We start from the raw sequence: 72,089 nt of genomic DNA on the forward strand, positions 1-72,089 counted from the left end.
GCACGATAGTAATCCTAACAAATCAGTCAAAGCATAGGGGTCGATTAAATAAACACATTCACCGCAAGGTGAAGTGTGCCCACTTAGTCCCCGAGCCTGGTAGTAGGTGACGTAGGCACGTGGTGCCAGGGTCCAAAAAGAATTTCCACTAGAGTTAAAAATCCAATCGTCTTACAGGCGATACGAGATGCACCGGCAGGTGCATCGTACCGATGTAGTCCCCGAGCTTGCTGGAAGGCAAAGTATGAGCCTTGTAGCAAGGTCTAAATAAATGTCTCTCAACTGTATGTGAGTACAAATCACATGTAGCCGAGGAGAACAGTCTCCGAGCAGTGGTCGGGATAGTTCCCGAGCACATCAGTGGTCGGAGCAGTCCCCGAGCACGGAAGTGGTCTGGGCAGTCCCTGAGCACGGAAGTGGTCTGGGCAGTCCCCGAGCACGGCAGTGGTCGGAGCAGTCACGGAGCACGGAAGTGGTCTGGGCAGTCCCCGAGCACGGCAGTGGTCAGAGCAGTCCCCGAGCACAAGACATGCAGCGAAGAAAAGAACGCCTCTTGTATTATTATTTGGTGTATTTATTTATCTTCTTACTTTGTCAAGTCCAATCTGACACGCCTGGTCAAAAAAGCAGACGGGTATAGCACGTCACACTGTCTTCTTGTCCTTTCTAGCAAAAAGTCGCTTGGCACCTGTAAGGAGGTGCGTCAGTGTGGGCCCTCTCACACTAGCAACGAAGAGGTGCATACACTGGTAACGAAGGGGCGCGTTTATTGGTGTAGATCTCGAGGTTGTGAAAACAACCGTCTGCGGCGCGTGCGCACGTCTCCCAAGAATCATAGGCGGACGAAACGGTGGAACTCTTGGTTATTTATAATATAGATCTGGTAAGTTATTTTTTACCGATCCCCATTACCATTCGCCGCCGCAGCCTTCTTCGTCCTCTTGCCAAACCCTATACCTCCAAGATCATCACCAATCACCCCCTCCACCGTATCCACCCCTTTAGCAAGGATAGATTAATGGCGAAGAGAGACGCCCAGAAGAAAGCCGGAGTCATGGCGAAGGAGTGGTGGAAGTCAAGGAGCAACGAGCAGACCATTGAAGACCTTGTCACCATGGGAGTGCTCCACAACAAGGCACTCGCGGGATGGCGCACGTCGGAAGGAGAAAGCTACCCCGATCCACAACCAGGTGAGATTGTGGTTTTCAAGGATTTCTTCAAGCAGGGTTTTGGGGTTCCAGTGCACCCTTTCCTTCAGGGGCTCTGTTTGTATTACGAGATTGGGATTTGCAATCTGCATCCCAACTCGATTCTTCTTGTCTCCACCTTCATCCATCTTTGCGAAGCATATGGTGGCTTCCAGCCCCATTTTGACCTCTTTCGCCATCTTTTTAGTCTACGGAAGAAAGGAAGCGGCGGCTCGAAGATAGCCGGCGGCGTATACCTCAATCTGCGTGATGGGATGAAGGCCCAGTACTTGCACTGCCCTTGGAACACATCACTGGACGACTGGTACAAGAAGTGGTTCTACATCCGCGAAGAGCCAAACACGATCACCCTGTGCGACGTGGGGTTCATTCCGGAGAAGAAGAACAGCTGGTCGGAGAAACCCGAGCACTTGGAATAGATCACGGAACTGCTTGGGATGATCCCGTGGGAGAAACTGGATGGTCCAAGCGTAGTCGGGAACTTCATCAGCCGAAGGATCTAGCCCTGTCAGAGGAGGGTACATCCTGGCTACGAATACCAGGGTAGCGCAGATCCAATGAGGACCAGGAAAGAGGCGCTTGACAAGATCGAAGTCAAAGCCAGGATTGGAGAGCTATTCAACTTAGCCAATCCAAATTATGTCAGATTGAGCGACATCGAGCATGCTTTCAAGCTCGCTCGACCTCCCCCAAAGGTAAATCATTCTGCCATGTACCCGTAGTGTTACGTTGTAACAGAAACTTACTGTGTTATCGCCTGTATATTTGTCAGATTAATGGTCGTGACAGAGCAGCAGTGTTCGTGTCTCCACCCCCTAGCGTAGAGAGGCCACAAGTTGCCGGCCCAATCACCTAGACCAGCACCAGGACCGAAGATGTCAACTGGGCGGTGCTCGGAGTTGGAGAGGAGACAACAGCCAGAGCTGCTGGCAAGCGGCCATCGGTCAGCAAGCATCGTCAGGCCATCTTCCCACTGTCAGATGATGAAATAGAGGATGCAGACATCTTCCGACTCGTCCCTTGAAAGAGGAGGAGACAACTGGAGTCGACGGAGCAGGGTGGCTCCTCCATGCCAACCGAGATCGCATCACCGACCACTGCAACACAGAGGACGAGCGGCCAAGGGGTCGAGCACCAAGCCCCGGCGTCGGTACTGGTCGTGGAAAGAGACCCGGTGACACCTGTAGAGCACGTGGAGCAAGCACGGACGAAGAGACGCGCCTTCGCCACATCATTCTGTGCTTCCAAGCTGTAAGTATTTGTAACCTTGATGTAAGCTTACAATTTATATTTGAATAATGTTGCCCTCTTGACTTATCTCTGATACATTAGGTTGGCATCCATCGAAAATCCCGACCAGCTAGCCGGGTGCGGCATGGCTTCGCCAGCAATGGTGGAGAGAACTGCCCAGCAGCCAGCCGTGGACGAACCTATAGAAGAAAATCCATCGAAACCTTAGCAGACGAGCGGCCAGACGACAGTCCCCGAGCAGCTGGTCGAGCAGAGAGCCGAGCCAAGTTCAAGTGCTCCGAGCACTAACCCTGCTGAAGGGGATACTTTGGCGCCAAGGGGATCAGACCAAGTCGAGGAGCAGCAGCCGGAGGTGGCACAGAGCACGCTTACCGATGCTATGGCTTGTGGGAAAGCCATAGTGATCACAGAGACTACAAACTCTAGACCAGCGCCACTTCCTGAACAAGAGGCCGAAGAGGACGAAGTAGAAGAGGTCCTGGGCCATCCCCAAGACAAACGATAACATGTATATGTGTTGTGCTGGCGAAACGACCAATGGGTTATGCATGAGGAAATCCCAGAGGTCGAAGAGACCATGAAAGTTGAACGAGCGGCAAAATGTCTGGTGATGGAAGTCCAGGTATGTTTGGCTTGACCACTTGATCTTGCTATCTAGTCAAATTTTCTGACTTAGCTTTTTTACATGCAGGACTTGATGAAGACCGCAAGGTACCGAAAAAAGTGCTTCGACCAGATTGAGGGGATCACAGCAAGCAATAGAGAACTGGCAGCCGAGGTGGAATGCTTACGCCACCAACTTGAAGCCACTGACCAGGAGAGGACGGAACAAGAGGCACAAAACCAGAACCTAGTCGTCCAGCTCAGTAACAAAGAGCAGGAAAAAACAAGTAAGTTGTCATTTTATCACAGCAAGTGCATGACACGTGTTGCTGCATTGTTGGTAGTAACAGCTGTAGTGCAGGCTTAGAAGCCGAAGTAGTCCGTCTCCAAGAGGAGAATAGCCGTGTGGCCGTAGAGTGTGGTCGCCTGAAGGAGGACAATGAGAAACTGGCGCGCGGCCAGTCTCAACTCCGGGACCGCACAACTAAGATGAAGGAGGAACTGAAAACTAAGTGTTCTAGACCACCTTGCTCACTCTGTTGCCCGCCTTATCTTGTTGTGGCGTGACATTTTAATGTCTTGTGTGGTTTGCAGTTTTAAAAGTCAATGCCAAGAAACATCTAGAAGCTGTGATGAAAGATCGTGATGGCTGGAAGGCGTGATGCCTAGAGACCACCGAGGATCAGGACACATGGAAGAACTGGTGCCAGGAGGTGGCAACTGGCATCATGCCCATCCTCGACCTTATCGACCCAGCGCTTACAGAGGAAGTGCCGAGGACGCCACAGCTCAGACTGGTTGAGAGGTGCCGGAAGGCATGGAGATGGTTCCAAGAGTTCGTGAAGGAGGCGGGTGAGTACACAGGTGCACATGTGCTAAGCATGGTGCGTGCCCACTACCCCTTGATCGATCTCAAGCGCCTGGAGGCTGGGTACCCGAAGGAGGTAGACCTAGACAGGGCTGAGGAGCTTCGGATGACCTAGCTGGACCTATCTTCAAAGATAATTGGCGACATTAACCTATGTGGAGGTGGGACAGCACCTGTACAGGATACACCATCGACAAGTCAGCTAGAAACGCCATCAGTTGCGAGCCAACCGATGAAACCTACGGTCTCGACCAGCCAGGCATCGGCGGGGCCATCCTCTTCAGCTCAACCAGTACAAGAGTCCCCGAGACTCAAGCAGGATATCGGAAGCAGCAAGCAGCGGGTGCCGTGTGCCCCGACCAGCCAATAGAATAGGCTAGAGCTGTAGAAGAAGGACGTAGTTGTGTTATTGTAAACTTGGGCCTCTTCAGGCAAGCTTGTAATAACGTAACTGTATATCATCATAAGCTTGTTTGCTTTGTATAAAACATATTTAAGCTTGAAACTCATGTTGGTGTAACTAAGTGAGAACATGTTGACGTTCTGTTTAGTTGTACCATTGTACTCGACACGTCATCCCGAAAAGTTTGTGCGGCCCTAGTTTGCCATGTGGTCGGAGTGTGAGGTGTGTGACCTGTGCACACGTAGACACGGACAAGTCAAACCAGGGGGGACCTGCCGATCACCCGTAGTGTAGAGAGCGGATCCCATGCACGCATTGGGAGGAACTGGAGACAGGGCCTGCTCCGAAAACCGTAGAAGGAATGGTGGTCGGCTTTTACTGGCTAAGTTAGAATAACCATAAAATTCGAAGTGACACATTAGAGTGCTCGGAGAAATCATAATAGCTTTATTGAAGTAAATCGAAAGTACAAGAGGAGTACATATCTCAGTAGTTAAGCATAGAAACGTCTAAGCTTGTCGATATGCCATGAATTTGGTATGTCCGTACCATCCAGGTGAGCTAACCTGTAAGACGTTGGTCATGTGACTTCCTTGATCATGAAGGGCCCCTCCCATGGGGTTGCGAGTTTATGGACACCAGCCTGATTCATCTTCCACTTCAGGACCAGGTCCTCGACCATGAAGAACCGCTCTTTAACGTTCTTGTTGTAGTACCTGCGCAAAACAGCAAGGTATTTGGCTGTACGTGCACAAGAATCGAGCCGCTTCTCTTCTGCACTATTCACTTCTAGCTCCCGTACTTCATTGACCTTGCCCTCATCGAAGTTCTCTACCCGTGCTGATCTGAAAACTATATCTGCTGGGAGGACTGCCTCAGCGCCGTAAACCATAAAGTATGGTGAGACGCCGGTGTTACGACTGGGCTAAGTTCTGAGGCCCCAGACCACGGCTGGCAACTCTTTGAGCCATCTTCCGGGAGCTTTGTCATTTTCTCTGTACATCCTCTTCTTCAATGCGTCCAAGATCATGCCGTTTGCCCGCTCGACTTGCCCATTAGCTCTAGGGTGCGCCACCGAGACATATTTTACTACTATGCTCCTTTCATCGCAGAAGTCCCAAAAAGCGTTCCCGGTGAACTGAGTACCCAGATCAGTGATGATGCTGTTGGGTATGCCGAAATGGTGGATGACCTGGTTGAGGAACATGATAGCCTTTTCTAAGGATGCCTGTACCAGAGGCATGTATTCTATCCACTTAGAAAATTTATCGATCAGCACAAAGACGCATGTAAATTTCCCAGGAGCCGGTTTGAAGGGCCCAATCATATCCAGTCCCCAGCATGCGAAGGGCCAAGAGGCTGGTATTGTCTGGATCTCATGTGCTGGTACGTGGATTCTCTTGGCAAAGAACTGACAACCCTCACAGTGGCGGACTAGCTTCTCTGCGTCGGCTACTGCTGACGGCCAATAGAACCCTGCTCGGAAAGCCTTACCGACCAGCGTTCTTGAGGCCGCATGGTTGCCGCAGGAGCCAGAGTGGATTTGGTCCAGGAGATGTTCGCCATCCTCCTGGGTTATACACTTCATCAAGATTTCCTCCTTTGCGTTCTTGCGCCATAACTTGCCATCGACGAGTAGGTACTGCTTACTGCGACGCATCAGGCGCTCGTTGTCTGTCCGATCAGTGTATCCACTGCCATCTGTTAGGTACTTGATGAAAGGTATTCTCTAGTCGGGCTCATGAGTGGTCGGAGGCGGCTCGGTGGTGCTCGACATCGGAACCGTAGCCACCAATTGCTGGTCTGGAGGCTTGTCGACCGTGGAATCTTCCTCTTCGATGGAAGGCGTGAGCAGGTCTTGGACGAATACGCCATGTGGGACTTTGGCTCAGGATGATCCTAACTTTGACAGTGCATCCGCTGCTTGATTTTTGTCCTGGACCACGTGTATATACTCGATGCCATAGAACCTGCCTTCCAGCATTCTGATCGATTTGCAGTATGCATCTATCTTTTCGCTGGTCGTGTCCCAGTCCTTGTTGAGTTGGTTGATGACCAGAGCCGAGTCTCCATAGACATAGAGACGTTTAACGCCGAGCTCAACCGCAATGCGCAAACCATGTAGGCATGCTTCGTACTCGGCGTCATTATTAGATGCTGAGAAATAAATCCTAAGGACGTACCGGAGCTGCTCCTTGGATGGTGACACAAAAAGGACTCCTGCTCCCGCACCGTCAATGTTGAGAGAGCCGTCGAAGTACATCGTCCAATACTCGTCGGACCCCGGAGAGGTAGGCGCGCTTAAGTCTGTCCACTCGACGATGAAATCGACGAGTGCCTGAGACTTGATTGTAGTACGGCTTGCAAATTCCAAGGAGAAGGGGCATAGCTCCATTGCCCATTTGATGATGCGCCCGTTCGCATCCTTGTTGCTAATGATGTCTCACAGAGGGTACTCGGTCATGACCACCACACGATATCCATCGAAGTAATGTTTCAACTTTCGGGATGTTATTAGTATGGCGTAGATCAACTTCTGAATCTGTGGGTACCTGGTCTTGGATTCATTGAGTACCTCACTGATGAAATAGATTGGTCGCTGTACCTTGTAGACGTGGCCGGGCTCATCGTGCTCGACCACCATGGCTGTGGAGACCACTCGATTAGTAGCCGCAATGTAAAGCAGGAGTGTTTTGTCTTCTCTGGGAGCAGTGAGGACCGGAGGTGACGTAAGGTATTGTTTCAGCTGTGTGAAAGCAGCGTCTGCTTCCTCCGACCACTCAAACTTTTTGGATGCTTTGAGCAGTTTAAAGAACGGTAATCTTTTTTTGCCTAATCTTGATATGAAATGGCTGAGGGTGGCCATGCATCCGGTAAGCTTCTGAATATCCTTCACCTTTTTGGGCGGCTTCATGTCCAAGACAGCTTTGACTTTCTCTGGGTTAGGGCGTATGCCGTCGTGACTGACGACGTTGCCAAGTAGTATGCCAGAAGGAATACCAAAGATGCACTTTTTTGGGTTTAATTTCCACTAGAATGTGTTAAGGGCTACAAAGGTGTGTTCTAGGTTGTCAACAAGGGTATGTGCTTCCTTGGTTTTAACAACTATATCATCAACATAAGCCTCGACGAGGTCGTCTTTTATCTCATCTTTGAGGCAGGCCTGTATAGCGCGTTGGTAGGTAGCCCCGACGTTCTTGAGCCCGAACGACATTGTCGTGTAGGAGTAGGCGCCGAAAGGCGTGATAAAAGATGTCTTGATCTGGTCGTCCTTTTTTAGAGCGATCTGGTGATAACCAGAGTAGCAATCGAGAAAGGAAAGCAGCTCGCAACCGGCGGTTGAATCTATGACCTCGTCTATGCGGGGTAAGCCGAAGGGGTCCTTAGGGTAGTGTTTGTTGAGATCAGTGTAATCAACGCACATTCTCCATTCATTATTCTTTTTGCGTACAAGAACTGGGTTGGCTAACCACTCCGGATGAAACACTTCTTTGATAAATCCGGCTGCCAAAAGCCATGTAACTTCTACCCTAATCGCCTCCTTTTTGTCACAAGCAAACCGTCGTAGCTTCTGCTTGATAGGTTTGGCCTTGCCGTTGACATTCAAGGAGTGCTCGATCAAGTTCCGAGGTACACCAAGCATGTCAGCAGGTTTCCATGCGAACACATCCACGTTGCTCCTCAAGAACCTGACGAGTGCGTCTTCCTATTTAGGATCCAGGTTGGCCCCGATAAGGGCCATTCTGCTGGGATCACCGTCGACCAGCTGGATCACCTTGTGCTCCTTGGACTTGATGTTCTTGCGTGGAGCCTCGAGCTCTAGGATCTCCAGGTGGTCAGCCGAGGTCTTCTTGGCGTCGAGCATGGTCTCGGCCATGCAAATAGAGAGGTCGTGAGCCTCTACTATTTTGAAACTGTCGTCCTCACAGGTATAAGCTGCATACACGTTGCCTCGGAGGGTTAGAACTCCTTTCTCGGTAGGCATCTTGAGCACCAGATACATGTAATGAGGTATGGCCATGAACTTGGTGAGCGATGGTCGACCAAGAATAGCATGGTAGGTGCCATCGAAGTCAGCGACCACGAAGTTGACGTAGTTAGTGCGGAAGTGGTCCGGGGTCCCAAATTGCACAGGTAGCGTGATATGCCCGAGAGGTGTAGAGCTCTGTCTGGGGAGAACACCCCAGAACTATGCCTCGTATGGCTTGAGGTCCGCCTGGGCTATCTTTAGGGCGGGCAAACTATTCTTGAACAGTATATCGATGGAGCTGCCGCCGTCGATCAGTACTCTGTCGAACTGAACCTTGTTGATACAAGGATCGAGGACCAGGGGAAAATGTCCAGGCTTAGGTATTGCGGCCCATTGGTCCTTTCTGCTGAAGGAGATTTTGCGGTGAGACCACGGAGGGAGCCGCGGATCGGTGAGGAGGTTGTCGGTGTTGGCCACGTTCAAGCAAGCGCGGGCGAGCAGCTTGCGTTCTCATTTGGTCTCGATGGACACCTTGCCTCCGATGATGGTGTGCACGCGATCGGTTGGCTTGACGTACTTGTGACGAGGATCTGTGTCTTCGTCGTCGTTGTCCTCGTTGCGCTGCTCCCCTACGTCGTTAGGCTTGTCGGATGTATCCGGAGCCTGTTGATGCGTGTAGATAGACTTGAGAACGCGGCAATTCTCCATGATATGGTTTGACTTAGGATGGAGCTGGCAGGGCCCTTTCAATGCTTTGGCGTAGTTGTCTTCATAGTTATGATGTCCACCACCTTTTTAATGGTGTTGACCTCGCCGTCGTCTTCCCGAGCACGCTTGCCCCTGTAATCGTCACGGCGGTTATGCCGCTGATTACGTTGGTCGTGGTGGTCGTGGGAGTCGTTGCGCTGGTTATAGCGGTCAAAATTGTCATTCCGACCACGGTTACCGCGGTAGTCGTCGTGGTGTGGGGGTTGGTCGGAGCGTGGAACCCTTGCTGCTTCTTTGATAATTATCTTTTTAGCGTCATCGGCGTACACATATTTCTTAGCGGTGGCCAGGAGCGCTGTGACCGATTCAGGTCTCTTGCGGAGGAGCTTGTCCCTTAGGGCGTCGTGGAAGCGGAGGCCAGTGATGAAAGCCTCGATTGCCTTGTTGTCAGAGATTGATGGGACCTTGATGCGCATCTCCGAGAAATGTCGTACGTAGTGGCTCATCTTTTCGATCCCGAATCCGTTGCAGATCATATTTGTTGCTAGGTTGCTCGCAAGTAGCAATGAAGTTGTCGATGAAGGCTTGCTTGAGCTCTTGCCAAGAATCAAAGTAGTTCACCGGCAAGCTAACCAGCCATTGGTGACCTGCATGGCCAACAGCGACTGGAAAGTAGTTAGACATGACGTGCTCGTCAGCCATGGCTAATCTGCACGTAGTTTCATAGAGTATGACCCATAATTCGGGGTTCTCCTTGCCGTCATACTTCTAAAGTTTCTCGAGCTTGAAGTTCTTGGGCCATATGACTTGGCGAAGGTGTGGAGTAAACTGCTTCAAACCCGGCGGGCCGTGGGCAGTGTCATATTCCATACGGCAATAGCTTTCATGGGATGCACGATCGTTGGCTCTCTAGTTGATGCGAGCGCGCAGATCACGTCCACCGAGGTAATGGCGGAGATCGTTATTGCTATCACGGCGATCTCGATTGCCATCTAGATTAGCCCTGTGACCGTGGTTATCTCGGCGATTGTTGCGGTTGTCTCGGCGGCCACCATCATGGCCACCGTTTCCGCCTTGACAGTTGTCTGATGGGTCATTGTTGCACGAGCCACATTGGTTGGGTGGCTGTGAGCGACTTGAGTACTGGTGGCTGTGGCTTGACTCGATTGAGACGGATGGAGCCCGAGCTTGATTTACAATCTCTGTGGTCTAGGCCATATCAACCATCAGATAGGCTTGTATTTCATCGCGAACTACCTAGGTTTCCGGGGTGTTGGGTAGCCGTTGCATTGTCGCCATGGCGACGGCTACATTGGCTCTTGGAGTCCTAAAGACCTGTTTGTCCCCCACCCTGTCGAAAACATTGTTGAGGTCACGTGGCTGGACCCTTATGCGTCGTGCCTCCTCTTCTGCTTTAGCTTCGATTTGTCGGTGATTAAACCGGTCAATATTGCGTGCCTCACGTGCAATCCTTTCTTGTTTTGTTTCGCCAACTGCTGGCAGTTCGTCATTGCTGACAACATTGATCAAATCCCCTCGCCTTGGCGGGAAAGACGGGAATTGTGGGAACCCCAGGGCGTGGTCTAGGATATCCAGATTGTATTCGATGCCTTCATCATCATGATGCTGGAGCTCGGTGTGGATGGAGGCATTAGATGCAATGCCAGACGAGGAGCTAGAGTCACCCTCTTAGACCGTGTGGACGGATCCTTCTTGATAATCCTTAATCCGGATCATGTTGACGAAGTTGCGTGGCTTCGGCCGAGGTCGATGTACAAGACATAGATCTGAGCAGCGTTGTATATTATACGTGTAGTTGGAGGCAGCATTTCGTAGGCCGTAGGGCTGGGCCTGGTAGTTCTCCATTGAGGCTTTGCACTCAGAGAGCTGGAGTTCCGCCGCGGAGGCTGGCCGGCGATGAGCGGAGCGCCCTTCAGGAGTACATATGACCACGAGATCTATACCAAGTTGTGCAGGATGACCGGCCCGAGCGGGTCGGGTAGATCTATTGTGGGGAGCGTTTACCTGCTCATTAGGTCGACTTTGAATTGCACTTACCAGAGCTAGGGTTTCGGCGAGTTTGGTGCCGACCCGATCGATGGAGTCGAGCAGGTCAGTGTTGTCGATCTGCTTCCCTTTGTAGCGGGGAAGTAGACGACGAGTGGTCGGCGTGGCTGAAGATGATGCAGGTGTGGTTGGAGCCAGATGTACCATGGTCAGAGCTAGATCCATCGTGGTCGGAGCCGTATCCACCGTGGTTAGAGCCGTATCCACTGTGGTCGGAGCCGTAGCCGATGCAGGTGAAGCAGTGGTCGGCGCAGACTGAATCCACGCCTCCTCCGTGGTCATGGCGATGAAGTCGTCGGAGACGGCGGTCTAGGTGATCTGGCCGACGATGAACATGAGGCCGTTTGGCATAGCCATGGAGCCGGAGATGATGACCATCTTGTTTGCTTGGAGAGCAGTACGCACACCCCCTACCTGGCGTGCCACTGTCGACGAAATATGGTCGGTAGTCTACCTAGGGGTATGCTCAAGATAGTAGATTGTCGGCAGACAGATGCGCAAGCTACAAACAAGACGGTGATGCAAGACAGACATGAGGTTTTATCAAGGTTCGGCCGCCAAGAAGGCGTAATACCTACGTCCTACGTCTGATTGTATTGCTGTATGTCAATGAGAGATGTTTTTTAGAGGGGTCCCCTGCCCGCCTTATATAGTCCGGAGAGCAGGGTTACAGATCTGAAAACTAATCCTAGCCAGTTACAATTGCCATAGGTGGCCAGATAAGGATTCCTATTCTAACCGACCAGGATCTTGCTTAATTGCCAAATCTGTCTTGACTCCTTGAGCGGGACTCCGAACAGGTTGGCCGAGCCATGCGTCATCCTTTGGTGGACCGGACCCTCTGATCTGGGCCGGCCCAAGCCTAGCCGTAAGGGTATAGGGGTCAATACCCCCATAGCGGCCTACTGGAATCTTAGCATCCGTGAGGAAGGTGACGGCGAGGCATCTTCATCTTCTTCCTCGCCACCTCGTTTTTCCCCCACCTCCACTTCCAGGTTCCATCCGTTAGCTAGTCCCCGCACGTGGGCATCGACCTACGACGGTTCTAGGTCTGCCATGGGCGGATCCTGTGCTAGGCGTGTGGATCCACCCGATGGCTAGTGTCAGTGACCATCCTCTTCCTCTCCCGACCTCGGATTTTCATGGCGCAAGGATGGCCTGCGGCGGGCTCCATACATCAGATCTGGATCCCCTGGCCCTGGATTCGACACATGGCGGGCAAGATGTGGTAGCCGTCGACATGCTAGCGGAGCAGTGTGCGAGTAACGGCTGCTGGCAGACCCGGCTTCGGCTTCCTATGGCACAACGGCTGCCCTTGGTGACCCAAATAGCGCCCACCGAGCGAGGGTGACGTCGATGGCGTGCTCTGTGAGTCTGGTGCGCTTGGCTTCCTCAACGTCTGGTGGCAGGTTGGGCTCGACGGTGGCTGACCAGGCGGCGCTCGCCCGCAACCAGTCCTTCCCTGCGCATAATGGAGCTGCTGGCCGAGGCACCCGTGCTAGGCTACGCCGGGAAGTTGCAGCGACAGTGGCACCAGGGATACGCGGTGAGCTCCATCGTCGCAGGCACGCTGTGCTGGTGGATTTGCCCCACGGCTTCTCTAGCTCTTGGCTAGACACTGTCTACTCGGCAACGGAAGTGGCGGAGGAGCTGGTCTGCTCGACGATGAAAGTGGCGGATGTGGCAGAACAGTCTGGAATAACATATTTTTCAGAGGTGCTTGTCTTCCACTAGACACTAAGCACCCAGAAAGTGGACTATACCGGACAGTTCCATCGAGCACACCCCAAGGGAGAACTCAAAACAATCCACGTTTTACATCCAGAATCCAATAATGAGTACGAGCTTATAATACTTAGTCCATTTCATACAACATAGAGTCTTGAAAATGATTTATTATAATACTAGAGTTCAGAGTGTGATAATTAAACAACAGAAATGTAATAATCATCTAGCGGAAATGATACACGGATCCATCTGTGCCCACCAGAAGAATCCTCCACACAAGGGCTAACTCCTCAAGCTGCACCTGCAACAGGGTAAAATAAACCCTGAGTACACAATGTACTCGCAAGACTTACCCGACTAGTGGGAATAGTTTCCCGACTCGCAAGGAACATGATAGGCAATATGGTCTGCTGTTTGCTTTTGTTTGCAAAAAAGCATTACTAAAAGTATGTCCTTAGGGTCAAGTTTTATTATCAGTCATGATTACTTAATTAGCTAACCATTATAGGTAAGCACCTATTCTACTTTCTAGAAAGGGTTGAGCAATCAAAACCATTTCACCATCTTTCAACTTCTAGTTTTTACTACGGTGCTAGACCATAGCCAAGTCATATCGTCTCATGGAAACGGCGATTCATGAACCAATGTATACCAGCTGGGTACCCCGAAGCACACGCCTTGCTTGTACCCCAGGCACAAATGAGACCAACCCACTCCACTCCTGTTGAGGGGTCTAGGTCCATGTCCAAACTTAGACTCCAAGCCCCCACACTTGAGACCCGGTCTCAGCATGGTGCTTAGACCTACACCTTTCCTCGCCTCCAAATAGTCGGTCCGAAAAGAGCCAGAACCCATGACTAGAGCGCAACGAGCCTTCCCGCTCCCATAAGTAAGTATGTGCTCAGGATAATAAGTCTGTGACCTAACTACCATCCACTGCAACGGACGGTCATCAATCGACATGGACAGAGAAAACAGTGCAACCAAGTTAAGCCCCATGGCTGTGGGACACAACTTGTTACACCCACCAATAACCCATGCCATATCCTTGCCCGATCTCCATTTTTTCTTCATCATTTTATTATGAGAGTAATAATAATCACCTATTGTGAGCAACGACAGGTTACTCACGCTACCGATAACCTAAGCATAGCAGCTACTTGAACCTGCACTAGTAGGACTCATAGGGTAGATATATATATGCATGTGGTTTCCATAAAATCCCTTCAACTTAAATACACAACACACACACACACACACACACACACACACACACATATATATATATATATACACACACACACTGTGGATATGAAAAATAGAGGTTATGCACCAGAGCTTGCCTTGGGCAGGCGCGGTCTCAACTGCATTAGTTAGTGGCAGCTCTAGGACCTCCTACTGCACGAGAATCTCCTCCTCGTACTCCTTGACGATCTCCTCGAACTCGTGCTCGCCGGTGGTCACGATCTCCGCCGACTCGTTCTCTATATGCATGCGATGATGATGATGCAATGATTTAGTATTTAGGCAACAACAACTTTTAAAATACGAACACATATGCCATACTAACAAGCTAGCTCTAATGACTAAGATACTAAGCTAACCATCAGCTCTATCAAATCAAGTGTCAAGCTCACCGTAACAAGTGCTTAATTTCTTAAGTCAATGTTATGCTCTTATTCATATTAAAGGTTTAATGGATATGTAGATACCCTAATAAACAAGCTATATTAGGGCTACAAAAATTATAGTTAGCACATAATAATACAATGAAGCTACTGTAAAAATTTTAGGATCAAAGCCATCACCAATTTACCACAAAAAATCATACAATAATTACCCTAATAATATTAAGCACTTTCAAATGATTTAATAGCCCTTAGTATCAACATAGATATACATGATCTATCTATACTACCAGATAGATCACAATTTTAGGAACCTAACAAAATTTGTTTTGCAATTTTTGGACACCTATACGAATTTATATAAATTATACAAATCTAGCTCAGAAATTGAAATGGAAAAACTATTACTAATTCATAAGAAAAAGAAAAAGTGGATTCAACCACGCGGCCCACCTACGCGTGGCCCACATGGGCGTGGCTCACGCGCGAGACAGCCCACGGTGGGGGAGCCCGCGCGCGCTGGCGCTTTTGCAAAAGAACCCTCGGACTTCTTCCAAACTACACCTAAGTCCTAACACTATTTCTTCCTCTCTCTGATGAATTCATTTAACCCCCTGAGTTTTTCCTAATTTCCTTACACACACCCTCGAGCAACTCTGTGCACGGCGGCGCGGCGAGCAGCGGCATAGGGTGGCTACGCCGGCCACCTAGGACCTACGCGAACCCATCAAGCGGGTCGATCGCCATACCTGACCTAAACTACTATGCTGGGTGGCGGTGAGGGGTGGTAGGGCTCACTGGTGAGGGCTGCAGCGACACACAACCATCCACAATGGTGGCGCGACCGTTCTGATGAACTATGGTAGCTATAGACCTAACCAGCTAGTGAGTGAGCATCAGGAGCTTACCATGGACTCAGCCGAATTAACAGTTGGAGTAGAGGATGCCGGAGGAGGGCTAGCCGCGTGCAACCGAGTCGTGTGGTGGTGCATCGCGATGTACACGGCCGCATCAGTGGCGCTGGAGTAGCGGTAGCGGTTTGGCTGATGAGCGCAGGGTGAAGAGGGAGTCAAAGCGGAGCTAATGGTGCAGCTGGACCGGACTCTCACGGCTCCATTGGGGAGTTGCCACCCACGCCGGACGAGCATGGCCTTAATGGTCTGGTGGTAGGGAAGTGGCCAAATTGAGGCTGGCCAGGCTCAACTCAAGGCGGGACGGGGTCGGGCAACTAGGTGGCTTAATGGCGAGGCCATGGACGAGTTGAATCGAGTTGAGGTGATCTCTCTCTGGTGGATTTTGTGTCCACGGCTTAGACGATAGAGACAGAAGGGAGGAGGGTAGGTCCAAGCTCTGGCTGTCCTTGCCCTAGCGACAAGCGGTAGGCCGGACCAGAGATAGCACATGCGTGCTCACTATGAGACAACGTAGCCAGAAAACATGCTTGCACGTAGGCAGTTGGGGAGCACGACATGTGTGGCCACAGCGCCATTAAGGCAAGGCGACAACGCAAGGTAGTAGGGAGCCAGCCCACGTGCATGCAGAGATGAGGCGAGCAACAACACAGCACGGTGCCACAGCGGCAGCAGCAACAGCACCACATGGCAGCGGCTAGAGGCGGCCAATGGCCCACGGCCGGGCAGGCAGGCGGCCAGCAATGCGGCAGCGAGGTGGGGCAGTAGCATGGCTAAAAGCTCTAGTTTGGTTTTGGTGAATTGATGAAACCCTAAGTGCTAATCTAGTTTATCAAGTGATCATGAGATAGGTAGCACACTTCAAGTTGCAAAGCAAACAAAGATCATAGCATGATGAAGATGATGCCATGGTGATGATCAAGTGCTTGGACTTGGATAGAAGAAAGAGAAAAACAAAAAGCTCAAGGCAAAGGTATAAACCATGGGAGCTATTTTGTTTTAGTGATCAAGACACTTAGAGAATGTGATCACATTTAGGTTTGATAGCCGTACTATTAAGAGGGGTGAAACTCATATCGGAATGCGGTTATCAAAGTGCCACTAGATGCTCTAACTCATTGCATATGCATTTAGGATCTAGTGGAATGCTAACACCCTTGAAAATATTTGTGAAAATATGCTAACACATGTGCACAAGGTGATACACTTGGTGGTTGGCACATTTGAGCAAGGGTAAAGAAGTTAGAGGTGAAATGGAGTTGGTCGCAAATATGCTGGCGTCGGTCAACTGACCGGACGCTGGGTCGCTAAGCGACCGGACGCTGAAGGGCTGCGTTCGGTCGTGTTGTCGGTCAGCACAGTAAGAAGTCACAAGTGTGACCGGACACTGGCAGGGTCCGGTCGAGCATGACCGAACGCGTTCGGTCGGCAAAAGTTGGTTTTGGAACCTTAGTGTAAACGACCGGACGCTGGTGTTCAGCGTTCGGTGAACTCAAGCGCAGTGTCCGGTCAAGACTGATGACCGTTAAAGTTAGGACACGTGGCTGACTACGAGCGACCGGACGCTGGGGGCTCAGCGTCCGGTCAACTGACCAGAGCGTCCGGTCAGCCTGGGTTATGCCCAGTGAAGGGGTATAACGGCTCTATTTCGTGGGGACGTCTATTTAAGCCCCATGGCCGGTTGAAGCTCACATCTTTGGCCATTTACATTGACATAGCAACCTTGTGAGTTTAGCCAAGGCCCTCCCACTCATCTCCATCATTGATTCATCATCTTTGTGAGATTGAGAGAGAATCCAAGTGCATTGCTTGAGTGTTTGCATCTAGAGGCACTTGGTGTTCGTGTTTTGTTGTAGATTTCGCTTGTTACTCTTGCTGGTTGCCGCCACCTAGATGGCTTGGAGCAGCAATGATCGTCGAGCGGAGAGTGGTGATTGTCTCTGGCTCCGATTGTGGTGATTATGAGGGGTTCTTAACCTTTCCCCGGCGGAGAGCCAAAATGTACTCTAGTGGATTGCTCGTGGCTTGTGTGATCCTCATCTTGTGTTGGTTGTGCGACACCCTATTGAGAGTTTGGCGTGTGAAGCCAATTAGTGCGTGAACCTCCAAGTGAGTGAATCGCCACAAAGAGGACTAGCTTGCCGGCAAGCAAGTGAACCTCGGTAAAAATCATTGTGTTCATCATTTGATTCCGAGGTGATTGGTCTTCATTGTTATTCATCCTTGTGATTGATTGGTTCCTTCATCTACATGGTGGTATAACCTTCTTGATCACTCTTATTACATTACCACAAACTAGTTGTCAAGCTCTTTAGTGTACCTAGTTGTGAGAGCTTGCTTGCTTGGTTGGTGTGGCTCTTTAGTTAGCTTTTGAGAGCACACTAACATAGAGTAGCATCATAGCTATTGTGTGAATAGATACTATCTAACCTAGAATTGTGGTAGGTGGCTTGCTTTTTGAGTAGGCTAGCGCAACCCTTACTTCACCTCATAATTGTCTAACTACTTTGTTAAGTGTTGTTGTAGAAATTTTATTAGGCTATTCACCCCCCTCTAGCCATTAGGACCTTTCAATGGCGGCCAGCAGCAGCCAAGCCACGGCCAGGCCGCTGCCAGGCCGAGGTCGGCCTCGGACGGCCAGCACGCGGCAGCGCGTGTGCGCACGGGCGGCCAAACTTGGCGACGTCGCGCTCCCAAGAGTGGTGACCGTGCCCACCCGGCCAACCAGCCCGAGATGATGTTTGTGCATGGATTTTAAAGCGTTTGCCAAAACTAAATTGATTTAATTAAGGCTCGACCACCTAAACCATGCTAAAGAGGGTTCATCAAACTACCATATGGAACAAAAACATAGCACTGTCCTTTAGCTAAATTTTCCAAAATTAATTCACCAACATAGCCTTGTCACACTGTTTTCAAACTGAAGGATTTTTCTAAGTCTTGAGCTGGATTTGATTTCAAGTTCCATTTTAAGCTATTAGAAATACTAGCTAATAATATTATTTTCCTAAGACAACTTGCATTGTCATCTATAAAGTTTATACTTCAAACTTTATTTAAATGTCACATATATGTTTCATAACATTTTTGCTTAATAAAAAATATTTTATAAGCCTACTCGATAACACACAAGCACCGGAACCTTTCGTAACTAAATCTTCGCTGGGCATTTTTAGTACAACCAAAATTCTATTTTCACTTTCTCACATGTTTTAACACATAAATATGATGCTCATGACATGGTTTAGTAGTTGGTTTAGGGCGTAACACCGAGGGTGTTAGAACGGAGGAGCTAGGCGTAGGGCACAACGCCACAACCCATCGTCGCGGGCGAGTCCAAACGGCTCCACGAGGTGTGGCGGCGACTGGCACTGTCGGCGCATGCCTCCCATCGTCTCGGGCTAGTCCGAATGGCTCCGCGAGGTGTGGCGGCGATTGGCACTGCCCGCGTGCGCCTCCCATCATCGCGGCCGAGTTCGAATGGCTCCGCGAGGTGTGGCGACGACTGGCACTACCGGCGCGTGGCTCCCATCGTCGCGGGCGAGTCCGAATGGCTCTGCGAGGTGTGGCGGCGACTGGCACTGCCCCATCGTCGTGGGGCGAGTCCGAATGGCTCCACGAGCTGTAACGGCGACTGGCAATGCCAGTGCGCGCCTCCCATCACCTCAGGTGAGTCCGAACAGGTCCGTGAGGTGTGGTGGCGACTGGCACTACCGGTGCGCCCACCCATCATCGCGGGCAAGTCCGAATGGCTCCATGGGGTGTTCGACAATGGCTCCGCGTGGTGTGACAGCGGCCAGCACCCCCCTTCCTTACAGGCGCTGACATTTGCCGGTGCTCGCCTCCCACCGTTGCGGGTGAGTCCGGAAACGGCCCTGTGAGGTGTGGCGGCGGCTAGCACCACCCTTCGTCCAGGCGCAGGCGACACCCCCTCTGTCGAGACGCGGGCTCAAAGGGAGCATCGACAAAGGTTCTGAGCGAAAGCTTAGCTCAGATTAGTCTGGGCTAGTGACGAGGATCTCCTTCTTGAAGGTGTCACTGAAGAACTTCTTGTGCTGCTTCCGCATGGTCGACCCATTCAACCCCTCGGCACAAGGCTCGGGCGAAAGCCTTGCCAAGCTTATGCGGCTAGGGTTGAAAATGGACATAATTTTTTCCGTGCCGAACCGTTCATTTTTCCACATTTAACCAGCCCGTTTTCGTTTTTTCGAAAAAATCCGGAAACGGTTTGGAATTCGGGACGGAGGTTGTCGGAACCAGAACAGAAACGGGAAAAGTATTTTTCCGTCCGTATTGTCGGAATTTCGTATTTGATCAGAATTTTACCGGATTTTTCTGGAGTTTTACCGGATTTCAGGCCCATAGACAATCCATCCATCCGAAGGCCCAAAGATAGCCCATCTATCAATTCAGTCACTCGCTCACTCTCCCTGTCGCACGACGACCGCCCGCACGCCTCCAGGCCCCTGCCCGCCGCCGATCCACGCCGACCGGTGACCTTGCCTCCAGGTCCGCAGCCTGGCGACCGCGGATCCACGCCGCAGGCCCGCAGCCGCTGCCCTGCAGGCCGCCGCCGGTCCCCAACGCGCTGCCGGCCCCCAACGCGGAGGGAGGCGCGCGCGGGCAGGTCGCCGGTGCTCGGGTCGCCGGGCCGCATGGAGGGTCGGAGGGAGGCGTGCGTGGGCGGATCGTCGAGCTGTGCCGGCGGGTCGTCGGTGTTCGGAGCTCTCCGCTTGGACGTGCACGGGCTCCGCCTCCGCCGCACAACTACTCGTCGTACCGTCGTACGAGATGCGAAGGAAGAGAGAGAAACGTGTGGGGAGAGAGAGAGAGGAAGGAACGGCCGAAGGGGATGGATACGATTATACGAACGGATAGGGCAGCAATGTTACTAGTATTCTTTTTTGCGATAAGTAGTACTAGTATATTATTTTCCTTCTTTTAAAAAATATAAAATAGTGGATAAAAATAAAAGGATTTGTTATATTCCAGACGCCTGAAATATAGCTTTATTTTAGGCGACAGATTCCAACCATCAAATTTGAATGTAACGTACAGGATCTGTGTTGTCCTGTTTATGCTAAAAAGCTGTCTAAACGGGTCCAGAAAAGCGGGTAGTACCCAATACATGTATCTGTTCATTAATGGATCTGTCAGAAACACACCTGTTTACACTATTGGACATTTACAGATGAAACAAACATAGGTCTAGTAACTGTGCTTTCGACACTGGCCCAATAGCAAATAACAGACGCCCTCACTGTCCCCATAACCCTTGCTACAAGAAACAGAGAGATTGACAGGAAGGAGATTGGAAAAACCAAGAAGAGGCGACCAATGGGAGACAAAACATCAATCCGCGGCTAAGGCGATGGAGAACACCGACCCAGAAGATGTGGCCAAGGTACTTCATGTACAATCCAATCTTCTCTTGAATTCATCTCCACTTTTCTTTATTCATGTAATCCAGATTCAGTATAGAGTGCATCACCATTCCATTGTAAAATTGCGTGAAGTTTATGTTGATTTCATGAGGATCCCATCTACAAATATTTGTTTAGATCTGTGGCCTGGTAGTGCAAAAGAATCTCAAGTGGGATTAGTATCTGATAATTTCTTTAAGACATAGTCAAGTTTAGATATAGCACGTATTATAAACTCCCCAAATTTGAAGGCATAATCAATTTTTCTACCATTTATACCATGTCGATAATTTCAGACAATAGAAAAGGAAATTGCACATTTCAATTAGTGTAACTATTACTTTTTGAAAATGCAATTTCTACTATATATGTATGCAATTAGGGACAAAATGTACTTTAAGATAAAACATAGTACCACTACACCATCAAAACCACCAAGGAATAATGAGACACAAATACTGTTACACAAATACATACCTTTTCGCTGCCAGTTTTGGAGCCCATGTACCAGTGACCCTCCTCTTTCCAGTTGTCTTGTTCCAGATACCATGCAGCCCCATGCAAATTTGAACATGACTGACTCATTAATACTAAGAGATGTAACAGAAATGATTTGAAATAAGAAGAAACATAGAGCAAACATTCAAGTGAAATAGCCTTTGAACTGCGCTGGCACAAATACCTTTCTATAGTCAATAGATTGCTGGAACAGACATTCAGATAGCAAGAAACTAAGTTCGTTCCCAAAAAGACAGCAAGCAACTCCCATACATTAACATTGTGTGACCAGATCACTTGTTCACTACACATGAACATTAAGATAAGGGTATAGTTACTAAGAAAGATTAAAGAATGAACGTTTTGTCCTGTCTAGCATGTTGCACCTATTTCACATGACAAGAGCACCAAACAATATACAAGGATTATTTTCTAAAGTGCTCATGATGGACATAATAGATGAATATTTTAAGGTCATGGTTTATCGGAAGAAACTTTTATGTTAATGTTGATTATACAACAAATTTTAAGCAACAAATTTCAGCAAATTTCCTTGTCCTTAAACATGTATCCAACCACAAAGAAATTAGGTTGGCACGAAAGAAAAGATGGAGCTGCTAAACATAATGTAGGTTCCTTTTGACCGTATCATGACGTAGGCTGCAGAAGTATGAAACTTCATAGAAATCAATATTTATTGACATGTCAACTAGGATCTTGAGTGCTTGAACATGCTTACCAGTGAGATGACCACAAGGCCAGGCTATAGCGTGTTGCTCCTGCGTGTGCTGGGACATCTCATAGCTCTCAAACTGCAGCGTTCTCTGGTTCAGGAAGCTCTCGCTCGCTTCAGGTCTGCCTCAAGTGTCGCCTCTGGGTCACTGTCCCTCATCTCAAGATTGGCTGCATTAAAACGAGCAGTTCAGTTTCTTGTCAGATGTTCTACTGCATCAACAAAGGAGTTAGTGGTGAATGAATAGAGTCCTACTTCCCAGGTTCTCATGAAACTTTACAGAAATGACAAAAAATGACAACACCCTCAAACAAGCACATGACCACTATAGTGCCATGTTTTTGCCAGATGAGACCACATTTATTCATTTTTTTATGACACTGCTTTTTATATGAGGATAGTCAGAAAATGCGTTGAATTTATTGAAGCTTATACACACTCTTATTACTCCTATATGCAAGTTCATTGGTATACCTTCCGTTTTTGGTTCTGAAAGAAAATTGCACGAGATTAACTTAAGCCACATTTGAGTCCAGATTCATTGACATATCCCACCTGCAGTCCTAAACAACTACATATTACGTCCAGATCACCACGCCAATTTCTTGCAGACCAAACAGACACGTGAGAAATTATTTCCACACTGAAAACGACTTGCGAGTAATCTGTTAGCTAGGAGTACTACTGAAATTTCATTTCCAAAACCAACAGATACAAAACTTTAGATACAATTCATTTGTGTAAGTGATTACAATTTTCACAATTAACAGATTACATTTTTTTCTATAGTATGACAAAGACAAATAATTGAAATGCGTTGGCACAAATCACAAATAACAATTTTTTTCTATAGAGAGGCAAGGACAAAAATATTGTGTGTGCTGGCACGAATCACAATTAACAATTACAATTTTTTCTATAGTATGACAAAGACAAATAACTGAAATGTGTTGGCACAAATCACAAATACAATTTTTTTCTATGGAAAGAAGGACAAAAATGTTGTCCGTGCTAGCACAAATCACAATAAAAAAATACAAATTTTTTCTATGAAAGGTTGTCTGACGAAGACCGTCTCCGCCAGCTCGCCATTTAGGAAGGCCAATTTTACGTCCTGGTGATGGACGCGCCGGTCCTTCGCTGCTGCCAAAACTAGCAGCAGTCGGATAGACTCCATGCACGCTACCGGCGCAAAGACTTCCTCGAAGTCGATGCCCTCGCGCTGGACAAAGCCTCGGGCGACGAGGCACGCCTTGTGCTTGACAATGGCGCCACGCTCGTCCCGCTTGACCTTGTACACCCACTTCAAGCCGATCGGACGGCATCCTGGAGGTGGATTGATGAGCTCCCAAGTCTTGTTTTCCTCGATTGCCTTCATCTCCTCCAGCATCGTTCGTCGCCAATTTGCATTGCGCTCGGCCAGCGCGAACGTGGGTAGTTCCTCTGCACTTACGAGAAGCAGCTCTGGGTCATTGAGCAGACGACCCGTCAGGCCTGAAGCCCCTATGCCGCCAACGATGTCGTCTAGCCTACGGAACCGCACCTCCTCACCGTCGTGGAAGGCATCCACGAACTCAGTGATGTCGCTTGAAGGTGAGGCAAAATCGATCGGCGTCGATGGAGTCCCCTGTTCCGGTAGAGTGGTCGGCATAGCACCACCTGGAATGCTCGGCACCCCAGCTGCAGTGCTCGGCACTATTCCTGGACCGCTCGTCGCCACTTCTGGAGTGGTTGGCACCACTGCAGGAGTGCTCGGCATCAATCTTGTAGTGGTCGGCACCACTGCAAGACCTCTCGGCTCTGCTATGGGAGCATTCGGCACCCGTTCTGGAGTGGTCAGCACCACTGTAGGATTGCTCGGCACCACTCTTAAAGTGCTCGGTACCCCTCCCGGAGTGCTCGACATCGCCCCAGGAGTGCTCGGCTCTGTTGCTAGAGTGGTCGGCACCTCCTCTCCAGCGTCTCCACCACTGTGGATGACCAAGTGCTCGACGACGAAGGTGCTGGTGAAGCCGCTAGCTTCCCCGATGCCCGAACTGTCCTAGTCCCAGGCCGCCTTCTCGTCGAACACGACGTCGCGCGAGACAACCACCTTACCTCCACGTGGGTCGTAGAGCCGGTACGCCTTGGTACCTTCCTCGTAGCCTAGGAGCACCATCGGTGTGCTCCTGTCCTCCAGCTTAGTGAGGACCGACTTCATCTTCCTGACGTGGCCGATGCAGCCAAATGTCCGGAGGAAGGACACACTTGGCTTGTGCCCATACCAAGTTTCGAACGACGTCTTGCCCTTCAGGACCTTGGTGGGCGCGCGGTTGAGGACGAACACCGTCGTGGTCACCGCCTTACCCCAGAACCTTGCCGGCATGCTCTTGTCCTTCATGGATCGAGCCATGCCGACCACTGTTTGGTTCCACCGCTCCACCATGCCATTCTGCTGTGGCGAGTACGACGCGGTGTGGTGTTGCACCACCCCCTGATCCGTGTAGTACACAGCGAACTCCACCGAAGTGAATTCGCCACCGCGATCAGTCCGTAGCACGCGCAGCTTCTTGCCGCTCTCTGCCTCCGCGCGCTCCTTGAACTTCTTTATCGCCTCCGCCGCCTCATCCTTGCTCGTCAGGAGTTACAGCCACATATAGCGACTGCAATCATCCACGAGCAGGAGGAAGTATCGCCGACCACTGTTTGTGGCTGGTGTGATTGGCCCACAGAGATCGCCGTGGATGAGCTCGAAAGTGTCCGCCGCGTGATACTTGGCTGCCTTTGGGAACGACAGCCTCCTCTGCTTCCCGGCTAGGCAGCTGTCACACAGCTCGCCTCCGTGCTTGATGTGGGGTGGCCCTCAATCTTTTCTAGCCGACCGAGCGCGCCGAAGCTGAGATGGCCGAACCAGGCATACCATAGCCACGGCTCCTCGGTGTGCCATGCTGCCAGGCACACCGGCTGCTCCACCTTCAAGTCGAGCAGGTACAATCGATTACATGAGCGTTTTACCTTCGCGAGAAGACGCCGCTCCCGATCCTGAATCTTCAGGATCCCGCTCTTGATCAGTACCTCGCATCCGCGCTCGTCCAGCTGCCCGATGCTGATGATGCTTGAACGCACCTGTGGGATGTAGTACACATCCGTCCGCGCGCGGTGCTTACGGTTTTGGCACCTGAAGTTGATGGTTCTGCACCCTCAAATCGCCACCCTTGAGCCGTCACCGAACTTCACCGTGCCGGTCACGTTACCATCGATCTCGGAGAAGGCTTCCTTAGAGCCTATCATGTGGTTGTTGGCGTCGGAGTTCAGGTACCACCGCTCCTCCTGTTTGCCACCCACACGTCCGAGGTGGACTTGGGTGCGCGGTTCGTCAATGTTGACAACCTTCAGAGCCTTGCCGTGCCCTTTCACCGCCATCACCTCTCCCTTCTCCTAGGCCTCAACGTCATGCAGTGCACAGAACGTCGCCATCAGGAGAGTGGCCTCATCATCCTCATCAGCCTGCACTAAATGAGCCTCAGCCTTCTTCTCCTGCTTGTGATTTGGGCACTCCTTTGCCCAATGCCCCGTCTTCCTGCAGCGCCGGCAGGCGTTAGGGTCGACCTTCTTCTTCTTCTTCTCCAAAAAAGTCTTGCCGCGACGCTTGCCATCACCACCGCGGCTGGAGGAGGCTTCCCCAGACTTCAGCTCACTCCTCCTCTGTCAGCAGCAGCTTGCCGCTATCTATCATTATTGTGGCCCACTCCATTGACTCGTCCACCGTCCGCAGACGGCCTGTCACATCCTCAATTGTGAGGGTGGACAAGTCCAGCATCGTCACTATAGAGAGAGCGATCTGGATGTACTTTATCGGCAAAGAGTGGATACTTGGAGACCGCCTCTTCTTCGTCGATGGTGACGCCGTGGCTTCTCAGCTTGTTGATGAGCGACTGCAGACGGAGAGCGAACTCCTCCATCGACTCACCATCCTTGAACTCGAGGGTGGCATACTCCTGCTTCAGCAGCTGGGTCGTCGCCTTCTTTGCATGGTCGGAGCCGACGCGCATCGCTGCAATGGCCTCCCATGCCGCCTTAGCAGAGTTCTTCGCCCCCAACGGCTCTCTGTACTCCGCTAGCACAGCAGCGAGGATAGCCTCCAACGCTGACATGTCGTCTTCTTCCTTGTCGGTGCCCTTGTCAATGGCATTCCAGAGCCGTCGGGCTCTGAGCTTGACCTTCATGGTCACCACCCACTCATCATAGTTAGTGCGAGTCAGCGTCGACCAACTGGTGCCGCTGACCTCTCGCACCGCGCGCACGACGACCTCCTGTCGTGGCTGGGCAGCCACATCAGTGCCGCTGCTGTCGCCCATCTTCAAACCGTCCGCCATCGCCAGTGGTTAGTCCGGAGACGTCGCTTATACAGCTCTGATACCACTTGTTGGTCCCGAGATCTCCGACATGGATGAGCCGACCGCTCACCGTCGTTGCCGACCACACACACTATGGCTGGAGGTAGAAGAAGGAAGGGAGAACAGAGCGCGCGCACACACACAGCATGTGGCAGAACCGCCTAAAATAACTCACTTTCTGAGGTGCTTGTCTTCCATTGGACACTAAACACCCTAGGAGTGAGATAATTTAAATAGTTCTGCTGAGCACACCCCATGGGAGAACCTAAAAATCCACAGTTTTCAACAGGATGAAAAAATGAGACAATAAAGCTTATAACATTTTAGCCATTTCTTACCTCATTTTCCATGCAACATCAGATTATAATATTTATTGTTTATAATAGCGAAATATAACCATGTTATCAGAGTTTCAGCTGAAATAAAATCATTTAATGACAAGTTAAACATTAACATGATGATCCATTATATACATCATAACAGGTTATAAATTTTTTTATTGTAAAATATTTTTGGGTGGAAGTTTCAAATAAACTCTATGTCCGCAATGTTAAGAAAATAATCACTGAGCCCACCAGGAGGTTTCCACACACAAGTGTTAGCTCCACATGTTCCATTCACCTACAACAGGGTAGAACAAACCCTGAGTACTCAATTGTACTCCGCAAGACTTACCCGTTAGGAGAAAAAAAAAGACTCCAAGAATATGTAAGGATATTTGGCTTGTGCGTTATTGCATCTGCGGAAGCATTACTAAACGTACGTCAATATATTCAATTTTATTAGCAGTCATCATTAGTTCATTAACTAACCATTATATGTAAGCACCTATGCTACTTTTAAGCAGGTGGTAAGCAATCAGAACTATTTTACCATCTTTCATATTTCCATTCTTACTACGGTGCTAGATCGTAGCCAAGTTATACCGTATCACACGGCGATTCACGAACCAATATATCCCAGCTGGGTACCCTGAAACAAATGCCCCACTTGTACCCTAGGCACAAGCAAGACCAACCCACCACTCTCCTGTCAAGGGCTCCAGGTCCCCGTCCAAACTTAGACTCCAAGCACCCACTCTTGAGTCCCGGACTCAGTGTGACGACTAGACCTCCACCATCCTCGCCTCCAATCAGTCGGTCCGGAAAGAGTTGGAACCCACAAGAGAGCAATGAGCCTTCCCGCTCCCATAAGCAAGTATGTGCTCAGGATAATAAGTCTGTGACCTGACTAGAATCCAATGCAACAGACGGTCCTCAATCGACACAGACGGAACAAGTACAATCCGAGCCTCGCTCGAATGCCTAACCTAGTCCAGATCCAAAGTATCATTCCACCTGGTCTCTAATTATCATTCATATATATTCATGTGATAGTAATATAATAACATCAATAATATCTTTTCTATCTCTCGCGAGTGACAGGTAATCACTCGACTTCTACCGGATCCTATAGCATATTAATCTACATGATCCTCACATACTAGTAGGACTTATAGGATAAGGATATATATATGTAAGTGATTTTCATTCAACTCCTTAAAACTTAATGCACAAGCATAAAATAAGTGCAGAATAATAGAGGTTATGCACCGGAGCTTGAATGAGTAAGATATAACAAAAAAATTAGCATTCCATCATGGTGACACGATCATTAAGGCACCATCTTTTCCGCTACCTCGGTCGATTCCATGATCTATCGTTGTTCCTATTATGATATACGTGGATGCAACGTAGAGACGCAATTAATCAACGGTAACCGCAACTCTTAAAAATACGATTACGCTCCGCAAGCTAACGAGCTAGCTTTCATGACTAACATCCTGGTCGATGTATCCACGTCGTCAAGTAAGGCTTTGTCTCTAGAAAATGTTTTTGTTCTACAAACCCCCAATTATTTTTGACATTTGATTGATTAAATATATATTTTCATACTAGAGCTCATTTAGTTACCTTAACAAACTAATTATTATGGAGCTATAAAAATTATATTGAGCACCTAATAATGTTAAAAATCTACTGTAAAAATTTTAGGACCAGTACTACTACCCACTCATCACAATAATTTCTACAAGTTCATGTTTTACCCATTTTAAGTGCTTCAAATTAATTAGTCTACTCTTGAAAATTTTATGAAACTAAGTGAACAAAATACAATAGCAGATAGGTCATGATTTTAGGAACCTAACAAAATTGGTTTCACATTTTTTTGTTAACTACACAATTTTATATTGAATTTACAAGTTTACCTTAGAAACTCAATTAGAAAATGCTTAGAAAAGGAAAAGGCCGGTGGCAACCATTTTGGCCCGGCAGCCGAGCCTAGCCCAATGCGGGACGCGAGCGCGCGCAGCGGCCGGCCTAGTGGCCCAGCGCAGAGCGCGACCCACGTGTGAGACGGCCCACGGCGGGGAGCCCGCGCTGGCACTTTAGCAAATGAGCCCTCGGACTTTTCCCAAACCACAACTAGGTCCTAATACTATTTCTTCTTTTCTCTGGTGAATTCACTTAACCCCCTAGATTTTTCCAAATTACCCACGCGCACCCCCGGTCATCCTGTGCACGACGGCATAGCGAGCGGTGGCACTGGGCGTCCAGCAGCCACCAGAGGCCTACGCGGATGTACTTAGCGGGTCGATGGCCATCTACGGTTGCATGCGCTACGATGGGCGGCGGTTAGGGACTCAGAGACACACTGGCACGAGCTGCAGCGGCGAGCGGCTATCCGCGACGGTGGCGCAACTGTTCCGGCGAGCCTACGCCCTCATGGCAAGGTAGAGATGGCAGAGAAGCATCAGTAGCTCAGTGTGGTGCACTCCCCACTGACGGTTGAAGCAGGGGAGCACTGCAACGGTCTAGGCATGGGCGACCGAGCGGGGTGGCGGCGCTCTACGATGGACACCGACGTGTCAATCCACCGACGACGAGCACCCTGGCCAAAACAGTGCGAGCACCGGATAGAGGGAGTCAAGGTGAGCCCAGGGTTATGAGCAATTGAACTGCTACCACGCCTACATGCCTTACCCCCAACCTTCTGGTCACGGCGGCGCGCATGACCGGCGGCGAGCAAAAACACCAATTTGTCGGTGGGTAGTGACCGGCCGGGCTTGAGGGGAGCCGAGCGTCTAGCTGACTCCCTATGCTACTCACTGGTACGAGGAATTGGACTGAGAAGCCTTAAGCTAGGCGAATTGAAGGAGCGGAGAGCTTGGTGCCTCAAATGCGGCAGCGACTCCGACCACGTGCTAGCGTGGCACTACCGATATACACAACCCGTCCTCTCCTCCCTATCTCGCAGGCGGGGCAGTACGCGCAGTTGTGGCAGCAGAGGTAGATGGGATGAGCGGCTAGGATCGTGCCACAAGACACAGTAGCGACGCGGCGGTAGGTGAGGTGCATGGCCGAGAGCGCGTGCGCAGAGAGGGCGGCTGTGACCAAGACACATGGCTCGACGAGGTAGATGAATTAGAGGGCGGAGCGACTGCCACGCTGACCTGGCACGATGGCCGCAGCCATGGCTCGACTCCGCGCACGGCTCAGCAGCCAAAGGGTGGCGCGCTCACGTCGCGACAGTGGAAGCCGGCCAACGCAAGGACAAGGCGCTGCGCGGCATGACCCGGGCACGTGAGCTGGCCAGCGGCGGCAACCCGACCACAGCCTGAGCCCAGCACTAGCAGTGACCACGTGCGTGGTGTCCGGGAACTCGGGCCAAGAGGTATCAACTGGTGACGTGCACGCATTTTAAAGCGAAGCAAAAGACGCTAACGGTCACGATCGAGGCTTAACTAATTCCCCTAACCTAAAGTCGATACTAGCACCTAGCTAACAAAGCAAACCTCACGTCCAGAGAGCGACTAGAGAGAGAGATACAAGGATGCCAACTTGGGTTCGTCGCTGGAGTGCCGGTTCACGAACAGAGCGCCAACAACGCGGTTACAACGTGTTCTAATGAAGTTTGGACAATTTTTAAGAGAGCAACGTGATCTCCAACACAACTTTGACCTACACTATGCTCATGTACTCACTTTGATGCAATCGACAATACCAAAACATGCAGCTAGTGTTTAAGCATTTTTGTTAGAAATTAAATATCAAAATAGCATCGTCTTACTACTTTTCCATACTTAGAAAAGCTAAGGATTTCAATTGAGGCTAAGTAACCATTAACTCTTTTGTCGCAATTTTTAATAGATCTAAACCTTGTTAACTTCAACCAACAAATACTTCATGCAATAGTACATACCTTATACTAACCCGTAGAAGCAAAATACCTACGCAACATTTAACTATTTTGCTCAATATAATTCACCAAAAATGGTATTTTAACAATAGTTCAAGTGTTTGCCGACTTACGAAAAGAGCTTATCTTAACGTCAAATTTGATTTTTGAGCTCCCAAAACGCTAGTTAACATCTATTTTCCAAACGTTAAAGTTGCCTTATCATCTACAAAGTTTGTACTTCCAACTTTATTTAAGTATCACACACATGTTCTATATTGTTTTTGCTTAATAAAAATTGGTTTTAAACACTACTTGATATACATGAGCTATTGAATCAACATTCATTTAATATTTTTATTGGTTGTTTTGGGCTACAAGAAATTTATCAACACCTTCTATCACATGCATTATTACATAAACACGATGCTCATGACATGATTTAGTAGTTGGTTTAGGACGTAACACCGAGGGTGTTACACAGCATAAGCACCAGCGTTGACCGGAGCTCTGCTGAGGAGATAGCAAAACTGAACTCGCTCAACTTTACTGAGTTGTAGTGGAAAGCTATATATACAACTCTACCCATCTAATCCTAGTATACAGACATGCTAGACTGTCATGCTGCTACAGTGACTAGATGTGACAGCAGGGCTGACTTTGGTGCCTGCTCCTCCTGTGGCTACAGTGCGGCAGGGGAGCCTTTCGGTGCCTGCCCCTGCCGCGGCTACAGTGCAGCAGCAGAGGAGCCCTTTCGGCGCCTGCCCCTGCCGCGCGTACAGGCGAGGGAGCAGCAGATTACTTTACACTTAGGACAGGGGGATTTGGGAAGGTATACAAAGGACTGCTTCCATTATCAAAGCAGGAGGTTGTAGTGAAGGTCATGTCCCACGACTCCAAGCAAGGGATCAAAGAGTTTGTAGCAGTGGTTGTAAGTATGGGCCGTTACTTCGGCATCGTAACCTTGTGCAGTTACTTGGGTATTGCCGCCGCAAAGGTGAATTGTTGCTGGTTTATGAGTACATGCCAAATGGTAGCCTCGATAAGCACTTGTACAACCTCGACCTGGAGAAGCCTTCCTTGGATTGGGCTCTTAGGTTTGAGATCATCAAGGGTGTGGCGTCAGGTCTCTTTTACCTGCATGAGGAATGGGAGCAGGTTGTCATACATCGGGATGTCAAGGCAAGCAATGTGCTTCTTGATGGTGAGATGAATGGACGACTAGGTGACTTTGGTTTAGCTAGGTTGCACGACCATGGAGTTGCGGCACATACAACATGTGTTGCAGGAACAAGAGGCTACATCTCCCCTGAATTGGCAAGGCTTGGAAAGGCCACGAAAGCAACTGATGTGTTTGCATTCGGCGCATTCATCCTGGAAGTTGCCTGTGGCAGGCGGCCAATCGGGGTGAATTCCCGTGGGGAACCTCAAGTCCTAGTAGATTTTGTGCTCAGGTTTTGGCAGCGTGATTTGGTTGTATGCATGATGGATCCTAGGTTGGGAGATGAATATGTGATGGAGGAGGCAGAGCTGGTGCTGAAGCTTGGGCTTCTTTGCTCATACCCATCCCCGGTCAGCAGGCCGAGCATGAGGCTTGTTATGCAGTATCTATGTGGTGACACTCCATTTCCAGAGATGCCAGATGCTTATCTGAACATCAGGAGCATCAGTGAGCTGCACAACAATGAAATTGTCTCTGGTGAATATGATGCCCAGTATACCTCAGTCCAGACCAGTATAAGCAGTCTCTCAGGAGGGAGATGAAATCGTCGATAAAATAATGTATGATGTGCTTGTCATGGATTAGGATAAGTTATTTGGAAGATTGTAGAACTAGGCTTGCTTCATATATACCTGTACTCTGTACTGTCTTTATGAATGTCAATGTCAATGATTCCTCCCTACTTTCAGCTGCCAGTGTGGTTAAACTGCTAGAGTACACTCCAGCATTTTGTCCAGGTAGCTGTACCATTACAGGACGCACTGTTGCATAGATGTTATTGCTCAAACACCAAATCAACACTTTCACATAAAAAAAAGTACAAGTACTAGGGATACAATTGTAGAGAATTGGAATAGTGGGAGCAGGGGATTGAGATAGGAAGAATCAGAGCTTGGGGAGGCCGCAATGTGGGAGAAGAGAACCCAGGCTAATGCCTTTGTTCAGTTCATTGATGCCCTACTGCAGCTGCGACTCTACTTCTACTGTAATGCATACTACCTCCGTTCCAAATTATAAGACTTTTTGTTTTTTCTAGATTCATAGCTTTTGTTATGCACTTAGATATACACTATGTCTACATAGTAAAAGATGTTTATCTAGAAAAGTCAAAACGTCTTATAATTTGGAACGGAGTGGGTACTTCACATTTGGGCATGGGTGTACAGGTAGCCTGTTGGTTCAGCTATTGCCATCACAACATGTTCATTACATACACACAACATAGTCTATCATTCTTCATTGCCATCCCAACGCTTAACTTAATTGCACGATTTAAATTATGCACAGGTTAGGGCTTTTGGTAAAAGATCCAAGGCAATTAATGACACTTTTGATCTACAGTTGTAGAGGTACACTATAAGTTCATAACAAGTACATACTCAGGGACAGTGACTGATTGGAGAAATAAAAATGGGCACATATAAATTCACCACAGATGCAGCCAATACAAATTTGTTGCATGCCTCCTAGTTAGCAATGAGAATTGTGAGGCAAAGCTAAATAATCCACTCCTCCAAGCTAGTAAGTTACTAACAGGAACAGCTAATCCACAGTAGAACACAAAAGACAAAACACAGCTATACATTCATTATAAGGCTCATTACAAAAGTAAGAGAATAAATTAGCAGCGTAGGAGGTTCTTACATTGTCATCATGAAGCTGGAAGTAGCCCCGCCACAGGCGCCCATCCCTCGCTTCATGTAAACCCAGTATCCACCACCCTGCACTAGAGAATAGAGGAAAACTGAATCCAACAGCAACCGATGAAGTGAAATTAACACTATCAACAATGTATAATTTTCTGAAAACACCAATTGATATGGTTCCAGAAAATGTGCAGCTCAGAATTAAAGTTAGCCAGTGAGGGAAGTTTCATGAACCAACAGCACAACATATAGTTGTTTCACGCCTTCTGGCTAGCATTGAGCATTGTGATGCAAAGGTACAGAACTCTTTTATCCAATCTTTACTAGATAGCATCTAAAGAACAGAAATCTCCATTTCCATATAAAGTGTGACGTGTAGTTTGTGCTAACGCCTTAAATCAGGACTTAGCAATGACTTGAGATTATCATGTAGAAGCACCCTCCTGCACTCCGTACGACCAAGAATACTACTGCAAACTAGAACTAGAAGGCTCAATCCTATCTATAATCAGAAACTCCAGTAGAGAGAAAAACGAACTAGACAGCTAGTTAGGCAAAGACCTAATCACCGGGAGGAAGCAACTGCAATCGGAACGAAGCACACGGCGGAAGAGTCGGGGTCGCCGCCGCCGCCGCCGCCGAGTCGAATGGCTTAGCCGCAGTAACTGCTCGACTGAACGCCGGCCCCGGCGCCGCCACCTAGGGCCCTCGTTGAGTGCTGTTCAGAGCCGGAGGAGCCACCTTGCATTGAGCCCATGAGGCGGTGACCGGCCAGCGTTGCCAGCGACGGCGCGATGCAGAGTATGCGGTCGGCGGCGAGCGCTGGAAGCCCATATGAAAAGATTTCTTTTAAGGCAGCCCATTTTCTTTTTGAGGAACTTTTAGAGCAGCCCAGATGGGCCTAGCAGCTCATGTTCTCTTCGGCTTACAATGGCCCAGCTTAGAAGCAGCACTGGGCCATAGCATTACCTTGCCAAATAATTCTCTGTACACAAATGAAATGAAGGCTCCCCTAAAAAAAATGAAATGAAATGAAGGCGTGTCTTGTTTTTTTAATCAAACTTTACAATTGACCGACAATAAGTTGAAATACAGTCATGTTCGAAATATAAAAGCTGCACCAATCAAAATAATTCAAATAAGGGGGCCCATAGAACAAAGTTGTGAAAGGCAACAGCCAATTAAAAAAGTACTCTCTCCGTTCCAAATTATAAAATGTTTTAACTTTTATAGATTCATAGCATTTTGCTACGCATTTATATATATGTTATGTCTAAATATATAGTAAAAACTATGAATTCAGAAATGGCAAAATGTCTTTAATTTGGGACAGAGGAAGTATAATACTCCGTAGTTCTTGATGATGATGACACACAAAAAAAAAAGTGAAGGCGGACACTGAAATGATGCAAAAGGGACCTCGCAACCAGTCATGCACGTCCGAGCTTCCAAAGCGATATGCTGCATTTGTGCTAGTGCCTCTCGTAGGGTATGATTATTTACTCAGCCTATTCGACAGACCGTAAACGATCGTGGATTATTTATTACTGGCTGGTTTGATGTAAGAGAAAAATATTGTTTCAGCTTATAATCCACGATCGTATACTGTCGCCTCTAATAACCATGTAGCTCTTATACTTCATAAAAACAAACATGCATGTTGCTCGTATTATTACTACCAATATCAATTCTGCCTTACAAATTCAGATTTCCGCGTTATTACTAGGTCACTGAGATATACTATGTCGATGCAAAAGGCCCGGCCCCCTCTTTCACGGTCACTGAAATATACTAGGTCGATGCAAAAGGGACCTCGCAACCAGTCATGCACGTCCGAGCTTCCAAAGCGATATGCTGCATTTGTTCTGGCGCCTCTTGCAGGTACTAGTGATTTGCGCGCGCCCATGCACGCGAGAAATGGTCGAAAATCTATCTGGGAAATGACACAATGCTGACAAATAACAAATATTATAGGCGCCTAACTAAAATTGAGTCACCTAACTGACAGCTGTAATTATCAACGATGATGAAATACTGTAGCGAGCATATATTATACGAAACATGGAGTTTGCCGTGGTAGCTGTCTTATGTAATTTTACACAAAAGTGGCAAGAGAACATTGCTAGCGATGCAGAATTCAGGAGCCAGGCTAACACAACACGGATGACGCTCGCAGTGATAGATTGCACGCTTGGAGATGCCTGCTTGCATGCGAGGAGGGGGACCATGGAGGACGTTTCAAGGCACACTGAATTTAAGGAGTGAAAAAACCGTTGTAGCGCCGTGTTCTTTGCACTGATATCTTGTTTCAGTTTTTTAGCTTTATCTTCAAACAGCATAAGCCATGTTTTAGAGAAAAGCATGTCGGCCTTTAGTTCTGAGACACGTTCCGCATTGTAGTCATCAATCTCAATCCGTTTCTTGTTTTCAAGGTACTTAAGTATACTGTGGTATGCATTCTCAATTGCTAAGTTCTTCGAGATTGCGGCACCGCCAATAAATTCTTTGGTTTCGATGTCATAGGAAACTCTTGCCAGCATATTGCCAAGGGTTAGTCTACTGATGAATATGCCGTCGTCAGTCTGTGTGGTTGCCTCTGACTGGATGGTCAGCTTCAGCTCCTTCGCTGCCAGGGCGAACATCTCTTTTCTGCTGATCCTAAGGAGTCTGGGAAGCTGAAATTAGAGGCAAGAAATATTTATCATCAAGCAACAACAGAGTCATCATTGACGTCATTGACAATAGACTTGTGCTCAGTAACAAATGAACAGAATGTAGCAAACAATGCAAAGAGAAGAACACAGGCAAAAGAGAATTGCTAAGTTATAGTGTCACTGTCATCACAAAACAAATGCAGGTAGTAAGAATCATGGAAGGGTGATATAACAGATCATCATTGCACAGTCCTATCGTCTCAGTACCCAAAAAGTTCATCACTGCACAACCCCAAAGCCTCAGTAGGTAAAAAAGAGGAATGAAACAATTAATCATCACCATACAATGGAGGTGGCAGCAACAAATGGCTTCTTAGGAGAGGGGGGGGGGGGCAAATAACAGTGACGAGAGGGAGGGAAGGGAAGGGGGAGAACGGGCGAGAGCGCACCTCCGCCGTATGCAACGGGCCAGATACACTGGTGTGGGGCTCCTCCAACAATGAAGGCCAGGGGGTCAGCTGCACACACGTACGTGGCCCCGGCGCTTGCAAGGAGAACACTTATCATAGAGGAAAAGCGAGGATGGCATGGAGAACAGCGCCTTCAGATACCAAAGAATTCGCTGGCCATCTGAGACGCACGACGCAAAGACGTCACAATAGACTTGTGCTCAGTAACAAATGCACAGAATGTAGCAAACAAAGCAAAGAGAAGAACACATGCAAAAGAGAATTGCTAAGTTATAGTGTCCCTGTCATCACAAAACAAACGCAGTAGCAAGAATCATGGAAGGGTGATATAACAGATCATCACTGCATAGTCGTACCGTCTCAGCACCCAAAAAGTTAATCACTGCACAACCCCAAAGCCTCAGTAGGTAAAAAAGAGAAATGAAACAATTAATTATCACCGTACAATGGAGGATATCAGTTGTTTGCATGATCCACACGTTTTAAAACAAGAGTGGCAGGAGCAAATGGCTTCTTAGGGGAGGGAGGGGGGGGGCAAAGAGCGCACCTCCGCCGTGCGCAACGGGTCAGCTACACTGGTGTGGGCCTCCTCCAGCAATGAAGGTCGGGGAGCCAGCTGTACACACGTACCTGGCCCCGGCGCTTGCAAGGAGAGCACGTATCGTAGAGAAAACACGAGAAGTGAGGATGGCATGGAGAAAAGCGCCTTGAGATACCAAAGGGCGTGGAGTCCACAGCTATTGTAGGGGACAATGTGTTGAACAGCAGGACAAGAAGGCGAAGTGGAACAACTAGAAACCACCAGCTGCGGGGCAATCTGTGTCAAAGAGTCAGAGAATATAAGAACAGACTTTAGATTTGAATCTGGATGTGTAACATGTACCTAGGGGGAACATGTTTATATGTGCACACACAAACAAGACGAAGCGGGCTAGTACAGAATCCATCTAAGAAGCAGAAACGAGCATGCAGAAGAATGAACGGATAGTAACAAAGGCGTAAAATTGATGCGCGTTGGCTGCCCAACAAAAGCAAAAAGAGACCCATTGGTGCTGCAGAAATTTGTGACGAACAAAAGTAGCACATACACCAGGGCTATAAGCTGAACCGAAACGTCCACAGGCCTATGGCGCTAGAATCTGTGAATATCGAAAAGACGCTTCCAAACTACACAGACAGGAGGAGGCATGAGAAACCATGGAGCTATAATGAATTAAGCATATCAAATAAGGTGGACACGTCAGTCCAAATTCTGGAAGGCACAATCTGAAGCATAAGCAGAAAAGATATTGGACTCTGATGTTTTAATCTTTCAGGCAAACCCAGAGGAAGCCTAAGAGGTAGCACTGAGTAGGAAAATACTCAATCTCCCTGTGTCGATCTAAATCGCATATCAAATGGTCCCATATGAATGGTCTGTTAATCTCTCGGCCGAACTTTACTTAGTGTGTTCCTAGGATTGCATCTAATTTGAGAGGAATCAATGAGCGATGTTTTGCTACATACACATCAAAGAAAAATCAACAGAAGCCATGAAATATTTGAGCAATAAAAGGAAACCAGCATATTACATGCCTAGAACAAGCCTTAAAATATTACTTGGATGACTTAGGAACTCACCATATAAGAATGTTCCTAAATAAGGAACTCACCATTTGTCAAAAGGTGAGAAAATACAAGCTCATTCCAAGCATCGGGGACTCTTGGAAGGCACCAGTGGCTGCAATCAAGTATGGTATTAGGATGACTCGAAAGGCCAATATAAGCATCACTTCTAAAGGCCCCCATGAAAGTAACATTTAGTATGGTCACAGGGACACTCATATTTGCCACAAAGGTGGGAAAATACAAGCTCATTCTAAGCATCTGGAACTCCTTGAAGGCAGAAGTGGCTGCAATCAAGTATGGTATTAAGATGACTCGAAAGGCCAATATGAGCATCACTTGTAAATGCCCCCATGGAAGTCACATTTACTATGGTCACAGGGACGCTCATATTTGCCACAACCGCAACAAGTATATACCAAAATTCTCTCCTGTCATTTCCATTGGCCTCAGTTGTAGGTTGATATGTTACTTCATACACCTTTTGATTCAAGCCACTGTAAATGTGAAAAAAAACACACTAAGTATGTACTTTCTCAAAATGACCTACGCACAGTGCTTAATTGTTTGTAAGGGATGTTTCCAGTTTAAGCACACCTCCAGCCTCAAAATAGCAACCCTTGTTGCAAAGATCAATCTTGGAAATCAAACATATATGAAGTTGACATCAATGCAAATCAAGAAATTACGATGGGTTTACACCTTATAATACCAATTCCATTGACAGGTACTCAGTAGGTACCCTACCCAAGCTAAGCATTGAAAATACTTAAAAATGACAAGTTTATTACTCTGTTGCCAAAGACTATACAAGGGGCATAAAACACGCACACAATGGAAGATGAATTTCAGCAGCAGTAATGTAACAGCGAAAATTGTTGGGCTGCAGAATTAAAGGTCTGATCAAGTTCAAGCAATCTCCCGCATGCACTGGGCCGGTGGTGACCTCAACAAAATGCAAGGCACACGAACCTGGATGAGGAGCGCGTCCGTGGCCGTCCGCTATGGTGCCGCCGCACTTGATCTAGCAAGGAGAGGACAGTTGCAGCCATAGGGGCACGCACGGCACAGGGAAAGAGAGAGAGAGAGAGAGAGAGAGAGAGAGGAGATGGGGGCGGGCTCGGCACTGAGCGCTGACGACCTAGGGTTTACTGTAGCCTGAGCGCACGCAGACCAGAGGAAGGAGGCGGTGCCAAGAAGGCAGCCACGGCGGCGGCCACCAGCGGGGCCCGCGCTGCGGCGTGGCGGAGGACAGCCACCGCCGGCAGCGGTGGCGTTCGGCGCCGTGCGGCAGGATGGCGGCCGCACCTGCGCCGCCTCGCTCTCGCACGCCGCATCGGGAGAGAGAGAGAGAGGGAGCGAGCAAAGAGGAGAGAGGGAGAGAGAGGGGAGGGCACGCGGGGGGGGGGAGGGGGAGGAGGAGGGCAGCCGCAGCTGCGCCGGCCCGCTCGCTCCGTCTACCGTCGCCCTGGCCGCATCGATTGAGAGAGAGAGGGAGCGAGCAGAGAGGAGAAGGAGGGCGTCGGGGTTGGGAACCATCGGGAGGGGGAAGGAGCTGGAAGGAGAAGCGGGAGCGGCGGTATATACCTGTTTCACCGGATTCAAACGCGAAGCCGGAGAAGTACAGGAGAAGCCTGGGAATCTCACGAGAAGTTTAAGAAGCCGCTCTCGGCGAAATCGGCTTCAAGAGATCTGGGCCATCGATTCGAAGATCTGACGGACCAAAAAATTTGAATCGACGTGGACATGCTGGCCTCGCGAGCTGGCCACAACAACTTTAAACCGCTCCCGGCGAAATCGGCTTCAAGAGATCTGGGCCATCAATTCGAAGATCTGACGGACCAAAAAATTTGAATCGACGTGGACATGCTGGCCTCGCGAGCTGGCCACAACGAATTTACACTTTAATTGTAGGTATCACTCGAGGTATGATTGTGAAACTTCAGTGTAGCTAGTACGTTTGATTGCGTCTAGTCTAGGCTAGTCTTGTGAAAACTACCGATGCAAGAATATTCCTTCCGCGATCATAGGAGCATATTATATGTATGTTCAAGCATATATACCGGTCGGTTAATCCTCACACGAGATGGAAAAAAGGATATATCGTGAAGTCTTAGAAAATACAGAGACATCTAGCTGTCAGTTCAGTAAACTATTAATTAGATTTTTTTATTATATTGGGAAAAAATATATAGCTCCAAAAATAGTTTAAAAATAATAACCTTATAAGTTTAAAAATATTTTTAGAGATGTCTCCCTTTTAGTCTAGAGAAGGCTGTATCAAGAATCATCACTAAAAATGGATTCTAAGTCCGTCCATTTTTAGAAATCGATTTTTAGAGGTGGTTGAAAAGTCTTGCCGATGTCTAGAAAGATGGTAAATTTTGTAGCCACCTCTCAAGATAGAGGCATTTCTAGCATCGGCCGTTAATTGCACCTATTCCTAGAAATAGATTTCTAGATGCAGTTGGCAATTTGGCCAACATATAAAATTGGTGCAACAGAGTAAAATTCACATTTTTTTCAAATCAAGTCGGATTAAGAAAAACTTTATATCAATGTTATAGAACTCAAGGAGAACTGCAACTTCTTAGATGACTAAGTTTTCTTTTGAAAACATTTGGGGCCTGGAAATCATGTTTTGAGCTCCATATTTTGAAATTCATTATTTTTGAATTTTTCAAATGACTTTAGATGAAGAAACGACGTAAACCAAAGTTGTAGTATTCGAAGCAATCTGTAACTTTATAGTCGACTAATTTTTCAAATGACCTTGCCTAAACCAAATAATAATACTCGTGGAAATCTAAAAGAGAAATAAACATGAAATGGTTCCATTATATCTAACAAATTGTCTTCCCTTTTTGTCCTTTTAATAAAGGTGAGCGGGCAAGGAATTGAAATTTTGTGGTTTGGTAACCACGTCAATCCCCATCTCTAGTAACTTTACAAATTATTTGAAATCTTTTTTGAACTATCAAAAATAGAATAATTTATAATTTTCAAATAAGTTTGAAATAATTTATGATTTCATAGTGGTATACATTCCAAATGTTTATACCACAAAAAGCTTGCAAACAATTCATAAGTCGCATTCAACTTAATTAAAAGCATATAAAAAAGCAAATTTCTAGAGATTTTCATAGGAAGTTCATGTAAGATCCATCTATGAAAATGTGTTTCCACGAGTGGTTCAAAGTTAGAAAACTTCAACCAACTATAAAGGTGGCCAAAAAGTTAATTCATCCGTGGAAAGGTAGGGGCCGGGGTGTTGTCTAGGAAGGTAGGTTTTGTAGTAGTAGCGGACTATTTTTTCCATTGTATTTACTGAGAGTTCTATCTAGAATATAAAATCTAGATTCTTGAGAAAAATCAAAGAGATACCATTGGCACTAGGATTTCAAATTGACATGCGCAGGAAATAATCTTTTTTATATTGCGGTACATGAGATCAAAACTGGTAAATCAAAATGTAGATTAATGAAATCGTGACAAATGGTCTACAATATATTACAGGTAACATAGCTGAAGCATTACGTTTTCAACTAAAACACATGTTCAACCCAAAGATATAATGCAAAATGGAAAGACTGAATGGGGATGGGAAATCCCATATAGCAGTGTAAAATACTACAAAAATTTCGATACGACAATTGTGTTAGAAAATGAATGTAGATAATAAATTTTCATTATTTGTAGGTCTTAAATTTATCTATAAACTTTATTCTTCTTTTAAAATTGCTACGCATGTAGGAACACAGATTGGTCAACTAATGTTTGATCTGATTCAAGAAGGTTGTTGTTCTAACTTTTCCTTATGTTAAACATTTGTATTTTTTACCATCTAGAAATCCATATAGTTTAACATTATAAGATTTATGCTTTTTGGTTCACGATAAGAAACCATTCATAATACATAATTCATATATAAATTTCTAAAAAATGGTGGTTAAAGATAAAAAAATGGTTGATTTAGAATACAGCTAGAATGTCAGTTTTTTTTACCAGGAATTGATGGACTGGTGCTAGTCAAATCGATTGCGCTTGCGTGCACTTTTCTCTTCTAAAAAGCGTGCATAAATTTGATACAATTCGCGAGGTATTAGTCGCTGCTCACAGATGAGACCGACCGGGTGCAGAAAGTCCCAAGACCATGTCAATTGGTAAATTGTCAAATCTCGTAACAACCATGTTGCTCGTACTTCATAAAAAGAAACATGTTGCTCGTATTATTACGACCAGTCTCAAGTCTGCCTTCCAAATTCAGATTCCCGCGTTATTACTGGTCTGAAGTCACCTTTTTCAATGCAAGTCCTCTACCGAGACTACTGCAAGAGTTCGTAAGGAGCAATCACACTGCTGTAGACCGAAATTATGATATATATGCGGTCAGTTTTCGTATTCACGTTTTGGTCCACTGGTCCATCAGTGCTTGCACCGCATGGGGTGGAATCTTAAAACACGTAAGCATTAGATGTTACTATTTAATACATTAATTAATAAAACATATTTAAAGTAGCTTACACGCTTTTTCCCCCTCATTGTCCACTGGTCCATCGGTACTTGCACTACATGATTAGAGTATATTAAATTGAAAAGACAAGGGTAAAAAAGACAGTTCACCCACCTTTTCTCTCCAAATAAAATAGTGAGTGCAGTGTCTTACAGCAAATAACTCCGCCTATGGTGGGCGCCTTTGGTGTCCCAGCATAGCAGGTCCCAAGCCCTGGTAAAGGAGGAGGGTTGTGTTAGGCGTGGCGAGCCAATGTAAAAACTTAGCCACTTAAATGGAGATGAAACCCGAAAGAAAATCGTTGGGGCGTAACCCTCTTAGCGACGCGCCATATCGGAACCCGGGTATGGTGTTAAATGGGCAAGGGCCGGGTCGTCACCCCCGTGACGCGCCGTGTCGTGATCTGGGCATGGTGTCAAGTAACCAAGGATCGGGTCGTCGCTTCCTTAGTGGCGCGCTACATCGGCGCCCGGGTGTAGTGAAAAATGAGCAAGGGTCTTCGCATCAGAGTCGACGGGTGCGGAGGGTAAGGAAGCTAGTCGAACCAACTAGGATCCGTTTAGGTAGTTGGAATGTAGGGTCACTTACAGGTAAGTTAAGAGAACTAGTTGATACCGCGACTAGGAGGCGTGTAAATATATTATGCGTTCAAGAGACTAAATGGAAGGGTCAGAAGGCGAAGGAGGTGGACAATACAGGTTTCAAGCTTTGGTATACAGGGACAGTCGCGAATAGAAATGGAGTAGGAGTTTTGATTGATAAGAGCCTCAAGAATGGTGTGGTGGGAGTGAGAAGGCAAGGAGATAGGATTATCTTAGTCAAGCTTGTCGTTGGTGATATGGTCTTGAACGTTATTAGTGCGTATGCCCCCCAAGTAGGCCTCGACGAGAGTGCTAAGAGACAGTTCTGGGAAGACTTAGATGGCCTGGTTAGAGCTATACCTAGTAGTGAGAAGCTATGCTCAAGAGAGGGCATCCGTCCGTTTCGACGCCACATTCCCGGGCATGCGCATCGGTCTGGCCCAACAGGCAACTGGCCTGCTCCCCTCTATGCTCTCCCCCATCTCTCTACTCTCTACTAAGTATGCTGTGACAGAACTCCCTACTGGCTTCAGCCGTCGAGGCTTCACGGCTGTGTCCACCAGCCCCACTCCGGCGTGCCGCCACCGCCATCCCCCGCGCCATCCTTTGCTAGACCCAGGCCAAGCGAAGGCACAGCTGGCCGCTGCCAGTCCGTGCCACCATCCTCTGCCGCCGGCTGGCCAGACCCGACTATTCTCCGCTCTGCTCTACGTCGCGCGGAAGAAGAAACGCGAAAACACATGTTGCAAGCATATGTTTCAGATGTTTTAGAGGTATGTTGCAAGTTTTGAGGTATGTTGCAAGTGTACATCAGGATGTTGCAATGGATGTACACGTATATTGCAAAGGTTTGTTCCCAATGTTTCATCTGTGTTTTCGGACGTATGTTGTAAGTATGTTTATCTGGATGTTGCTATGTTTCACACATATGTTGCAAGTGTTCTATCTGGATATTGCGTATGTTTCCAATGGTTGTCAAGTGTTCTTCAGGTGTTTTTGCAAGTGTTTCTGAAGCATATTTCAAGTGTTTCATCTATCTTCTTTTTGTATGTCGCAAGTGTTACATCTGGATGTTTCAAAAGTAGATCGGGTGAGTGCAATAGATCTCCATCAGGCCAGTGTGGATTTGACTTCCGATAGTGTTTCTCTTAGTGGCGGCGAGCAGACCACGCCCCTATAGCAGTGGTCAGCAACGGCTTGAGCGAGCTCTTGGACGGATGCCTCCAGGCGACGCGGGCCCCGCGTGGGCGCGTGAAATGGCACGGGAAGAGGACTGCAGGAGTGGGCATCTAGACGTCCGGGCACTAGCAGTGTCGTTTTTTCGGTGCTAGGCTATAATTAAACAATGACATACCAACGAACCCCGGATCAGTCAAACCTGAAACACCCTAGAATAATAGAAAATGATGTGCCCAATTGATATATTCTGAATACTTAGGCGCATTCAGCTTTATCTTCCTAGCGTCACTTCTTTCTGTAAGCTTTATTCCACCTAACCAATATATGTGAGTTAGTATATATAATGATGGAATTCTAGGACCATCTAGGCGTAGATCAGTGGGTAAAACTTGACTTAGATGGGATGACTTGCTGATGTACCTCACTAAACTGTGTCGTGGCTGAGGCGTCGGGGACGTAGTAGCCACAGCGCGTCAGAGTAGAGGTAGCCGTGATGCGCCCGCTAGGTCGTCGTAGGTAGCAAAAGTGCAGGCACGGTGCTGTGGTGGCGGCGAAGGCGATGGAGCTTCCCATCGCTTACAATGCCCCTCTTGATTGGACTAGGGTTAGGACATGGTGGGGCACTGGCGGCTGCGGTGAACCTCGTGTCTTGTGCCCCAACCCCCACCATCCTTTTATGGTGCTGCGCGATGGGGCCCATCATCCAGGAGAATCGGCTGAGCACCCCCGACCAGGACGCGGATCAAGGGCCCAGTTGGCCATTGGGCCAACTGGTGGAGATCATCCTAACATTCTCCCCCTTGATCTCACCTTATGACTTAAACTCAACTTACTTTATCTTTTCCCATTCGATCACAGATCAGTGCATAAAGCGTGCCTCATTGTCACAGTCAGTTGCCTGCACCTCTCTATTTTGAAACAGATTCTCAACTAGGCCCTTAGTATCCATAAATCATAGGCTTTCCCATAAACCCATGTCGACTGTGTGTTCTCTGAACGGACTGGGTGGTTAGCCTTTATTAAGCAGAACCGCAAGTACTTGCTTGGTACTCATATGCTCAATGCTTTCAAAATGATTCTGGATTTTCTCCTTTACAAAATATAACTCAATGTCAATGTGTTTGGTAGCACACTTGACCTGTTGTCTTAGGAGTTAACTACTTTAAATGGTTATTGCTGTTGACTACCATTGTTAAATCCGGGTACTAATTCCCTTAATCTCCTTTTGCCTGCTCCTTAAGCCTCATGTCAAGCTATACTATGGTATGCATCACTGATGACACCACAACTGTTTCTTTGGAGCTTTTTCATAATAATACTCCAACTACGAGTGTTAGCAACTACTGTGGATTTCACTACACATCTCGCCAAGACTTAACATTTGTACCCTCAACTATTTGAGAGTACTTGTTCTTTCTTACTCAACATGAGGCCTATGATACTTTGCAAAATTGCAAGACATTCTCAACTCCATTCCAGTAATCTATATCTAGACTGGACTTTTGCCAAAATATCCTGGATATGTAAACTATGTCAGGGTAAGTTCTTACTTGTAATTGTACACTCATCAAGCTTCCAACAGCTGAAGCATATGGAACCATGTTCATTTGATCAATCTCATATCGGTTTCTGAAACACTTAAAGTTCTCAAATCTATTACCCTTGACTATAGGAGAAGGCGTAGGTTTACTCGCATGCATACTTTATTTCTTTAGAATCTTTTCTAAGTATGCCTTTGCGATAGTCCTAATACCCCGTTTTCTTCTATCTCGGTGAATTTCGATTCCTAGAACCAATGACGCTTCACTAAGATCATTCATATTGAAACTTGAGGACAAAACTTCTTCTTCTCCAATGACAGATTAACATCACTACTAGTGAGTAGAATGTCATCTATTCACAAGATGTGGAAAATGATTTTTCCATTCTTGAACTTTGCATAAACGCTATTGACCTTCTTATTTTCTTTAAACCCAAACTTTCTTATTGTTTCATCAACTTCAAATACTACTGTCTAGAGACTTGTTTTAACCCATAAATAGATTTCTACAGGCGGCAACCCATACGTTCTTCTTCTTCCATGATAAAACCTTTAGGTTGTGCCATGTAAATGTTTTCATACAAATCCCCGTTGAGGAATGCTGTCTTTATATCCATCTGATGTAACTCTAAATTGTAATGTGCCATTAACACTATTATGATTCGAAAAGAATCCTTGCATGAGACTCGAGAGAAAACTCTCATCGTAATCTATTCTTTCTTGTTGCGTAAAGTCTTTGGCTACAAGTCATGCTTTATATCTTTCCACATTCCCTTTGGAGTCATATTTTGTCTTGTAGACCCTTTCACAACCTATTGTTTTGTCTCCATTAGAAATTTCTTCTAAGTCCCAAACATCGTTGGTATTTATCGAATTCATTTTAACTTTCATAACTTCTTGCCATTTAGACGAGTAAACGCTTCTCATGGCTTTTTTTCAATGAGGTGGGATCACCCTCCATTTGAATTTCTTCACTAACATAGACTTCATAGTCATCAGAAAAACTGGTTTACTAATTCTTTGAGACCTTGTGGGGCCTCAGCTACTAGCACTTTCATATAGGGCTGTTGTTGCTCTTCATTGCTAAGAGGCAATTGATTCTACAGGCTCCTGTATTACAAGATCCTTGTTTGCATTATTCATCTTCTTCAAAGAGCCAACAACAGGTGTTGTATAACTTATACAACATCAACAGATATTGAGAAATTCGTTGTTATTGAATCACTGAAGTGGGCACGTAGTCCCGCTTCTCTTCAAGTCATAGATCTCTACATACCATGCTCCCTCAGATCATCCCATATTCTAAAAAAGATAGTGTACCTTCAAATTTCTTGTTTGGGTTAATCTGTTAAAACCTCATATGGCGCTTTAAGCACCTCCTTTATATCTTTGAGGCTGACTATGCTATCTTATCGGAACTTTTAAAAAGTCCAAGAATTTAGTTATTTCTCTGCTTAGGGGTATCGTTATTATGACCGTTGTACTCATCCGACGGTCATATTCATCTTAATTAATTGTTATCTCACTCTTAATGAAGAGTACCTTTCTTAATTGATCTTTATCTCACTCTTAATGAAGAGTATCTTTCTTAATTGATCTTACTATTCTCCCCCTCGAAATATGACATAAACTTTACTGCCATAATTTCGAGAACTATTTCGGAAAACTATGACCGAGGAGACGCTTATTACTTACTTCATTCACATGATTACGCCATGCAAACAAAGTTATTTCTTGATCCATATAGGAGTACACTTTCTTCATTCCACTTCAAGAACTCATCGAGGTCTTTTATTAACTGTACTTTTGCAAGTCACGCTTGCATCTTTTTCTTGTTTTTGATTAGTATTGATCATGACGGTGCATTTCTATTTGCGCCATGGTTAATATTAGGATAGCATAAGAACTACCCAAACTTCTCTCGCTATGCAGGATACAAAAACATATGATTCATCACAAAACTTCTTCCGCCATGTAGGATTGACTAGCATAAGTACTATGCCAAACTTCTCCCCATGCGGGATACATCTATATGAAAACTTAGTCATGATAACTAAAATATTCACTTATACTTTATTTTCTAATTAAATCTCCCTGTTGGTTCTAATTTAATCAGAAAATTAGTAAGCTAACAAAAAGTTGTCCTAAACTGGCTTGACTCAAGCCTTTTCATTCACATACCTCAGCATTGCAGCCCGTTGGCATGCAGCCGAGTGATCTCGTCGGTTAAAAAATAAAACATACAAGATGCTTCTGTATCAATTCTACATCACCGTTGGGCAGAAAATAGAATTAATGCATAAAATTGATAAATTGACTTGAAAGGCATATAACTACTCTTCAAAATTAATTTCTTCCATTGGTTCGAATTTAATTAGAAGATAATCAACATCATTGCAGCGAAACACGATAATAAAATACATTCTATTAGTTCAGGAGTATTTCTTTATCTTTATCTACTCTCTGAAAAATTGACTATGTTGGTGTAAAATTTATCAGAGATTTAAACTTCAACCTTAAACTCATTATAATATTGTTATCATCAACGTTGGACAAAAAATAATAATACCATAATTTAACATAAACAAATCAGACTACTCCTCTAATTTAAATTTTTCCGTTGGTTCCAATTTAATTAGAGGATAAACATAATCATAATTTACTAAATATAACTGCTCTTCAAATTAAATTCTTCCATTGGTTTAAATTTAATTAGAAGATAATCAACATTAAACTTTACAGTGGAAACGTGAAAAAATTCTTCATCTACTTTTCAGAAGCATTTTACTTTAATCATCTACTCTCTGAAAAAATTATCCTATTAGTTCAAATTTTGATAGAGATTCAAAACTTGACAAAATTCATCAAAATTGCTTCTAAAAATAATAAAACAAAACTCTGCGTTTACTATTTATTTGGCCCGGCCTGGCGACAACAGTACGTGGCCCAGTCCACACATGCGCGCGCGGCCCAATGCGCTGCCGCCCTCTGCCGTGGCCCAGCATCGCAAAGATGGCCTGCGACGGCCGCTCGCGCTGCGCTCCCCCATGTCCCAGGCCGCAACCTGGGCCTGGGTCGGGATTCTTCCAACCCGCCTAGGTCGAATGTAGCCCATGCATTCACTGTCGTTCATCACGATCAATGGCTATCCGCCCAGATCAGAAGAACAAAAACACCGTCCGCTGCTCCCTCGAACCCTAGAGCTCATTCTCTTCTCCAGCCTCTCTCTCTTCGCCGCGACGGCCGACTCTCTCTCCCTTCTCCCTCTAGATCCTCGAAGGTTGGAGATGGTGGCGCCGCCGTGGGCCCCCTCGCCGGTGAGCGCGCTCGCCCGAGGCTGTGCGCGCCGTCGTCGAGCGACCTTGTGCCGTTGCCCTTGACCCCACGTGGCTCCGCTCCCCGAAACCCTAACCATTTCTTCCTCCGCCTTCTCTCTCTCCGCCGCTGGTCCCCTCGCTGGCGCGCGCACTCGCCCTAGGCTGAGTGCGCTGCCGTCGAGCGGTCTGGGCGATGGTGCCCTTGCTCGCCCTAAACCCTAGCTTTCCCTCTCTTCGTCGCACACCACAGCCGTTGTACCCGAGGTCGACGCAGGAGGTGGTGGCGCCACCGTGGCACCCTTCGCCTATGCACGCGTGTGGCCGGAGCCGCCCGTGGCGCCATCGAGCGGCACCACGGTGGTGCTCTTTGCGCCCTGTACTCTTATATGCGATGCCGCATTGTGCCAGCGAGCCAGCGGCTCTCTTCTAGCGTGCGCAGTTTTCCCGCACGACGGCGGTATCACCGGCGGTGAGGAAGATCTCGGGTAGGTCCCTCCCCTCGCTGACCTCTCTGTTAGGGTTAGGGTTAGGGTTGGGGTTTCTGATTAGATTTGGATCACTTCTTTTTTTATTTCTTTTCTGTTTTCTACCCCAAACTAGATCTACCCACTAGCAACCATGGCTCTGGTACCATTGATGGATTTACTAGACCTCTACGAGTAGATCTAGTGGGTAAATTCTTGAGTTAGATGGGATAACTTGCTGATGTACCTCACTAAACCGTGTCGCGGTCGAGGCGCAGGTGACGTAGTAGCCACAGCGGATTAGAGTAGAGGTAGCCGTGACGCGCCCGCTAGGTCGTCGTAGGTAGCAGGAATGCAGGCGCGGTGCTGTGGCGGCGGCGAAGGCGATGGAGCTTCCCGTCGCTTACAACGCCCCTCTCGATCGGACTAGGGTTAGGACATGGTGGGGCGCTGGTGGCTGCGGTGAACCTCGTGTCTTGTGCCCCAGCCCCCACCGTCCTTTTATGGCGCTGCGCGACGGGGGCCCATCAGCCAGGAGAACCGGCTGAGCGCCCCCGACCAGGGCACGGATCAAGGACCCAATTAGCCAGTGGACCAACCGGTGAAGATCATCCTAACATATAACTGGCAATCCTCACATATAACTGGCAACTTGGAACAATAGGTTAAACTAGGAGATCCTTCCAAGGATATGCAGTGGCAAAAGCATCCAAAACAACATAGCATGGCAAAAGTACATATACAGAACAAAAGGACAAGCTTGTCTTTGTAACTACCAATTATATTCAGGGAAATTAAATTCAGACGATGTGCGCCTCATGTGCAAAACGAGGCGAGTCACGACGACTCCGGCATCCACCGGTCTCCGGTCGTCTACCGGTAGCTTACAAGTTGCTGTAGCCGCCGGCAATCGCTGTAATTCGTCAACAAACAACGGAGTAAAGAAGGTAGACTAGAAACTAGTAAATCACAGTGGTTAAGAGTACTAATACCTTGTGAATTTGGTCTTGATTGAGTTCTCACACAGTCCAGCCATGAATCTTCTTCTTCTTCCCATGTCCTCCTTCTTTGTAGCCTTCGTCCTCCTCTGCCTTGGCCTCAACCTTCTGGGGTTCTGTGACGCCAGCAACGACAAGTCCTTTGTCTTCTCGGGCTTCGCCGGCGCCGGCGCCAGTCTTATGTTTGATGGCACGGCCATGGTCACGCAGGACGGACTCCTTGAGCTGACAAACAACGAGGCGAATATCAAAGGCCATGTGTTCTACCGGACTCCACTTCAGTTCAAGGAGTCGCCCAATGGCACGGCGGCGCAGTCCTTCTCGGCTGCTTTCATCTTCGCCATCCTCCCCGCCGACTCCAACAACCCGGTCATCAGCACCGACGGCATGGCCTTCATCATCGCCCCAAGGACCAACATCTCAGACGCGGGAGCAGCTCAGTTCATGGGCTTCCTCGACAGCGTCGCCATGAACCAGACCTTCGCCGTCGAGATGGACACCGTCCAGAACATGGAGCTGCGGGACATCGACAACAACCATGTCGGCATCCACAACGGCAGCATGTTCTCCCTGGATTCTCATCCCGCTGGCTTCTACCGAGATGAGGACGGTACGTTCAACAGCTTGAGTCTCATTAGCAGCGACGGCAAGGCCATGCAAGCGTGGGTAGACTACGATGGGCAGGCCAAGCAAATCAATGTCACCCTGGCTCCTATGGGAGTAGCCAAACCGTCGAAACCGTTGCTCTCAAACTTCTCCGACCTCTCAGCTGTGCTCACCGACGAGGCATATGTTGGCTTCTCCGCCGCGACCGGACCGATGCCTTCGCAGCACTGCGTGCTCGCCTGGAGCTTCGCCGTGAACGGGCCTGCTCCACCCATTGACTTCAAGAAGATCCCCAAGCTGCCCAACTCCGGCCACCACGAGGCTCTAGTAAAAGACCTGGAGATCGGACTGCCGATCGCAGCTTTCGTTTTGATCCTCGCCACCTGCATCACAGTCATCCTCCTAGTCCGGAGGCACCTGACATACGCCGAGCTGCGAGAAGACTGGGAGGTCGAGTTCGGGCCGCACCGGTTCTCGTACAAGGAGCTGTTCAAGGCGACGGAAGGGTTCAAGAGCAAGCACCTGCTCGGCGCCGGCGGGTTCGGCAAGGTGTACAAGGGCGTGCTCCCGAAGTCCGGCACGGAGGTCGCCGTGAAGAGGGTCTCCCACGACTCCAGCCAGGGGCTGAAGGAGTTCATCTCCGAGGTGGTGAGCATCGGCCACCTCCGGCACCGCAACCTCGTGCAGCTGCTCGGCTACTGCCGGCGGAAGGGCGAGCTGCTCCTCGTCTACGAATACATGCCCAATGGCAGCCTCGACAAGTACCTCTACGGCGAGGACGACAAGCCGCTGCTGGAGTGGGCGCAGCGGTTTCAGATCGTCAAGGACGTGGCGTCGGGCCTCTTCTACCTCCACGAGAAGTGGCAGCAGGTGGTCGTCCACCGCGACGTCAAGGCCAGCAACGTGCTCCTCGACGGCGGCATGGTCGCGCACCTCGGCGACTTCGGCCTCGCCAGGCTTTACGACCACGGCGCCGACCTGCAGACCACGCACGTGGTCGGCACCATGGGGTACATCGCGCCGGAGCTCGCGAGGACCGGCAAGGCGTCCCCTCTCACCGACGTGTTCGCCTTCGGCACGTTCCTGCTCGAGGTCACCTGCGGCCGGCGCCCGGTCATCAACACCGTGCACCACGGCCAGAAGTTGCTGGTTGACCGGGTGCTGGAGTACTGGCGCAGGGGATCTCTCGAGGAGACCGTGGACTCCAGGCTGCAGGGAAACTACAACGTTGATGAGGCGAGGATGGTGCTGACGCTTGGGCTCATGTGCTCCCATCCGTTCCCGGGCGAGAGGCCTACCATGAGGCAGGTCATGCAGTACCTCGACGGCGATGCGCCGCTGCTGGAGCTCACGCCGGCGGACATGAGCTTGCTGAGCCTCATGCAGAACCAGACGTCGTTCGACCAGTCTGCTCTGCAGTATCCGTGGTCGGGGACCAGCATCGGTACGATGACACAGGGCATCTCGGTTGGAAGATGACAGTCTCTATGTATTGGTTGTTTGCGTCACAAGCTATCTGTAGTGTATTTGAGCACTCTTGTAAACCCACTTGAGAGATTCATCTTGTACATAAATTCAAGAAAAAAGATTGGTTTGCCATTATTTCAATGTTACTTGGTGTTTGTCAAGTTCGTTTCCTCCCTACCAGGGAATTAATAGCATTAGTCCATCAACCCATACTCACCGGACGGACTAGAATCTTAGGAGGGCATAATCCCATAGCATCATCATAGATTTTGATTTTCAAATTTAATTTTGATTTTACCAGTTGGTACACAGAATTTATATTAAATTTATAACTCTTGTGCTTATTGTATCTTTATTAACTCTCTTTCATGTTGTAGACTGTGCTTTTTAAGTAATGCTATAGGAAGAATGATCATTTAAGTCGACACCATGTTGCTCAAATCAGTGTTAGAGGACAATGTCAAATGAGGGGAGAGCAGCCCCCGCGTCGTCCTTTCTGGGCGACAAGGGTGGCACCGCCGCTGTCTAGGCCAGTCCTGGCAGGCCACCCCGCCTCCTCACCTCGCCATCGCCCTGGGCGACAAGGGTGGCACCCCGCTGGCTAGAATCTCGGCATCCGTGAGGAAGGTGACGGCAAGGCATCTTCATCTTCTTCCTCGCCACCTCGTTTTCCCCTACCTCCATTTCCAGGTTCCATCCGTTAGCTAGTCCCCGCACGTGGGCATCGGCCTGCGGCGGTTCCAGGTCTGCCATGGCCGAATCCGGTGCTAGGCGTGTGGATCCGCCCGGTGGCTAGTGTCAGCGACCATCCTCTTCCTCTCTCGACCTCGGATTTTCATGGAGCAAGGACGTCAGATCTGGATCCCCTGGGCTCGGATCTGGCGACCCCAGTCCTGGATCCGGCACGTGGCGAGCGAGATGCGGCGGCCGGCGGCCTGCTGGCGGAGTGGTGTGCGAGTTCCGGCTGCTGGCGGACCCGGCGTGGGGCGCAGGGCGGACCCGGATTCGGCTTCCTGCGGCGCTGCGGCTGCCCTTGGCAACCCGAATAGCGCCCGCCAAGCAAGGGCGACGCCGACGGCGCGCTCCGCGAGTCCTGTGATGTTGGGGACCAATACTAGGGTACCCGAAGAGGAGGAGCTAATGACCATCAACATTGATTCGTCCGCGCGATCAAGAGCGCAACTGCACCGCTTGCCGGGTCCCGCCTCGTTCGGCCACCGAGGAGGTGGGCCCTGCCTCGTCTGACCCCCCGAGGGTTGGCTCCACCTTGGTGGGCGCTGCGGCCGCGGGCCCTGTCTCGCCCGACCCCCGAGGGTTAACTCTGCCTCGGCGAACTCACAAGGGATGGCTCCATCTCGCCCGACCCCCGAGGGCTAGCTCCGCCTTGCCCGACGTCTGAGGGCTGGCTCCACCTCGCCCGACGTCTAAGGGCTGGGTCTGCCTCGCCCGATGTCTGAGGGCTAGCTCCGCCTCGCTCGACGTCTGAGGGCTGGGTCCACCTCGCCCAACGTCTGCGCGCGACTCCTTTATAACGACGCACGCCTACAGGAAAGTACCGTCAGGCCATGCTAGAAGGGTACTTTGCGACCTTCGAGGCATGTCAGAGCCCAAACAGTGTTGTAGGCGCCGACATTTGCCTTACAGTATTGTGGGCACCGTCATTTGCCCTCGGTTACGGAAGCTAACGACAATCACTACGGTCCCGAGGGAAACTCGCATCATCTACAGTGATGGACGTGCGGTCACTGTGCTGCCTGCTCCCTGTATGGCCATTGATCAACACCCTGGTCCGCCGCGCCGCCCGCCGGGGCGGGACGGGACGTGACAATGTGCAATAACACAAATTCACTCATTGGTGTTTACTCGAAACACCGATAGTTGGCACGCCAGGTTGGGGCCTTTGCGTGTCCCGACATTAACATCAGGCCACGGATGGCTAGTCATGGCAACAGCTAGGTCCCGGGCGCACACGTGCGCTTCGGGGACCTGGACTTGTTAGCATGAAATTTTGTTCCATGCCGGGGCACACAAGCAAGCCGGAAGGGTCTGCTCGATGGAGCTTGAGATCCGCCTAGCTTCAACGCAGGGATTAACGATCCTGCGCACTCATCCCGAGACGTGCCAGTCAATTTGACCCTGTAATTGACAAGGAGAGAAAGCTAATTAGTAATTTATGGCGGAACATGCCGGTGTTGCCAGACAGTCCCGAATGTGTGACTCTAAGAGCCAATGTGAAAGGAGACCGACTAAATAGTCGATTCCAGCATATTTCTAAGAACAAATCAGTTAAAGCTCATGGGGTTATGAAAGAAAAATCGGTTATTATTCAGGATGAATATCATTATTTAAACAAATATTAGTCAATGGCAATAGGATATTAATAATAATCAGTTTATGCTGAGCCAAAGACTACAAGTAACCGAATCCCTTTCTATATAAAAGAAGCAGCTCATCATCATTTAACCATTTAATAAAGATAAATCTAATGAACATATTACAACTTATCTATCGTTATGACCAGTGGGGCATGAGGTAGAATCATGCAGCCCGTAGAAACAGCGATAAATTCGACGACCCTAACTTATTACTAATACCAGTGGGGCATAAGGCAGAATCATGCAGGCCATAATACAATAATAAGATCATGGGGCTAACACATCTTTCAACCTATCTTTACTTCAACGGTCTCGTGACGTGAACTGCATATGTGAAAGCACTCGATATCGGCTAAAAACAGCCGATTCAGGCATAGCGCACAGTTAAGGTCATACCCTATCAGGAATAGATCTACCAAATAATGATCTCCACTCCACGGTGCTAATAGTGGGGTGTGAGGTAGAATCACATAGGCCGTGATAACGGGCCATGGAACGGTTTTTGTTAGCCAATAGATCTATTCAAGACCAGACATGCCTTAACCGCACACTATGCACGATCAAGATTGACATAAAACAGCCGATAAAACATAACTCATCGTTTAAGATGCAGATTAGATCAGTTTAGATTAACAACCGATGGGTTAAAAAGGATATAAGGCTGATCTAGATCAATCCCAATCGAGCAAAGTGATATTGCTGTAATTAAATAAATAATGAAAGCAATAAGCAATATCGGTAATTTAATGAATCTATCCGATGGAAGCCACCCTTAGATAGAGCCGATAACTTGACCTTAATCTAGTTCGAGCAGTGAAGGTCGACCGGATCGATGCAGCCGTACTTAAACTAAACAAGAGTCGATAACTAACTAGCTTATACTAGAGTCGCAGTGGAAGTCGACCGGATAGATACAGCCGTACGAACAGAAGTATAAGCCATGATGGTACTTACAGATAAGCCGGAGGTCGGCCAGACCGATGCAGTCCTGCTCGCTAAAGAACTCGCCGAGATCTACTCTACTCCTACTCCTAAGGGGTGGCCGAAACCGAAAAAAGTAAGTAACTTATATTTGATTGATCGTGTGTCTTTACAAGAAGCAGGGGGCTACATATTTATACCCTCCAGTAATGATCCTGATGAGCTACATACATAACTTACCTAACAATAATATCTAAATGAAAGGAAATATTAAAATACATAGACTCTAATTTCCCTTATGCAGAGTCCTCACTGATGAAGATTCCTTGTTTGATTTGTGTCTTTATCCCGTTCGGCTCAATTGGCACAAATTCAGTACATAGACATGCCATCTTGCCGAGTCGTATATGGACACAACATGTAATCGGCCATGTATATACACGTATATGATACATGTCCTTGCTTCTTGCATTGTCGATGTGCATCTGGATGCCATATCCAGAATAGAATAATAGTCCCTTTCCTTTATTGCACATATGTGATGCATCTAGAGCTTTCCAAACACATCATCATGCCAATGATATTTCTTTTGTTTCTTTTACGTGATATCTCTATCAGACTGACAACAAGATGTTGTACGCCGTCACCGATTTTCTCAAATATTCCATATATTAGCAAATCTTTCAAACTTGGCCGAATATAATAATCAGCCGCGCGTGAGAATATCTCTAATAATTCTCTCAAGTCATGACACATGCACTTTCCTCGAACTTTTTGACTTTTTCCTTATTTCACATGAGGAGATCTTGGACGTCGGGCTTCTCCAAAATTAAATAATATTTCCTGGCCGGCTCCCAAACATCCACTAATTAAGAGATTTTCTTGTTTTTGACATCATCGGCCGATCTCTTCCTCTCTAGGGTAAGCTTACCCAATTTTGGTGTCAACAGGACTTCATCGTCACAACGGAGGGAGAGCTGGCGCGGGCGCCCGTGGTCATTCAACCCGTCTGTAACACCCTCGGTGTTACATTGTATAGCTTTTTGCTAACACACTGCATAAGCATCATACTTGTGTATACATGTTGGTATTATAGGGTATAAAGCAATTTTTGAAACTTGAAGCGTTCATTTGAAACATGAAACGAGATTACATTTCATGCCGCATGATGTTACTTAGGGTTCTTAATGAATTTTTATCGAACAAAAATGTTATAGAACATTTCTGCGAACTTTGATAAAGTTTGTAGTATGAACTTCGTAGGCGACGATGAAATGCATGTGGTCAAGGACAAGGTTCGCTAGCTAATATGTCAAGAAGCTCGGAATTAGAATTCAACGCGAAATCGTTCGAGGTTTATTCCTCTCGCGTTAAGTCGGTAATTGGGTCGACAAAGCCATGTTTGGCAATTTTTGTAGAGCGATCGGCTTAGGAAGTGCCGAGATGTCATGGCTTAGGTCGATAGCCCTACGTACCCTCTTGCATATAGAAGAATTGGTTTGGCGTTTGGACCTTCGGTTAGGATTTTTCGATAGCTTTAAAAAGCGTGCACATCACATAGTTTCAACCAAAGCTAGCGTTGGTCGTCGTCGCCGCCGCTGCTGGCCGCCAGCGAGTACTACCGAGCCGGCCGCATCGCCACTACTGCGCTGTGTGGGCACACCACACGCGGGACGCCGCACTAGCCGTCTCGGCCACTGTCCTTGCAGTACTGGCTGCGCTGCGCTGCTGCACTGGCACGCCGCGTACGCTCCCGCACCGGCTGCCATCGCGCCTGCGCGTGTACACCCACGCATTTGCCTTGCGCTGCCGGCCTAGGTCTTCTGCTATCGCGCGCAGGCACACGGCACGCGCGCACGCTGGGCCCGACCATGCCTGGCTGCTCTACTCCTCTTTCAGCGTGTCCGCCTGTGGCTGCTGCTCGCCGTCGCGTCGCGCCGTGTCGCCGACCCGCTACTGCTTCTGTTGACATTGGCTGTGTGCGCACGTGGGCTCATCCTGCTTGCCTTGTCCTCACGCTTGTGCTCGAGGCCATGCCAAGGGTGCCAGTCTTGTCGCCTGGAAGGTCACCGACCGACCGAGCCACGCCAAAGCTGAATCGATGCACTGGCCCTTTCTTTGTACCGAGCACGTTTGCTGGTCGTGTGGAAGGACGATGTTGTGCCAAACCGGTCACTATGGCGGTGGTACAAGGGAGGGGTGCCAATTTGATTTCTTTTGCCGCCGTCGGCCGCCATAAGTCCATAGGCGCCGCTCCTGCAATTGGCCTCACACACTCCACCGTTTTCCAATTAGCGGTGCACACTACGAGCTCAGGTAGTTAGCTGTCGAGTGAAGTCATCCCAGCATTCATCAACTTACAGTGAGATGAGGCGAGGTGTTCCCCTCGCGGTGGTCCGCCATGGTCGCCAGAGCGGGCGCACGGCCAGAGCGTCGTGTGGTGCTTCATCGTTTCAATTAGGGTGTGCCTCGAGTAATAGTTGACTTGGTTATCGTGCTCGTGCAGTGGTTTCACCGGTGGAGCCATAGGTCACTGAAGACGCCGTCGCTGTGCTCGCTGGGAACTAGGGTCACCCCGTGTTCATGGTTGACCGTCTTGTCGAGCCTCGTGCCTTCACCCAGTCCGTCCGTCACACCGCTGGTGATGTCCTCTTGCTCCTATGGTAGCTGGTTGACTCAATTAGAGCTGAGGCTCACCGGAGCGAGGGGGCGGCCGCCGATGATCCGGTTTTGATGCCGCTCCGGTGGCCAGTTTAGTTGGGCGCAGTAGCCATTCAATTAGGGCTTGAAGGTAATTACTTTTAGACTATTGATGGTCACCAAGTAGCAGTAGAGGCGATAGGGTAGATGGTTTTGCCGGTGTTGTGCTACTACGGCCAGACCCCGCAGCGGCACGTGGCCACGCCTGCGTGGTGCGCTGTTCTATGCAATTGTTACCTCAATCGGTCGCGCATGGTATGTAGATGCTCATGGGGATGCTGGTGTGTGCCGGAGAGGTCGGTGCTCGCCGACGTTTGGCCGGTGAGGCTGCGGCTCTGTTAAATCCGGCCAAGGGTGTCAGCATGTAAATTTGAGATGAGGCAGGGTGAGAAATGCGAGTGTCAGTGAAAGAGTAGAATAGTAGGAGGGACGGCGGAGTCATTTAGCGGAAAACTGGGGTTGTTTTCACATATTCACCGACCCGCGTGGATCCTCCCCACCGCAGGCCATCCATGCTCTGGGCTGGGCTGCGCCGTGTGGGCTGCACCGTTCGCTGCGCGTACGTGCGCGCGTCGCGCCGGGTAGGCCGAGCCGGAGAGTTGGGCCGCGTGATAGATTTCCTTTTTCAATTCTCCAGCGAATTATCAACGTTTATTCAATATAATTTCTAGCTGAACTTTGATAAATTATAGTAAATTGTGTAGTTGTCCAAAAATAGCGAAACCAATTCTGTTAGATTCACAAAATTACCATCTACTTGTTAGTACAGTTAGATTACAGTTGTCTATGATGATGGTAGGTTCATAAATTCAAATTAAAGATCTTAGTATTATGTAGATTAATATTTGTAGGAATATTTGTGGAAAATACATGTAGTTGCTTAGTAAGAATACCTGTAGTTGCTATAATAAAGTGTGCCATGCTCCCAACTTGTTATCGGTAACAATAGATAGCTTAGTACCATGGTCGGTAGCACTAGAAGTAGTTAGACAGAGGTACTTTTATTTTAAGAGTTGTTGTTGCTATATTACTAAGCATTGCGTCATCATTTGATGCATGTAGATCACGAGCTGGTAGAATTCGTGCCCATCGATGAATAGGAGTACGACAAGGTGATTGAGGAGTACGAGGAGGAGATCCTCGTGCAGGAGGGAGCCCTAGAGCCATTTGGTGCTGACCTTACTGACCCGTCGCCTGCCCAAGGCAAGCCCCGGTGCATAACCCCTATTTTAATTGATCACTAAATATATATCTATGATGTGCATTTACGTTACAAGCATTTTATGGAAACTACATGCATAAATATATCTACCTATGAGTCCTACTAGTACAGGTCGAGTAGCTGCTATGCTCAGGATATCGGTAGAGTGAGTAACATGTTACTCGCAAATACGTGATAAATATGGTCACTCATGATAAAATGGTGGAAAGGAAAATGGTGACCGAGCAGGGATAGGGTTTGGGTACTGGTGGGTGTAAAGGGTTGTGTCCTGTGGCCAATAGGGCATAGCTTGGTTACACTTTTTCCCTGTCTATGTCGATTAAGGACTGGTCGTTGCATATGGCTCTAGGCAAGTCATAGATCTATTGTCCCGAGCACATACTTGGGTATGGGCGCAGGGAACGCTTGTTGCTCATACCCAGGACAGGAGGGTGATGGGTTAGTCCTGCTTGTGCCTAGGGTACAAGCGGGGCGTGTGTTTTGGGGCACCCAACTGGGCACATTGATTCGTGAATCGCCGGGAAATCCGATACGGCTTGTCTGTGGTTTAGCACCATAGTAAGAACTAAAAGTTGAAAGGAGAAGAAATGGAACTGATTTCTCAACTCTAGCTTGAAAGTAGAACAGGTGCTTATATAGACTGGCTAGATGATAACTTAATATGGCTGATAATAATAACATAAATAAGGACTCACTATTAGTATTGCTTTCTGCCAAAATAAACCAGCAAACCATAAAGCTTCTCATATCCCTTGGAGTCGGGAAATTATTCCCACTACTTGGATAAGTCTTGTGAGTACATTGTGTACTCAGGGTTTATTTACCCCTGTTGCAGGTGATGCATGAGAAGTACCTTTGTGTGGAGGATTTTTCTGGTGGGCTCAGATGGATCCTCGTTCTTATCGCTAGATGTTTATTTTAAATTCCGTTGTTTATCATTCCGTACTCTGACATTTGGTATTGTAATAATATATTTTTAAGAAACTCTGATGTATGAAATGGACACGTATTGTAACTCATTCTTATTATTGGATCCTTGGGAAAAATGTGGATCTTTCGGGCTCTCCCTTGGGGTGTGCCCGATGGATACCGCCTTCTATAGCTTGCTTTTGGGGTACTTAGTGTCTGGTGGAAGACGAGCACCTCTGTAAGCGTGTTATTTCGGGCGGTTCTGCCACAGTTGGTACCAGAGCCAATATTGGTTATGAGTTTCGCCACTCTTTTTCAAAACTTAAAAAATTGATCAACAAAAGTTTTGCGAAAAGTAGGATGTGATTAAGTTAGTTAAATAAGTATAAGCCCTAGCAATATGGTCTATCTAGGATAGCGGCACTGGTTTACCTAATCAGTTTTCTACAGGTACACTAACTTACGTTGCGTAACAAATCGCTTAGTATTACGAAAAGTGAGTATGTGATGTGCCAAAATTTTTTACGAATGCCGCTATATTCCGGTTTGAGTGAACGTATAGGCCGAAGCATGCATCATGATAATAGCATCTTACTTAAACCGAAATCCCCTACACGTATAATTGAATTAGTAAATTGATAGGACTAACTGAAGGAATGCTTTAATAAATATGCTATCATTCCTCAAATTCCTTGCTTCTGATCATGAAGGTTGTTCTAAATGGATGGTTCCTATCTCTTACAGATGAATCTAAGGTCCGGACGTGGGAGCACTAGTGCTGGGGCGGCTCACGGTCTTGGCGAGGGCAAGGCGAGAGTGGCCAGGCCCACGGGGAGAGCCATGAGGCTCCACTTCTAGCTCCTCCTCCTCCGCCACCACCGCCACCGATGACTCACGCTGAGATGATGGCGGAGCTGTTGGCTGCTCACCCCCTGCCATGGAGATAATGGCACAAGTTGTCGCTGGCTTCGCCTGCGGAGGCCACGGGGGCAATGGTGGGAACAGGGGTGGTGCCCACCATCCTAAGGGACCCTCCTCTTACCAGGACTTCCACAAGACCCACCCACCCACCTTCACACTGACAAATGAGCCCCGGGATGCAGAGCACTGGCTTCACATCCTGGAGCAGAAGTTTCTATTGCTCAATGTGGCCGACGAGCAGAAAGTGCGCTTTGCAGCGCAGCAGCTATTGGGGTCTGTAAGTGCATGGTGGGATACCTTCCATGCCATGCAGTAGCCTGATCATCCGGCAATCTAGTAGGAGTTCACCATTGCATTTAGAGAGTTCTATATCCCTGCTGGTGTCATCAACCAGAAGCTGATGGAGTTCTTGGAGCTACGATAGGGGAGTATGACAGTGATGGATTACGTTAATAAGTTCAATCACCTGTCCTAGTATGCTGGCATTCATGTGGACACTGATGACAAGAAGGACAACTTCTTTCATGGTCTCTCTTCCATCCTTCAGGAGAAGCTATACACGGCGAACTGTCAGACCTTCGGGGGCACTGATGAACGCCGCCATTGCCATGGATGGATTTTAGTGGGAGTCCCAGGCAGAGTGGATGAGGAAGCGAGTGGCTGCGGGGTCTTCCAGCCACCCTCATACTCAGAAGGTACAGGTTGTCCGGCAGGGGCCCTATCAATCATCAGGCAGGCCTTTGTTTTGGCAGCCCTAGCAAAATTCTCAGACTTCTTCCACATAGCACCGTGCACCCCCTCAGCAGGTGTAGCCCCAGTAGTCTCAGGGACAGTAGGTCCCACCTTGCTAGGGATTTGGAAACAAGCCTGGTGCTTGCTTCAAGTGTGGCAAAGATGGCCACTATGCCCGAGCTTGTCCCCAGAACCAGCCAGCTTAGTCCGCTCAACCATCAGCGAACTCCAAGCTTGTTAGGAGGACCGTAATCAAGAAGAAAGTGCCCAGCAGATCCGGACAGGTGCATTTCACAGATGCGGAGCAGATATTGCAGCAGGAACCAGTGATGGCTAGTATGTTTACCATCGATTCCCATCCATCTTATGTGTTGTTTGATTCTAGTGCATCACATTCCTTTATGAGCATGGGATTTGTGGATCGGCACAACTTACCACTTATGGCTATACCATTTGCCTATAGAATCCATACTATGGGTTTGCAAATGTTCATCAATACCCGAATGGACACAGTGAGTTTGGTATTAGCCGCCCACACTTACCGCCTATAGTTCATGGTAATGCCGGGGCAAGGCATTGATGCTATTCTTGGAATGAACTGGTTGCGGGTGTATGGGGTAGTATTGGATATGAAGCAGACAAGTGTTGAGTTATGGCTTCCTTCTTCTGAGGACAGGATGTCTCTTATTGTACCCTTAGATCTAGTCTTACCTGTTGTTGCCCATGCTGAAGCCTCTCCTGATCTTACCCCCATCCCTATGGTGTGTGAGTTCTCAGATGTTTTTCCTGAAGATCTTCCTGGATTGCCACTAGATAGAGAGGTAGAATTCTCCATTAAGCTAGAGCCTGGTACTGCTCCTATCTCTAGGCGCCCGTACTGCATGGCTCCAAGGGAATTGGTAGAAATGAAGAAGCAGCTGTAAGAGTTGATGGATAAAGGATTCATCCATCCTAGTTCTTCACCATGGGGTTGCCTAGCTATTTTTGTGAAGAAGAATGATGGTACTCTAAGAATGTGTGTGGATTACTGCCCTCTTAATATGGTAACAGTTAAGAACAAGTATCCTTTGCCCCGCATAGATACTTTGTTCGACCAATTAGCTGGTGCCAAGGTGTTCTCAAAGATAGATCTCCGATCATGCTATCATCAGATCAAGATCGGGCCACATGATATACCAAAGACAGCTTTCTCTACTAGGTATGGGCTGTATGAGTACTTAGTGATGTCTTTTGGTCTTACCAATGCTCCTGCCTTCTTCATGTACCTGATGAATTAAGTATTTATGCCGGAGCTAGACAAGTTTGTGGTGGTATTCATTGATGATATACTGATTTATTCCAAGAATGATGAAGAGCAATCCCAATACCTTCGGATAGTACTATCTCAACTAAGGGAACACAAGTTGTATGCCAAATTTAGCAAGTGTGAATTTTGGTTAGATCGAGTGCAGTTTTTAGGGCATGTGTTGACACCTGACGGCATTTTAGTAGATCCCAACAAGGTACAAGATGTGTTGGATTGGAAGTCTCCCAGGTCTATACACCAGATTCATCAGTTTCTTGGGCTGGTGGGGTACTATCGATGTTTTATTTTGGATTTCTCCAAGATAGCATAGCCAATGACCAAGCGCTCCAAAAAGAAGTCAAGTTTGATTGGAGTCCTGCCTACGAGGAAGCATTCCAAGCTCTGAAGACATTTTTTACCACTACTCCTGTGTTGGCCCAACCAGATATTGATCGACCCTTTGATGTATATTGTGATGCCTCGAAGATAGGGCTGGGGTGTGTGCTGATGCAAGATGGGCGTGTGATAGCTTATGCTTCACGCCAACTGAAGAAGCACGAAGTAAATTACCCCACTCATGACTTAGAGCTGGCTGCTATGGTCCACGCTCTGAAGATTTGGAGGCACTATCTATTGGGTAACAAAGTACATATTTTCACTGATCATAAGAGCCTTAAGTATATTTTCACCCAGTCTGAGCTGAACATGAGGCAGAGGAGATGGTTAGAGTTGATAAAGGATTATAACTTGGAAGTCCATTATCACCCAGGGAAAGCCAATGTAGTGGCTGATGCTTTGAGCCGAAAGTCACACCAAGTTGAGGAAACACCTTTATCTCTCAACCACGCAGAGGTGTTGGCTCACATCGCATTGACCTTAGAATTGCTGGAGCAGATTATTCAGGAGCAAAAGGCAGATCCCGAAGAAATTCCCCACATCAGAAAGTTGATGGCCAAAGGGCATGGCCCTAACTTTAGTATTGATGAGCATGGTGTAGTAAGGTACAAGGATAGGCTGGTGGTTCCACTTAGTGAGGAGCTAAGAAGAAGGATTTTGAATGAAGCCCTCCATTCAAAGCTATCTATTCATCCTGGCAGTAACAAAATGTATCATGATCTGCGCCACTTGTACTGGTGGTCCAACATGAAGTAGGACATCACCCGGCACGTCGCGGAGTGCGACACTTGTGGTAGAGTCAAGGCAGATCATATGCATACTCTAAGATATTTGTAGCCCTTGCCTATTCCTATTTGGAAATGGGAGGATATTTCCATGGATTTCATTATGGGTTTACCCCACACATCCACGAGCTTTATTTCTATTTGGGTCATTATGGACCGTCTCACCAAGTCTGCTCATTTTATCCCAGTGGACACTAGATATACAGCCAAGAAGTATGCCAAGATATATTTCGATCGGATTGTTAGCCTTCATGGAGTTCCCCTTACTATCATCTCTGATAGAGGGTCAGCCTTTGTCTCTTGTTTCTGGGAGCAACTGCAGCACTGTCTGGGTACTCATCTTCTTAGAAGCTCAGCATATCACCCACCAACTGATGGTCAAACCAAAAGGGTGAACCAGGTGCTCAAGGATATGTTGAGGGCTTGTGCCATTTCTTTTCCTGAGAAGCGGGATAAGTGCTTGAAGTTAGCTGAATTTTCATATAATAACAGCTACCAAGAGAGCATCCGCATGGCACCATTTGAAGCTCTATACGGGCAGAAGTGTAGAACGCCACTGAACTGGGTTGAAGTGGGAGACCATGGGTACTTTGGGCCTGATTTCATAAAAGAGGGTCGAGAGAAAGTAAACTTTATTCGAAGCCACTTGAAGGTAGCTCAGAGCCAGCAAAAGGCTTATACAGACAAGCGAAGAAGGCCTTTGGAGTTTACAGCTAGGGATTATGTGTATCTCAAAGTATCTCCTATAAGAGGGGTTCATCGGTTTGGTGTCCATGGCAAGCTAGGCCCCCGGTATGTGGGTCCATACAAGGTTCTAGAGCAGTGTGGTCCAGTTGCTTACCGTCTACAGCTTCCTGATATTCTATCTACGGTACACAATGTGTTCCATGTATCACAACTGAAGAAATGTTTGCAGTTTCCTAATGAAGCTATGGAAATTGAAGGACTCCCTCTCCAGCCGGATTTGACTTATGTTGAGCACCCTGTAAAAATCTTGGATGAGAAAGAAAGAGTAACTAGGAACAGTGTGGTAAAATTTTACAAAGTGCAATGGCAGAACCATTCCGAGGATGAGGCCACGTGGGAACAAGAGGGTTACCTATTGAAGCATTACCCCCACCTCCTCTCTGGTTTAGATAGTTAGTTTCTACGTCGAAATGTATTTCCTATCTCCTTCTCACACTAGGCACATGAAATCTCGGGTCGTGATTTTGTTTTAGGGGGATAGATTTGTAACACCCTCGGTGTTACATTGTACAACTTTTTGCTAACTCACTGCATAAGCATCATACTTGTGTATACATGTTCGTATTATAGGGTATAAAGCAATTTTCGAAACTTGAAGCGTTCATTTGAAACATGAAACGAGATTACATTTCATGCCGCATGGTGTTACTTAGGGTTCTTAATGAATTTTTATCGAACAAAAATGCTATAGAACGTTTCTGCGAACTTTGATAAAGTTTGTAGTATGAACTTCGTAGGCGACGATGAAATGCATGCGGTTGAGGACAAGGTTCGCTAGCTAATATGTCAAGAAGCTTGGAATTGGAATTCAACGCGAAACCGTTCGGGGTTTATTCCTTTCGTCTTAAGTCGGTAATTGGGTCAACAAAGCCATGTTTGGCAATTTTTGTAGAGCGATCGGCTTAGGAAGTGGCATGATGTCATGGCTTAGGTTGACAGCCCTACATACCCTCTTGCGTATAGAAGAATTGGTTTGGCGTTTGGACCTTCGGTTAGGATTTTTCGACAGCTTTAAAAAGCGTGGACGTCACATAGTTTCAACCAAAGCTAGCGCCAGTCGCGGTCAACGCCTCTGCCTGGCATCGCTGCCGCCACTGCTGGCCACCAGCGAGCACTGCTGAGCCGGCTGCGTCGCCACTGCTGTGTTGTGTGGGCATGCCACGCACGGGACACCGCACTGGACGTCCCGGCCACTGTCCTCGCACTACTGGCTACGCTGCGCTGCTGCACTAGCACGCCGCGTATGCTCCCACACTGGCTGTCGTCGCGCCTGCGCCTGCACACCCATGTGTTCGCCCTGCGCTGTCGGCCTGGGTCTCCTACTATCGTGTGCTGGCACACGGCACGCGCGCGCTGGGCCCAGCCATGCCTGGCTGCTTTGCTCCTCTTTCAGCGTGTCCACCCGTGGCTGCTGCTCGCCATGGCGTCGCGCCGTGTCGCTTGCACTGCGCACCGTCCAGCGCGGTCGGCCCGCTACTTCTTCTGTTGACATCGGTTGTGTGCACACGTGGGCTCATCCTACTTGCCTTGTCCTCACGCTTGTGCTCGAGGCCACACCAAGGGTGCCAGTCCCATCGCCTGGAAGGTCGCTGACCGGCCGAGCCACGCCAAAGCCAAATCGATGTGCTGGCCCTTTCTTTGTACCGAGCACGTTTGGTGGTTGTGTGGAAGGATGGTGTCGTGCCAAACTAGTCACTGTGGCGGTGGTACAAGGGAGGGGTGCCAATTTGATTTCTTTTGCCGTCGTCGGCCGCCATAAGTCCGTAGGCGCCGCTCCTGCAATTGGCCTCACACACTCCACCATTTTTCCAATTAGCGGTGCACACTACGAGCTCAGGTAGTTAGCTGTCAAGTGAAGTCATCCTGGCGTTCGTTAGCTTACAGTGAGGTGAGGTAGGGCGTTCCCCTTGCAGCGGTCAACCATGGTCGCCAGAGCGGGCGCACAGCTAGAGCGTCGTGTGGTGCTTCACCATTTCAATTAGGTTGTGCCTTGAGTAATAGTTGACTTGGTTATGGCACTCATGTAGTGGTTTCACCGGTGGAGTCGCGGGTCACCGGAGACGCCATCACTGTGCTCGCTGGGAACTAGGGTCACCCCGTGTTCGTGGCTGACCATCTGTCGATGTTTCACCACCGATAGCCTACCATGGGGGTACCCAGGGCAGTTTGTTCGGGTTTTAGCGTATGCAGAACTCAATGGTAAACGCAAGAGACAGTCGATTTATCCTGGTTCAGGCCCTCGATCGTAGATCGAGTAATAACCCTACGTCCAGTCGGCGTTAGCCTTTGCGTTGGATTGATTGTGATATGTTGTGTTGTACAATTGTCGTCCTCTTCGTCCAGGAGCCCTGCCCTCCTTTATATAGTCAGGAGGCCAGAGTCCTAGTCAGTTTATAATGAGAGTTACTAGTAGGATTACTGAATAGTACTACTACTAGGATTACAAGGGAAGAATCCTAGTTAGACTAGATCTTCTCTCTCCTTTGTGGGGTATCCTATGGGTCCCGTATCGACAAGCCCCTGAGCACTTCATGGTTGAGCTCTGAAAGTCTCGTTTTGCTCTTTCAGGTCTTGATGAGTAGTAACAAACGTCATCCGAGTGCTTTTTGGAGTGAAACCTTGTAGTGCTTCTTGGACCTTCGAGTGGTGAGTGCTTTTTTGAAGAAAAAGTATGTTCATCTGGTTGTAGCCCCTGAGCCTCTTGCTATTTGGAACAAGTAGCTGGAGGATCTTGTCTTGAAGTTGCTCTGTTTATTCGTTGAAGTTTTATCAAAAAGAACTCGAATATGGCTCGTTCTGGGTTCTTTTTGTCGTAATGTCTTGAAGTGGTCTACGTTGAGGAAGTCTTTGGTGACGTGCGCTTTTTCAAAGAAAAAGTGCACTCACTGAGTGTAGCCCCCAAGCCTCTTGCTATTTGGAACAAAAAGTTGGAGGGTCTTGAATCTTTATGTTGTTTGAAAATTTATGTTCTGAAGTAGTTCCTGAGAGTTGGGTTATGTCATCATTTGAGTAGTTTTGTGGCATCTTTTCGAAGCAGCCCTTTAGTCTTGGATTAAACCATCATCCGAGTAGTTTCACAGCATGCAGCCTCCGAGCATATATCCTTGTTGTTTTGTTCCGGAAGAACTCAGATGCGAGGTCTTGGCGTATTCTTTGATAGTCTACTGTTGTCAGAGGTAGTTGTATGGTGGTGGTTGAGTGTAAATGCCTTTTGTTCATGGGTTGTATTGTGCTGGTATATTCTTCCGAATATGCCTGTCTTCGAGTACTGTTCCCTCTCGCCTGAGTCATCCATTATTGAGTCCTGTTTTTTTTTCACTGTGTCCTTTGTGAGGCTTATTTCGTTGGTACTCCTAGTCCATGTGTGCCGCTCTTTTGATCTATAAATACTATCTCGGAGTGCTTGTTTTCATCCATTGGACATTCTGTTTAAACCTTCGTGGTCATGAACATGGTAGTTTGTGAAGTAGAGCAGCCCCCGGGCATATTTTGTAGTTCCTTTGCGTCTTGTCGTAGTTGGAGGAAGTCTTGTGATAGGGATTAGAGGTAGGCTAATCCCGCGACAGCATTGTGCCAGGATGTACGTGGCGGTAGTTGGAGGAAGTCTTATGATGTGGGCTTCGTTCCTTCATCTGGCAGTTCTGGGTTGATCCTCGTCGCCTGTCTTGAGACTGTCCGGTGCAGATCAACACCATATCCAGCATCACATTGGTCTTGGGTAGACAGATGCCCGCCGGCCTTCTCTGCTCCATGTTGCCCTGTCGTGCTGCCGATTTCCGCCTTGGATGCACTGCGTCCGTCCTTTGAAGAAAACAGTGTAGCTGATGGTGGTTTGTCCTTCCAAGTAACAATTTGGGACACATAGTCGTTCTAGAGCCTAGCCGTGTCCGTGTTCCGCTTTGCTACTTTGCTTTTCGTGGTACCGAGTTCGTTGGGTCTTGTAAGATTTGTAATCTTCTATTTTTGAAGCCACTTGTAATGGAACAAATCTTGTCTTTTGAGTTGTCTTTTACTTTTCTGCTGTGATCCCTGTTTGTTCATAAGATTACCGAGTTCTTTCTTAAATAACCGGGTTCCTTTGTTCCTTGTGAGGTAGCCCTTTCTTTCTTCTTGGTTCGACGAGTTGTTCTTGTAGCGATCTGATAGCCCTGCCGTGGTGTTGGACGGATAAGTCTAAAATTTGCCTGTTGGTTTGTACCGTTGTGTGGATTTGTGCCCTCCATCGTTTTAGCTGCGTCGGTAAATGGACCGTTGCGTTCTCACACTGTGTTTTAACGGGCCTTGTGGGCCGTTTTTTATCACGGAAAAATCTATTTAAAGACCTTTTATCTTCCTTTCCCTTGCTGCCCAGCTCTTGCCTTTAAACCCTAGCTTTCAGAAATCCGCCGCCGTCATCATCGCTGTCACCCGAGCACCATCATCCTAGCTTCATCTTCCCTAGTGCCTTTTTTGCTTCCGCCAGTTCATGGGAAAGAAGAAAACCACAAGCAAGTCCCAGGCGACCTTCGTGGATGAGGAGTCATCCCTTTCTTTGATCGAAAACCAGGAGTTCATGGCCATGAGGGCTGCTCAGAAGGTCTGGCCGGCTCCAACAACAAGCGAAGACCAGCTGCGCGAGCTCGTTAGCGATGGCTTGATCCAAAGCAAAGTCATCGCTGAATGGAGAGTTCCGGGCGAGCATCGCGTTCTAGCTCCGGGTCCTGGTGAGATTGTCCTCTTCGTTTCCTTTGTCTGTGCCGGACTTTGCCTTCCTGCTTCCGCCTTCCTTCATCAGTTTCTTGGTTATTTTGGGGTTAGTCTGAACCATCTAACCCCCAATGCCGTCCTCCATCTTTCTGTTTTCGTTCATCTTTGTGAAGCTTTCCTTGGAATCCCTCCTTCTCTATCTCTTTTTCGCTTTTTCTTTCATCTGAAACCTCAACCCCACCGTGAAGAAACCAGCGTTCTTGGCGGTTGCGGGATTTAGTTTCGCCAGGGTCTCAAGATTAAGTTTTTTGACTATGACCTGGTCGATTCTGTAAAAGATTGGCGTGCCGAGTGGTTTTACGCTGCCAATTTGATCCCTTCCCTTGTCGTCCACTCTGGATCTGGTCCTGTGGTGAATGACCGATGGGACAAGAAACTTGAGTCACCTGCTGAGATTCAAGTGATCCAGCCACTCCTTGATAGGATTAGTATGCTGAAACAGCAGGGTTTGACCGGCTTCGATATTGTCTCGAGCTTTCTTCGTCGCTGGGTTCAACCTTTGAAAGAGCGGGAGCACCTTGGCTTCGAGTATTCTGGGGCCGAGGATCCTTCACGCATGGTCCCAGCTCTTGAGCTGACCGGTGAGGAGGTACTCGAGCGTCTCCAGAAGATGCTGAAAGGAGTGAGCGTCATTCCTCCTGCTGTCTCCGAGTTCTCAACCAACAACCCGCCCCCAGCTATGAGTTGTCTATCTTTTTGTTTGAGTACTTTATGTACTCTTGCTGCATCCGTTTTTGCTTAGCTTTTCTTTGTCTCGGTGTTTTATCGTTTTTTGTAGGAGCTTGGGCGGAACTTTGTCGACTCGATCCCTCTTGATGTTCTCCCCGCCGTGGCGGAGACTGGGGATAAACTTGCTAGAACTTCTGCAACTAGTAAGTCCCAAACCTCTACCGCCCTTCCTAGGGTTTCTTCCGGATTTGTTGATGTATATGAAGAATATGTTCCTCATCTAGTCCCTCGTGGTCCTCGCAGTGTCCCGAAGAGGGGGCGAACAGATGAGTCTTCATCTAGCCTGCCTGTCTCCAAGAAGCCTCGCAAACCAAGTACTCCCACAGGTACTCTAGTTGTTGCTAGCATGCTCTTAGGTGAGCACATTTAATACTCTTTGTTCCTTTATTTTCCTGTTTCTCTCTTGAACTGAGTACTTTTTATCCTTTTTTCAGCAGGTGCTCTGGTTTCCTTGGCTGAGGGAGAAGAGGATGATGAAGTACCCCTCATCATGTGGCGGTGAGTCGTTTTTCATATTCCTATTGCATTGAATTTCTCTTCTTTGTCTTGACTTTTAGTCTTGAGCTTTTTTGAAGTAATCGGAGGTCGGGTGTGAGTTCTCCCGAGGCTCCCACGCCGACTTCTTCTGAAGCTCCGGTGTCGAGTTCTTTGGTAGCCTCGGTACCGAGCTCTACCACTCCTCCAGTGCGGAGTTCTTCCACGGCTCTAGCCCCGGCTTCTTCCGTGGCTCCATCGTCGGCTATCCCGCTCCCGTCGCTGGGTGGCG

General features: G+C 48.0%; 2 protein-coding genes and 1 long non-coding RNA gene across 3 annotated transcripts; 2 read left to right on the top strand and 1 right to left on the bottom strand.

The window, feature by feature from the left end:
• Positions 1–20,302: 20,302 nt before the first annotated feature.
• LOC136541415 (uncharacterized) lies at positions 20,303–34,203 on the bottom strand. Its single transcript, XR_010780359.1, has 4 exons — positions 34,023–34,203; positions 33,460–33,541; positions 21,246–22,169; positions 20,303–20,915 (listed from the first exon to the last, which is right to left on the bottom strand). It is a non-coding gene; the product is annotated as an uncharacterized lncRNA (long non-coding RNA).
• A 16,411-nt stretch (positions 34,204–50,614) lies between these two features.
• LOC136541413 (L-type lectin-domain containing receptor kinase SIT2-like) lies at positions 50,615–52,933 on the top strand. Its single transcript, XM_066533259.1, has one exon. It carries the CDS (start codon positions 50,819–50,821, stop codon positions 52,865–52,867), a length of 2,049 nt encoding a protein of 682 aa, XP_066389356.1. The 5' UTR covers positions 50,615–50,818; the 3' UTR covers positions 52,868–52,933.
• A 10,262-nt stretch (positions 52,934–63,195) lies between these two features.
• LOC136543267 (uncharacterized) lies at positions 63,196–63,558 on the top strand. Its single transcript, XM_066535759.1, has one exon. It carries the CDS (start codon positions 63,196–63,198, stop codon positions 63,556–63,558), a length of 363 nt encoding a protein of 120 aa, XP_066391856.1.
• Positions 63,559–72,089: the final 8,531 nt, after the last annotated feature.

The sequence above is a fragment of the Miscanthus floridulus genome, chromosome 3 (assembly GCF_019320115.1).
Source record: "Miscanthus floridulus cultivar M001 chromosome 3, ASM1932011v1, whole genome shotgun sequence".
Taxonomy (NCBI): Eukaryota; Viridiplantae; Streptophyta; class Magnoliopsida; order Poales; family Poaceae; genus Miscanthus; species Miscanthus floridulus.

Bases quoted from the DNA above. Each gene is read 5' to 3' on its own strand.
- LOC136541413 (XM_066533259.1), top strand. From the start codon at position 50,819: ATGAATCTTCTTCTTCTTCCCATGTCCTCCTTCTTTGTAGCCTTCGTC.
- LOC136543267 (XM_066535759.1), top strand. From the start codon at position 63,196: ATGCCGGGGCAAGGCATTGATGCTATTCTTGGAATGAACTGGTTGCGG.